Below are 72,089 nucleotides of genomic sequence, written 5' to 3'. Positions count from 1 at the left end.
GGTAGTTTGGGATAATGACTTGAATGTCAGTGTTAGACATCTATGAGGGAGTTCAAAGCTTGCTCAGAGCCATGCTTCTTTAAGATTGGATGTGAACAAGAAGTCATGTGCAGTACTAGAGCAGTAAAACACCCCATTCTAGGAAAAGGATAGCATCTTCACTAAGTTCTTGGATCTCAGAGGTCCAGCACTGCCCCTTCTGGCTTCCAGGTGCTCATTGGGCATACACATATAACACACACCATGCTGCATTAGCTGATCTGTCTCCATACATCACCTTCCCCCAGAAGAGTTTGGGGACCAAGGCAGCACATGGAAACCTGACTGAATCATCTCTGAATCCTCAAGGTCTAACACGGAGTCTAGTAGAAGTTGGCTTCACTGGTGGCTCAGACAGTAAAGAATCTGCCTATCAGTGAAGAAGACGAAGACATGAGGATTCGATCCCTGGGTTGGGAAAATCCCATGGAGAAGGAAATGGCAATCCACTCCAGTATTCTGACCTGTAAAACCCCATGGACAGTGGTGCCTGGTGGGCTACTGCCCATGGGATCACAAAGAGTCAGATATGACCGAGATCCTGACACACATACAGTAGTAGAAGAGAGTCAAAGTGGGTCCTTGAGAGGATGAGTGGTTGGTTGGAGGAATGAAGGATGGATGGATAGATGCATGTGTGGACAGATGGGTGAGTAGATGAATGGGAGGATGTCTTGACTTATTCATCTCTTCTTTAGGATAAAAAAAAAGGTGAGTTGTCAAGAGGACTGATAAAATGTTGTGGGTAGTGCCTCTAGATTAAGGACTGTCATATATTTAGAAGAAATAAATGAGAGAGGGAGAATCTGCTTCTTTCTGTTTCTTGCTGTTTTGTACCTCGCTGTGAGAGGATATGAACTTGGAGATGCTGTAGCCACCTTGAGAGCCTGAGGGGACATCTGTTTATACGGTGTGTATAGTGTAGGCACAGTCAGGGTCCTTGAAGACCTTGATGAGTCACTGATCATCCCTGGAGTGACCTCTATCCGGATTTCTTATTAGATGAAAAAATTCTTTTACAAGAGAAAAATGAATCCCTGATGTAGAAGCTTCTATTAGCTCAGGCTTTCTCCTTCTATCACACTCATTTCTTCTTGACCCCCGTTTCCCCTGCTTTGGGGTGGCTGTAAAGCAACCAGCCACCTGGACAGTGGAGCCCTGACTTCACAGGCTGAAGAGCAAGGCAGAGAGGACAGTTGTACGGCTGGGGTAGTGGAGTCCTGCATGACCCGTCAGGGAAGTACAGCATCCTGGCCACAGTCTTGCCCAACTGGGCTGATCTGGAGCGACTCCAGAGATGGGCACTGTTAGTTTCTCATTTGACACTTGAATGTGTCTTCTGAAAGTCTCCCACTACCAAGAAAACTGATGCAGCTGATGTTCCAGTTCAGCACTTAGAATTTCTTGGTTGTCTCATTGAAGATGATAAGCCCTCTCTGCTTTGTTTTGTTTTAACCTCAAAGACAAAAATGGGCAAATCAAAATACACCATAACTAGGGACACTAAGGGGGAGAGGACGTGGAGTGAAGAACAGGGTGAGCCTGGACCAAGGGAGGCTGCAGACTCACAGACATGGAGAGCAAACATGGTTAGCAGTGGGGAGGGGGAAGAGGGAGGGGTGCTACAGGAGTAGGGGAACCAGAGGTACAAGCTATTAGAATAAGAGAAGCTACAAGAAAAACAAAATAAATTACAAGGATAAGTTGTACAATATAGGGAAGATACTATCTTGTAATAACTATGAATGGGGTAAAGCTTTTAAAATTTATGAATCACCATATTATACACTTATATGAAATCAACTATACCTCAATTTAAAAAGAAGTGCATTTAACACATGTTCCTCTTCTCTCCTTGTGGTTTTAATTATTTTTTGCTATTTTTATTAAAAGGGATTTTTTTTTCTCCCTACCTGAAGCCAAAACAGGAACAAACTGGCTTTACCTTGGTTTCCAGTATGAAAATATTAGAAGGAGATGATGACTATTTTTAGTATGAGAGAGTAGTTGTGAGTCTAGGCTTTGAAAATAGCAAAACTCATTGAAAAAAGCATGTCAAGACCTTGCAGAGAGTAACCACTCAGTTCACTCATTATCAATAAAATTATTATTTTAAATAAACTGTTGACTGTTTTGTTATTATGTTACAAACTCAAAGGTGACACAGTTGTAAATTGTGACAGAGCAGATCACCCAGAAAAAATGACCAACTTTAAAAGTAGAAGAGTAAAAATGCAGTCAATTCCTGTTTTATTTTCTTTTGGTTCTTGTGTTAGTCAACTTTTCATTTTGGGGGAAAATGTGAATTGAGCAGAAATTAGAGTTTCTTCTAGCAGAGTTTCCCCGGGCATCTTTTCATGGTAAAACAAGTCTACAAATGTGGGGGAAAGGGCGGCATTTTCATCCTCTCAACTTGATGATCTTTCCTTAAAGAGAAAAGGAGAGAGAAGTTCAAAGACCATCCTTAGAAGAGGAGGAAAGGAGAAAATCCCTTGCTAAATGTTAGTTATTAGAGCTGGACAAATTTTCACCATTTAGATAATGTGATTATTCCCCACACTATGTTTAATTATCAGGAGTGCAGATAAGCTGACACTTTTATTCCTCTTTTAAATATTGAAACTTAGTTGAAGAAAAAAGCATCCTAAAAGGTGGATAATTAAACAAATATGCTGTGAAACAAGGCCATGTGCAATTTTATTTTATGTGTAAATTATATGTAGACCCAAACGGGATGCCATATTATTATACAGTTTGCTCCCCCATTAGCATTTCAATAGACAGACTTTTCCTTCTGGTTTTGAGGAACTCAGAGGAACAGGGAGCACCCGCCAAAGGTGTGTGCGAAGGAAGATTTTCAAAAGTTTGTTTCCTTCTTGGAAACAAAAAACAAAAACCTTCCTTTCTGTGTTGATTGTATTTGCATAGCTTTCTGCTAGCTGGGAAAAATTAACCTCCATTTGCACAGAGGAATCATTTCTGCATAGCATCACAGGATGGTAGAAGTGAGTCATTCCCCAGCGTGGAGAGAATGCTGAGAATGTTTGGTCCTGAGATAGGCCGGGACTGGGGCCCTGAGACCCTTCGCTTCAGTGCTTGCACCTAAAAAAAAAGTCTCCTGGAGCAACAAAATACAAAGAACTGATAAGAGACGAAAAACCACTGCGTGCATTTGCAGTTGGAGCATGGACTCTAGCCCGCCAGGCTCCTCTGTCCATGGGATTCTCTAGGCAAGAACACTGGAGTGGATTGCCATTTCCTTCTCCAGGGGATCTTCCCAACAACCCAGGGATCAAACCTGGGTCTCTGGCATTGCAGGCAGATTCTTTATGATCTGAGCCACAGGGGAAGCCCAAACTATGGACAGCAAGATACAAAAGAACAAAAAACCCAACTGCCACTTCTAAGGAGGAGGGAGCAAAGAAAGGGAAAGAGAAAGTGAAAGCCGCTCAGTCGTGTCTGACTCTTTGTGACCCCATGGACTATACAGCCCATGGAATTCTCCAGGCCAGAACACTAGAGTGGGTAGGCTTTCCCTTCTCAGGGGATCTTCCCAACCCAGGGCTCAAATCCAGGTCTCCCACATTGCAGGCAGATTTTTAACCAGCTGAGCCACCAGGGAAGCCCAAGAGTACTGAAGTGGGTAGCCTATCCCTTCTCCAGCAGATCTTTCAGACCCAGGAATCGAACCGGGGTCTCCTGCATTTCAGGAGGATTCTTTACCAACTGAGCTATGAGGGAAGCAAAAGAAGGGAGTTGGGAGCGAAAGCAGGGTACTGCCACACCACCAAGGGTGTGGGCAAACCATCTAAGTCACCCCACTGACTGCCCCTGGACCTGTCCTCAGCTTCATCCTTATTTGAGAAGCTAGCTCACTCCCCCTTGGGGATCTAGCAAGGGAAACTGTTACTTGTTTTCCCTCTCACCCCCTGCTGTAACAGGGACCCCAATAAAGTCTTGTCTGAATTTCTCATCTGGCCTCTTATCAATTTCCGCTGATCAAGGAGGCCAAGAACTCTGGTCTGTAACATACTGAAAAGACCACATAAAGAAACTGTATTCCAAGGAACCAAGATTGAGCTCTGGTCACAAAACTGGACACTCTGTGTGTCTCTTCATCTTTTACCCCTTATTTGACTGAATTCAGTTTAAAAATGTAGAGACTCTAAATTGATTATTAATAATTCACTAACCTGTATGATTCTAGGAAACACACGCATGTGCTCAGTTGTGTCTGACTCTTCACAACCCCATGGACTGCAGCCCATCAGGCTCCCCTGTCCATACGATTATCCAGGCAAGAATACTGGAGAGGGTTGCCATTTCCTTTTCCTGGGAATCTTCCCTACCCAGGGATCAAACCTGCATCTCTTGTGCCTCCTGCATCGCAGGCAGATTCTTCATCACTGAGCCATCGGGGAATGAGCAAGATTCCAAAGGAAAATGGTGGAGGGATTCTTAAAGGCTGAAGTACTGCAGCCCATGACAACGCTGATCCCAGGCAGCCACTGTATTTCTTCTGGGGGTTCATTCTCACTCCCAGTCTTCCCAGAGCTGCTCCAAGACTGTGGGGCTGTTTCCACCATCAGAACTTCTTGAGTCTTTGAGGTCCTCTCTGTATCTGTCTTTGGCTTTGACATGCAAATATTGTTAAGCAGGGCTACACTAAAAATGCTTATGTCTTAATGGAAATTTATTTGAGAAGACATATTAGAATGTCTTAACCATCTGCTATAGAGAAGAGCACCTCAATATTATGTATTTCCCAAAGTTAGAATCGCTTAATAAAAAGTCTGGCGTTAGACTTGAAGACCTTGGTTATTATAAGTAATGCTGCAGTGAACACTGGGGTGCATGCATCTTTTCAAATTATGGTTTTCTCCTGATATATGTCCAGGAGTGGGATTGCTGGATTATATGGTAATTCTACGTAGACTTTTCTGATGAACCTCCATACTGTTTTCCACAGAGGCTGCACTGACTTACATTCCCAACAACAGCATAGGAGGGTTCCCTTTTCTCCACCCCCCTCTCCAGAATTTATTTTTGTAAATTTTTTAATGGTGGCCATTCTGACCAGTGTGAGATGATACCACATTGTAATTTTTATTTGCTTTTCTCTAATAATTAGTGATGTTGAGCATATTTTCATGTGCTGTTTAGTTATCCATATGTCTTCTTTGGAGAAATGTCTATTTAGATCTTCTGCCCATTAAACAATTATGTATAAATAATTCTACTCTTTCGTACTCTATCTCAAACATTGTCTTAATAAATATTTTAATTTTTGCATGTTTAATGAGGACAAAGACAATTACAGTGTTTCTTTTCTTTGCTGTCATTAAAATAAAGCTTTTATTTTTTAAACAAAAAATATATATATAAAATAATGGGTTGGGAAGATCTCCTGAAGAAGAAGTAGCAACCCACTTCAGTATTCTTGCTTGGAGAATTCCATGGATGGAGGAGTCTGGCGGGTTACAGTCCACGGGGTCGCAAAGAGTTGGTCAGGACTGAGTGGCTAACACTATAGTTTAAAGAAGAGAATTAAAGACCTGTGTCCTTCATTTAAACAGTGGTATCTGTTTGTATGTGTCTGCTTTTCTCCATGAAGCCACCTTATACTGCACCACTGTCTATGCTTAATTGAGTACTAGAACCATTATATGGGCTTCCCTGGTGACTTAGATGTAAGAATTCGCCTACAGTTCAAGAGACATAGGTTTGATCCCTGGGTCAGGAAGATCCCCTGGAGAAGGCAATAGCAACCCACTCCAATATTCTTGCCTAGAAAATTCCATGAGCAGAGGAGCCTAGTGGGCTATAGTCCATGAGGTCACAAAAGTGTTAGAGGCCACTTGAGACTAAAGCACCAACAATGTAGCCATTATATAGAAGATTATATAGAAGATTTCCCAGATTTTTAACACCATCTAATGTTACCATAAAATATTCCAAATCAACCCTGCATCATTCAAATTGTGTTATTTTATATTTACCATTAGCAATATTATTTAAAGGAAGCTTTTAATTTCTCTCTGATTCATAGGGTCAGGACTCAGGATGAGTCAAGAGGACAAGGTCAACAGCCTCTGAGTGACATGGGAAGTCTGCCCAGGGAGGAGGGGGTGAGGCTTTCCAGGTCAGACTGAGACAGTTATATATGGATAGTGGATGTGCGCTGAAGGCAAGTGGGGCAGCTGAGGTGGTGTTGAGGCTTGTAATCAGGAGGGGCACAGAGATTAAAACCAAATGGGCATATATCACAAAAGAGGATGTGTGGACTGCATTGGGATGAGGGACTCAGGGTCATAAGTCACGAGGGTTCATCCACTCCTGTCTCCCAGGGTGATGGGATATGAGATGAGGTCAAATATGGTGGCTTCATAGATGATCAGACAATTTCAGCCACTGCAGTAGGTGGTCCACAGCTAGAAAGAAAGCATCTAAGCTTGCAATTAGGAGACCTGAATTGTCTACATTGGGTCCCTTGGCTCAGCTGGACCATAGTGTCCCATAAAGAGATGTAAATAGCAAAAAAATATAGTTTGGTAGGAAATAAAAGGACACGGCAGTTGTAAAGGAATTAGGTTTTAAACATTTCAAGACAGTTATAAGCGCTCTTATAAAAGAGCAGATTTCTACTGTGTTTCCTACTGAGTCATTCAGAGGAGAGACCTGCTTTGAAATTTCTCAGCAAATTCTTGGAACCCTAATGCACAGCTTGAACCCCAAAGCAGCAGATGTTTTGAAATAGTGTAAATGCAGAGAGAATGGCTTTCAAGAATCCAGTAAAATGTTGGGAAAGGGATTAAAGATAACACAACTAGAAAGGCAAACAACACACATTATTCAGATTTAGCCTTCATTTCTAGGCTCATGTACAAAAGGATCCATTTTCATTTCTGAGTTATATCAAGTCCTTTTCCTAATTTTCCCATAATTTAACATTCAATTTATTTTACTACCCATATCACAGATAATTCATGGATAGAGTCTTGAAAATTTGATATGATTCATTTCATTCCCAAATAACATAAGGCCTTCTGCCTAATTTTCCCATATTTTTACATTCAATTTATTTTACTATCCACATCATAGATAGTGGAGGATAGAATCTTGAAAACTCAATTTGATTCTAAAGGTAGTGGATGTGAAGTTACAAATGAATAGCAAAATAGTTATATACTCATTTAACACATGTTTATGGAAAATGGCTCTTGTATATGTCTCAGCATTGTAGGGAGTAGAAATAAATATGGCGCGTGTGTGTTAATCATTCAGTTGTGTCCAGCTCTTTGTGACCCCATGGACTGTGGCTCTCCAGGCTTCTCTGTCCATGGAATTCTCCAGTCAAAAATACTGAAGTGGGTTCCATTCCCTTCTACAGGAGATCTTCCCAACCCAAGAATTGAACCCAGATCTCCCATATGGCAGGCAGATTCTTTGCCATCTGTACCACCAGGGAAGCCCATGAATATGGCACAGACTACATCAAAAAGCCTATATCTGATAGAGATGATGAAACACATATAAAAGGTAAATATGTATGTAAAGTAACTATTTGAGGTTCATAGTGCTTTAGGCATTTTTCAACATCTAACCTTTATAAGATCTCTGAAAGACAGATATTATTAGCATGCCCATTTTTCTGATAAGAATCCCAAGTTTACTTAGGTTGACCTTACGTGACAAAACCATGATTTAAACCTGGTCAGTGTGATGCAGTATCCACAATCTTTTAATTACACTTTACAACTTTCTAATGAGTAAAGACAAAATTGAGAAATTGAACCATGTTAAAGACAAAAGCAAAGAATTGGGAAAGTTTTTGGGGTGGGAGGCGCTAAGGCATGGGAAGGAGAGACAGCATCTAGATGGATGGTGTGTTGGGACAGGCAAACCCGTGTGACTCCATCAATGCAAGTGCATGCAACTCTGCCAATGCAAGGGTGTGCTGGTGTATATGTGTATGAATGAGCCCTTTGTTCCAAAAAAAAAAAAGAAAGAAAGAAAGAAAACTTGACCTATGTGTGTCTCTTTCTATAGAAAACATCATCTTCAGTTGTTAGGCTTTTAATCATCCTATACAGGGCCTTCCTGCAGTTTTCCTGACATTCTAGGCACCCTTCATCTTCTTTGAGAGATAGGATATCATTTAGGAAAAAAAAAATGGCTGCAAAGATGAGAAAAGTTGGAAGGAAAAGGTGATCTCACAAGATGAAGATATTTCTGTGCAGCTCATCTGGGCAAGGGGCCATGAGAAGTCTTGGATGGACAGTTCACTCTGACAAGCCATTTGGGTTACCATGGTCAAAGAGATCACAGCTTACGTTACTACAAAAATACAAGTGGTGATGGTGCAAGCTAAGTTTTCCTGGAGCTGAGGGAGGTTTTGATCCCATCCTTTCGTTTCTGGATGAGGAACTCAGGGAGATGAACAGACTTTCTTATGGTCACATGACAAATAGGGCAGGCTGCTATGGTAAGAATCTGGCAAACTCAATAATTCCATTGAGTGTTGAGTTGCTTCCGTCATGTCTGACTCTTTGCAACCCCATGGACTGTAGCCCACCAGGCTCCTCTGTCTATGGGACTGTCCAGGCAAGAATATTGGAGTGGGTCATCATTTCCACCTCCAGGAGATCTTCCCGACCTAGGGATAGAACTCATGATTCCTGCATTACAGGCAGATTCTTTACCACCTTGACCACAAAGAAACATTATTCTGGGTTGCCCCTGAGAAGAATGAATGAGACAAGCTGTTATAAAGTGTTTAGCTCTAAGTGTTCCTTGATAATAGTGGTTATTATTATCTGAACAGAGATCTCCAAAAAGTTGGTCACAGTTATCTCTAGGTCCATGCAACGATTTTGATTGAGCTTCTTAATGCTGGTTTTGGACTTTACAGGAACCTATATTTAAAAATTCTTGAAAACTTAGAGCTGTGCAGCCTGCAATTCCAGGGGTTCCCGTATCATCATTGATGGGCTGGGTATCTACAGAGAGGCTGCCTCCTTTGATCTGGAATGGATTCATTGCTTTGCCCCAAGTCCTAGCAGACCCAAGTTTCATCTAAGTTACCCTTCTAGCCTAGAGGACATTATACTTCTACCCACTATCGTAGAGAGTTCTAGATGTCTTTTCTTAAACTGCTAATATGTCCTGGCTTAAACAAACAGATACAACTAGATAAATAGCCATCTCTATTACCTCCTCAACTATATTCCTGGAAATGAGCCATGTTTCTCTGATTTTCCCGGGAAATAAGACTTTAATATCCTGAATATTGTACACTCTGTTGTTATTGAAATGTCACCTAGATTAAAAAAAAATTCTGTTCTTGCCATTTTCTTACTTTACTATTTCAGTTTTGTTCTTTTCTCCTCCTAGGAAAGGCACGTGGTGAACGTGAATGACAACAGCCATGGTTCTTGGGTGACAATTAGACTCAACAGTGATTCATACCTGAAGCCTACTGTCCCCTTTTCCTCATATATGCTTTCTCCTTCAAAATGGGAGTTTGTATATTTCAGTGTGGAGAGCAAGGGATGAAACTTAATGTAAGTCCACAGATTTCAGCAGAAATCAAATATAGGTACTAATCTGCGATTTCCCTAGTCTAGCTTTCCTCTATGATGGATAAAGAATTCATTAATGCATTACTCACTTTTCCAACTAAATGAAGCTGAAAAAAACTGAAACTGAAGTCGTTCAGTCGTGTCCGACTCTTTGCAACCCCGTGGATTGCAGCCCACCAGGCTCCTCTGTCCATGGCATTTTCCAGGCAAGAGTACTGGAGTGGGTTACCATTTCCTTCAATCTTCCTGACCCAGGGATTGAACCCAGGTCTCACGCATTGCAGACAGACTCTTTACCATCTGAGCCACAAGGGAAGCCTAAATAAAGCTGCTCTAAGAAAATTACATGTTGAGATACTGAAAGAAGCCAGGCCCTATTTCTGAATGTTCACCCCAAAAAGTGATACAAAGAGGAAAAAACGAGGGTCACACCAAACAGTATCCCGACACTTCTTGATGGCTCCATAATGGAATAAGCTATCAGGAACAGAAACAAATAACCCATCTCCAACATGCACACACACATAGCAACACCGGGTAGAGTTTCTGGAAAATCAGTCCTGAATCTGGATGCATAGCACAGGTGAGGCTGGAGAACGCCTGCTTCTGTTTCTTCTTTCCTTCTTTTGTTCCTTCCCTCTTTCCCTTCCTCCAGCCCTCCCTCTATCCTTTCTAGAATATGACTGAACACTCTTTGGTCTTTAATTATGGCCATTTTCCATCCAGTCCAGGAAAATCTGAGGACTGCCCAGAGCTCTCTGGGACAAGAAGATGTAATGTTGACTTGAATGAACAGATGGCATCTAAAGGGGAAAAAAGTCTATCAGTATTTTAAGTGTCAGAGTCTGACAGAGAACTTGCCTATGGGGTGTCTGGGAACCTGGACAGGGAAACGTGCCCTGACCTTATAGGATCTAGGGCTGGTTTCTCAATCTTCTGAAATGATCTGGCTTGGCGAGTGGGTGCAAATGTGAGGTGACATGCATATTTTTTGTCATTGGCAGAATATTTAAACAATCACATTTTCAAGAAGGCGATATTGTAGAATACTCAACAGCAAAGAGAAGAATATCCTGACTGAATATAAATGCTCATAATGTTCTTGGCTTTTCTTTCAGAGAGATGAGGAATCACAATCTTTTTGCAAATGATATTGATTATAGATACATATAGACACAAAGAAATAATGATGATGTATCCTTCCCTCCATCATTATATAATGTTATATATTACATCATATTGAATATGTGTATGTGTGCTCACTCATGTGAAACTCTCTGTGGCTCCCAGGCTCCTCTGCCCATAGAATTTTCTAAGCAAGAATACTGGAGTGGGGTTGCCATTTCCTGCTCCTTGGATCTTCCTGACTCAGAGATAGAACCCACATCTCTTGCACCTCCTGCATTGGCAGGTGGATTCTTTACCACTAGCACAACCTGGGAAGTCCATTATATATATATATATATATATACATATATATATATATAGTATATATAATACATATACTATACTATATTATGATGGAAGAAATATAAAATCCACCATCATTATTTCCATCATTGTCAGCCACTTCCTATCTCTTTGAACACAACAAAAAGCTGTGTAACCTCTCCTAGCCTCAGTTTCCCTCTCTAGAAAACGGGCACAATGACCTACACTTGCAGAGGTGCTATGAGCATTAAAATGACACCTGACTCTTGGAACCACCTGGTCCATGAGCAGCTTACTTGGCGTACCTTGATGGCAATGACCTTGTCTCTGTTTCCCAGCACAGACACTGTGCCAAGCACATAAGTGCTCAGGGTGTGCCTGTTTGAACACCACTTGAATGGAATTCTGCCTTTGATTTCTTCACAGTCTTCCCAAAAGTTGCCTTCTACTGATGTTTGATCTTAGGAGAGTTTCTGCTTGGGCTGGGGTCTTCATTCCCCATTGATACAACACAGAGTAGTCTTTCTGGAGAGATCTCTAAAAGGTAGCTAACATGTTTCCAAACATGGTTTTATCTCCAGAGAATATTCTGTGATATTCAGTGGATAAGAGAATTGTTTCTTGGCGATGCTTTGTCTTCTATCCCATCACACATAGCAAGCTTGCTCTTGGATCTTGTGGCTTCAAGAAAAGCAACTATGTGGATCTCAGAACAAATTTAGGAACTAGCCAGCTAGTTACCCACATGGCAGTGATAAATAAAGAGCCTTGGGGTCAATGGTTACCCAGAACTTGTCTCTTTGGTATTCTTGGGTTTCTGGAATTTCTTCATGGTTTCAATCAACACTCTTCTTTTCTGTGCCTGCTGTATGCCACACATGGTACCGCAGAGGTTTCTCCCTTGAAGTCCTAAATACTTTATGTCGTCACTTTTGATAAAATCAACGAAAACAATAACTTTGTAAAATGAGATATATCCAGGCAACCTTCTGTGTTTTGAAAGTAAGGTCCCTGAACACCATCCCACATTTATCATGATTTGGCCATCCTTATGCACAGAGTAAATGTCTCTCATAAAAGAAAATGTAGTGAGAATTTCTGCTTGCCCTGTTTTCTGAATGGCACCACACTGCGTACTTTTAAAATCTGTTTTCCATAGTTTGCTGCCTTCTCCACATCCTGACTATGCCTTATCACCACCAGTGTCCCCGCCTTCTAGTCTACCTGCTTAAAATACACTTTCTATTTTAAATTCAGTTTACTTAGCTGGGATTGGAAGTAAGAAAACCAAGAAGTAAAAAGAGTTATGTGTGTCGTCAAAAACATCAACGGATAGAGTTGGAATTCTTATTCTGACACTTATCAGTTATGGCGCTGGGCATATAACTTTAAATCTCTGATCTTTATTCTCCTTTCTTTAAATTAGGAAATTATCCAACTCCATCTTTTAGCATTGTTGTAGATAAAAGCTGCGCTGCTTACAAAGCTCTAGCTTAGTGGGCAAAATGCTGCCATTGTTGGAGTGTACAGAATCTTTCCTCCCCTGGATATTTTGTAGCCACTGTCTTACTTGTCCGGGTGTGTCTTCAGCTTTCTATGGCTTCGTTGCTGTTGTTCAGTCACTGAGTCGTGTCTGACTCTTTGCGACCCCATGGACTGCAGCACACCAGGCCTCCCTGTCCTTCACTGTCTCCTGTAGCTTGCTCAAACTCATGTCCCTTACGTCTGTGATGTCATCGAGCCATCTCATCCTCTGTCGTCCCCTTCTCCCGCCTTCAATCTCTCCCAGCATCAGGGTCTTTTCCAATGAGTTGGCTCTTCACATCAGGTGGCCAGAGTACTGGAGCTTCAGCTTCAGCATCAGTCCTTCCAATGAATATTCAGCACTGATTTCCTTTGGGATTGACTGGTTTGATCTCTTTGCTATCCAAGGGATTCTCAAAAGTCTTCTCCAACACTATAGTTCAAAAGCATCAATTCTTTGCTGCTCAGCCTTTTTTATGGTCCAACTCTCATATCCATACATAACTACTGAAAAAAAAAACATAGCTTTAACTATATGGACCTTTTTTTGGCAAAGTAATGTCTGCTTTTTAATATGCTGTCTAGGTTTGTCATAGCTTTTCCTCCAAGGAGCAAGCGTCTTTTAATTTCATGGCTGTAATCACCATCCATCCACAGTAATTTTGGAGTCCAAGAAAATAAAGTGTCACTGTTTTCATTGTTTTCCCATCTATTTGCCATGAAGTCATGGAACCACATGCTATGATCTTAATTTTTTGAATGTTGAATTTTAAGCCAGCATTTTCAGTCTCTTCTTTCACCTTTATCAACAGGCTCTTTATTTCCTCTTCACTTTCTTGCCATAAGGGTGATATCATCTGCGAATCTGAGATTATTCATATTTTCCCAGCAATATTGATTCCAGCTTGTGCTTCATTCAACCCAGCATTTCGCATGATGCACTCTGCGTATAAGTTAAATAAGCAGAGTGACAATATACAACCTTGTTGTATCCCTTTCCCAATTTTGAATCAGGCCGTTGCTCTAAGTCCAATTCTAACTGTTTTTTCTTGACCTGCATACACATTTCTTAGGAGGCATGTAAGGTGGTCTGTCAGGTAAGGTGGTCTGGTAGGTAAAGTGAAAGTCACTCAGTCATGTCCCACTCTTTGTGACCCCTTGGACTGTAGCCTGCCAAGTCCTCTGTCCATGGAATTCTCCAGGCAATAATACAGAAGTGGGTAGCCGTTTACTTCTCCAGGGGATCTTTCCAACCCAGGGATCCAACCCAGGTCTCTTGCATTGCAGGCAGATTATTTACCTTCTGAGCCACTAGAGAAGCCCAAGAATACTGGAATGGGTAGCCTATCCCTTCTCCAGGGGATCTTTCTGACCCAGGGATTGAACTGGGGTCTCCTGCACTGCAGGCAGATTCTTAACCAGCTGAGCTACCAAGGAAGCCCCTGGATAGGTAAGGTGGTCTGGTATTCCCATCTCTTTAAGCATTTTCCAGTTTGTCATGATCCACACATTATTATTTTCCAAGCTATTTTTTTTTCCTGTTTGGAAAATAATAGTCAAAGGGATCAGTCACTGAAATCATGCATTTTAGGCCATTACCTTCTCTTACCCTCATAGCAGTGCAGTGATGCTGGCTCTGCAGTGCTTATTTTGCAGATAAGAGCATTGGGACTCAGGAGGTTAAATGGCTTGTTGAGATCACATAGCTAGTAAGTGACTTAATACCATGTTTCTGACACCCAAACCATGAATCACCGCACTGGACTTCCTTTCTGGGAATAAGACAGGTTTGCAGAGAGCAGAGTAATGGATCATAGCAGTGTAACTCTACCAACCCCCGCAGGTGACCAGCTGCTCTGAACATTGATTATCTTTGGCAGATCCTCACATTTGAGGCCATGAAAGATTCAGGTATTGAGACAGGATAGACTGGTTCTCTCCTCTGCCTCTGAGCTGAATGTTTGGGGACACCAGGATCTGCTTGACGATTTGGAGATCTAGCTCTCTGTCTTCCTGCGGAGTGCCAGGGATAATGTATTTAAGAGATGCTGGACCGATCAGGTGAGAATTTATGTAAGCTGAAACCATTAGGTGGCTTAATTAAATCAGGGCATTTAACTCATTAGCCTTCTGCTCCTGGGACTAATAAATTTGAACCTGGTCCTGCTAATCGCAAAAGAAGTCAAGTTGAGCATTTTGCCCCTCCCCCGTTTGGTGGAGAGATGAGAAAGAACAGGAGAAACTGAATAACTAACCCAGAGAAAAGATGACTGGCAACATCAACAGGCGATGCGGAGAAATCTGAGCCTAAGTCAGGATGACCTGGGAGAGAGTGATAATGACAATGGTGTCTAAAGAGAACTTAGGATGTCACTTGGTCATCCCACAAAGATGCCTGTGTGGGAAGGCCATGTCCAAGCCATCACAGAAACCCTATCTGTTGAGTGACATCCTGCCATAGGATTGGTAATTGACGTGTGTATGCTCAGTCACTCAGTCGTGCCTGACTCTTTGCAACCCGATGGACTATAGTCCGCCAGACTCCATTGCCCATGGAATTCTCCAGACAAGAATATTGGAATGGGTTGCCATTTCCTCCACCAGGACATCTTCCCGAGCCAGAGATCGAACCTGCATCTCCTGCATTGGCAGGAAGATTCTTTACCACTGAGCCACTTAGGAAGCCCATAATATGGAATGGAAGCTCCTGAAGCCAAACCTCACATCTCTGCTCACAAGTGTGTGCATTGCCTTCTATTTGCTCAGGCTCACTTATCTCCTTCGCTAGGATTTTGAGATGAATGGCATTCTATGGTTCTCCTCTCTGTGTCACCAAAGTACCTTACAAACTCATGTCTCTTCCTCTAAACTTATCATTTCTTCTCGAACATAGCAGCCAGATTCATCTTTTAAAATAGAAGTCATGATGCCATCTCTCAGCCTGAAATCCTTCTGTAGACTCTCACTACCTTCAACATCAAGTTCAAATTCATTAACATGCCCAACCAAGTCTTCCTTTAAGTTTCATCTGCCACCCCCACTACCGCTAGTTCTCCCTGCCAAGGAAGGCAGATGTTCATAAACAGTATGTAATGGTTTAATTGTCCCGAATACTCCACTCTCTTCTAACAATATGTGCCCTTGTACACTCCCATTTTGTTTGGAAAGTCCTTCCTCTTCAGTGGGAAATATTCCTTCACTTCCATCATTTGATGGCTCAGACATCACTTTCTCAATCAAGTTCTTCTTGATATCTTCAAGCTTCAAAAGCCTTACTTGGGCTCCTGCTGTATGCTTCATAAAGACCTTACATTTCTCCTGGGCACTCACCTCTTTGTATGTCTGTCTTCCTTTTTTCGGGCTTTCCCAGTGGCTCAACTGGTAAAGAACACACTTGCCAATGCAGGAGAGGCAAGAGAGGAGGGTTTGATCCTTGGGTTGGGAAGATCCCCTGGAGTAGCAAATGGCAATCCACTCCAGTATTCTTGCCTGGAAAATTCCATGGATAGAGGAGCCTGGTGGGCTACAGTCCATGGAGTTGCAAAGAGTCGAACATGACTAAGTGCATGCGTGCACACACACACACGCACACACCTCCTTTCCAGACCCCTAGCTCCTTGGAGTCAGAAACCATGTATTACTAGTCATGATAGGCAGTCTGGTGTGTCATGTTTGAATAACCCTGAATGGTGCCCAGCAGCTTTCTAAGATGGAGTAACACTTGGACAGCATTCTGCTATCCCAGGTGGGGAGCAAGCTGAGATCCAGAAGTGGAGCTCAGAGAGGCCATTGAAAAGAAGAGGATGGTAAAGAGAAGCCGATATTAGGCAGGAAAATCTGGAGTGAGGACAAAAGATTCCAAGGAGGGTTGTGGAGTTTTCCCACATGTCATTGAATGAAAAACATTTCTATATCTTCTCATGACATTTTCAGTAAAATAGCTATGTGTTAATCTGTGGGCTTCCCTGATAGCTCAGTTGGTAGAGAATCCGCCTGCAGTGCAAGAGACCCCAGTTCGATTCCTGGGTCAGGAAGATCCACTGGAGAAGGGACAGGCTACCCACTCCAGCATTGTTGGGCTGCCCTTTTGGCTCAGCTGGTAAAGAATCTGCCTGCAATGTGGGAGATCTGGGTTTGATCCCTAGGTTGGGAAGATTCCCTGGAGAAGGGAAAGGCTACCCACTCCAGTATTCTGGCCTGGAGAATTCCATGGACGGTATAGTCCATGGGGTGGCAAAGAGTTGGGCACGACTGAGCAACTTGCACTTCCACAATCGGTGGTAAGTTGGCACTTCTGGGGGCTATGTGTCATATATTTCCATTATTTTAAGGTCTATGGGACAGCCACTTCATCTATATTGCTTTTTCCCAATGGCCATAAATAATAGCTTGGCTTTCTTGATCATATGCCAGTACCTGTTGGGACTATCCTTGCACAATTTTATTCAATACTCACACCAACCCTGGAAAGAATTGCTATTATGATTAATACAACTCTTACAGTGCGAAAATTGAGAGGAAGGTAAAAGATGTTCCGAAAGTCACATGCTAAGTAGGATACTGGGACTTGAACCCAGGTCAATATAAAAGAAAAATCTATGCTGGTAGACTGTTCTCCTGGGACCCATCTTGAGACAGGGCCCTGGTTCCTAGGCTTTCTCAACATCAGTAGTCCAAGGATGTCAAGAGAAGTGATTGTGAACCGTCTGGGGCCAAGCAGGGAGGAAGACCTGCTGGGAGGCGTGTAACTTCAGGACGCATTGCAGATGCTCTTGTTTCCCACAGAGGCAGAGGCTTAACCAAGCCTCTGTCAAGATTTCTGATGCTGCAATAACCTTCCTAGTGTTTTGACATTTTTTTTTTCCAGTTTCCTCTCTTCAAAAAATGTAGAGAAAATGACGGGGAGCCTTCTCTGTCAATGCCTGAGAACCCAAATCAGCCTGAATGAGAGAGAGAGGTGGAGAGAAGAAGCCCTGTTTGAAACGTGTTTTTGTTCTAACCTAAATAGGATGAAAGGCAGCCTGCAAAGTTTATCATCCAGAAGGCAGGAAGTACCCAGAACAGAAGTTATCTACTGGGTAATGTAGGCATTTGCAGCGATTCGGCAGATACAATCTTCTGTGTGCAGACATCCTTCAGAGCTCCAGTAACTTTTCATAAAATAACCATCACTCACAAGCCTGTGGGATTGGTCAGAGCACTGACCTCAACCCGCGCTTGACTTTGAGAAGTGAATGAGAGTGTTGGTTGCTCAGTCGTGTCCAACTCTTTGCGACCTCATGGGCTGTAGCCCTCCACGCTCCTCTGTCCATGACTTCGAGGGCTGCCCTTAATCCCTTATCTGACATACCTAAGTCTCAGGGTCTCCATCTATCCGTGAGCGCTCGATTTCCAACTCTGAGTGGTTGTCAGTGTTATGAGATTGATGCAAGTGCTTGCAAGACACCATCATATTGGTCCAACTCTTTTATGTAGCAGGTGCTGATTCTGTCTACTCATTGAGAGGGGAAGGGGCTCATCATAGATCTCATGGCACTCTCATGCCAGCCCCAGGAAGTCCCACCCCACTCACTGGTGGCTCAAATCAAGGTCTGTGTCTTTTTTTAAACTTTTTATGTTATATTGGAATGTAATTGATTAACAGTGTTGTGTTAGCTTCAGATGTACAGCAAATTGATTCAGTTACACACATACATGTATTTACTCTTTTTCAGATTCCTTTCCACTAAATGTTATTGCAAAATATTAGATCAAGTTCCCTGTGCTATACGGCAGGTTCTTATTGTTTATTTTATATATAGTAGTGTGTATATGTTAATCCTAGCCACCGAATGTATCCCTCCCCTCTTTCCCCTTAGGGAATTACAAGTTTGTTTTTGAAATCTGTGAGCCTGTTTCTGTTTTGTAAATAAGTTTGTGTGATCTTTTAGATTCCACATATAAGTGATATCATATGATGTTTGTCTTTGTCTGACTGACTTTACTTAGTGTGATCATCTTTAGGTCTATTCATTTTCTTGCTCTGAAGGGCACTTCTCCACATGTACCCCAGGTCAGTGACCCACTAGATATGGGACAACTCCCCCCCCCACCCACCCACCCACCCACACACACACACACACACACACCAGTGCCTCTGAATTTTGTCCTCTCTAGCACTGTGGTCATGAACCATGTGCGACTGGAACACTTGAAAGGTGACTGATCTGAACTGAGATGCATGGGAAGCATGACATAGGTCCACTGGGGTTCAGATAGTTAGTACACAGATGAGGAAGGAAAATCTCTCATTCATGATCTTACGTGGTTTGCAGATTGAAATAATATTTTGGGTGAAAAGTGAAAGTGAAGTCGCTCAGTCCTGTCCGACTCTTTGCGACCCCGTGGACTGACTTGTCTTGTCAGGCTGTCTCCGCATCCCTGAACAGTCACGGAGAATTTCCAGGACATACCCTTCTGTGAGTAGCCATCCCAAGGTCAAATTCAGAGGAGGGAAAGGTCACACTCTCAAGCCAGCTTCATCCTCTTCCCTCCAACTCTTGCGAGGACATGCCCTGAATCCCTCCCTCACTTTTTTTTTTCTTGAGCGTATAAAAAGTTGTACGTAAGAAATACATACACCGTGATACGTTTGGAGGTAAGTAAACACCTGTGGAACCATCACCACAATCTATACCATAAACCTACTCGTCACCTCCAAAAGTGTTTTCTCTCCATTTTGCTTTGCTTTTCTAAATTTATTTTTAATTGGAGGATAATGGCCTTACAATATCGTGGTGGTGTCTGCCCTACATCAACATGAATCAGCCATCGGTATGCATGTGTCCCCTCCCTCTAGAACCTCGCTCCCACCTCCCGCCCCATGACACCCCTACAGGTTGTCACAGAGCACTGGGTTTGAGCTCCCTGCTTCATACACCAAATTCCCACTGGCTATCTATTGTTTACATACGGTAATGTATGTGCTTCAGTGCTACGCTTTTAATTCATCCCACCCCCTCCTTCCCCCTCTGTGTCCACAGGTCTGTTTTCTACGTCTGTGTCTCCATGGCCACCCTGCAGATAGGTTCTTCAGTACCCTCTTTCTAGATTCCTTACATATGTGTTAAATGCAATATTTGTTTTCCCATGTTGTTTATAACAACTCCTACTGTCATTTGCGATAAGAACATTTAACATAAGATCTGCCCTCTTAGCAAATTTTGGACACCAGGCTTTACAGGGTGTACAGATCTCTAGCGTTCTTCTTATATAACTGAAATTGTGTTCGTTGAGTAATACCTCCCTGTTCCCTTCCCAGAACCCCAGCCCCAGGAAACCATCATGTCACTCTCTGATTCTATGAATTTGACTGTTTTAGATTCATTCTATAAGCAATATCATGTAGTATTTGTCCTTATGGAAAACCTTTCTGAGTATGGAATTTCCTCAAAAAACTAAAAATATCACATGATCTAGCAATCCCATTTCTATATAGATGGCATCACTGACTCAATGGATGTGAGTTTGAGCAAACTCCAGGAGATAGTGAAGGACAGGGAAGCCTGGGGCGCTGTAGTCCATGAGGTCACAAAGAGTCGGACATGACTGAGCAACCAAAAAGCAACAACAAAATACAAAGGAATTAAAATCAGCATCTTAAAGAAATACCTACATTTCCACACTCACTGCAGCATTATTTGCAATTCTAAGACAGGGTAGCAACCTAAAAGTCCATTCACAGATGAATGGATAAAGACAAGGCAGGGTATACATGCAATGGGATCCTACTCAGCTTTGAAAAGAAGGGCATCCTGACACTTACAACAGCATGGATGAACCTGGAGGACATTTTGCTCTGTGAAGTAAGTCTCCCCTGCCTTGGGCCTGAGGTGGTGTAAACACTGTGAGTTCAAAGAGTGGTTTCCTCTTCCTGTTTCCTCTGACCGTCTCCACACTGTTTTGTTCTTTGTGACTCACTTAACCATTGTAACTGGCTGGGGCCTAGTTAACTCATCCACTCGTTTATTTGGCAAACACTCATTCTATATCTCACAAATACCAGCGACTGGTGTAGTAGCAGAGATGAAGAGATGAGCTTGTTTTGACTTTTGACCTGAAGGAATCATAGAAGAGTTGAAAAAAAGACCTGCAAACATAAGATTATAGCAGGTGGAGGCATTGCTTGAGTTCACAAAGCAGGAAAACATAACCCATCCTGAAGGGTAAATGAAAAATGTCCCTAATGTTATGTTGGATGGAGTAGGAAGGCTGATGGAGACTTAGCTAGGGCTTATTGCTATGGTTATTACTACGACATCATCATCATTAGAATCATGTTAGAGGTGGAGGAAAGGCATCCCTGACCAAGGAAGCAGTAACTGAAAAGGCATGAGCTTGAGCAAGAGGATGAAAAATGTTAGGAACCAAAAACACTTTGATGATGTTGGTTGACAATGGGCTCTTGGGGAGAATAAAAGGGAACGGAGCAGAGGAGGAGGCATGAGCTAGCTTCTGGAGGCTCGTAAAACAAGTTTAGCACAGTAATTCAGCCTTAACCCTAAACCTAGTAAGAAGCCACACACAGAGCTCAAAAAGGTACATGCAATGAATGCTTTGTGAGCAAAGGATGAGGGATAAAATTGCTCTTACCCTCTGTACAAAGAGCAGGTCAGCCGCATGCCCACAGAGTCAGACTGGCTTGTCTAAGAGACACACTGACCAGGTATTTGCAATTCATCTTCTTCCCTGTTATCTGAAGGTGATGCCTCCTAGGGGTCTAGGGCTTGTCTGTAATATTATTTCCCACAGTCCCTCTACGCTTAAAGGCTTGTATGTATGTTTTCTCTCCTTGATGATGAGGGCAAAGGTGATGGGTCAGGCAGGCGCCTTGGGGAACCAGACCAGACTAGGGGGAATCTGTCCTTCCCAGCCCCAGAGAGACTGGCTTGGTTCAGGGACCCCTGGGGCCCTGTCTGTAAAGTGGCTTTTCTCATTTCCCTTTGATCAGGCAGTTCATGGCATATTTGGAAGGACAAGGAGTGATTTGTCTTGCACATGTGTTTTCATTTATTCCTCAAAAGCAGAGCTAAAACATTAAGCGAGAATACAATGAAGTCCAGTGGGCAGACAAGCTTCAAACAGTTTCAAAGGGTATATCTAAGATAAGCTGGTTTGTTTATAATTCACTTTAAAAAAAAAAAGTAGCTTGTGGAAAATATAGCATGATAAAATTATGGTTGGGTAAATAAGGATGAAAGTGAAATAAAATGATGCCAGGCAGGAGGTCAATTCTGGAAAAGGTTGGCATACATTTCTGAGTATATTGACGAAGATGGGGAAGGCATCATTTAGGCTTGAGCTTCCTAGCAGCCAATGAAATAAGGGGCAGAGTTTCATAGGGAAAGTGTGGGATATAAGAACAGTTAGTTTTTAAGTAATTTTTATTTATTCATTCATTTTTGGCTGTGCCCGGTCTCTGTTGCGGCTCGGCCTTTTCTCTAGGCGTGCTGAGCAGGGCCCACTCTCTAATTGCGGTGTGTGGCCTTCTCATTGCAGTGACTTCTCTAGTTGCAGAGCACATCTAGCGCACGCGGGCTTCAGTAGCTGCGTACATGGGTTCAGTAGTTGGCTCCTTGGATCTAGAGCCCAGGTCAGGAGTTGGGACCCACAGGAGCTCTGAAGCATGTGGGATCGTCCCAGACCAGGGGTCGAAGTCCTGTCTCCTGCCTTAGTAGGCGGATTCTTTACCACTGAGCCACCGGGAAAGCCCAAAGTCACTTACTTCCTTACTTAGAGCGAAATAAATTACATTGGCAATTCTTCATAAAGCATACATTTTGCAATTACTTGGGCACTGTCTTTAGTAATACCCTGATTACCATCAGATCCCAGGCTTTAGAGTTTACCTGATATAACTTTCCTTCATTTAAATATCATTCCCCGAGCATCTCAGATGTGTAAGCGCGGTAAACTGTAGTCACGTGCTCCAACATTTACTGTCCTTCCCCGGCCCCGCCTGTTGCCCTGGAGTGTGCGGTATGCCATCGTGTAAGAGCGCATGCTCACCAGGCCCACCAATAAAGAAAATCAAGCTTAGCCACATGATGGGCTTTGGCCAATAGGAGGAAAGTGGTCCTGAGAACCAATGCAGAGTGTTGCAATCACTCATTTCCCTCTGTCTTGAGAAGTTCAAGTGCCAGAGAGACGTTGCATATTCAGCCTAGATCTCAGTGCAAAGGTAGAATGAGGGGTGCTCCTACTGACCCACCATTAACATCCGTGTGAGCAAAATATAAACCGCTGCAATAAATTGCTGAGATTCGGGGGTTGTTTGTTACTTCAGCATGACCTAGTACAAGCTGATGAATACCGCTTTATCAGTGCCTCTGGAGAACACAGTTACAAAAAAGCATCTCTGTCCTCTGGGAACCTACAATTTGGTGAGCAAGAAAGAGAAATGCCATATGATGTCCCTTTTATGTGGAACCTAAAAAGAAATGATACAATTTTATTTATAAAACAGAAATAGACTCACAGACTTAGAAAACAAGCTTATGGTTACCAGGAGGGAAGGGGTAGTTAGGGAGTTAGGGATAGACATGTACTCACAGTTATATTTGGACTTCCCCGATAGCTCAGTTGGTATACAGTCTACCTGCAATGCAGGAGACCCTGGTTCGATTCCTGGGCAGGGATGATCTGCTGGGGAAGGGATTGGCTACCCACTCCAGTATTCTTGGGCTATATTTAAAATGGATAACCAATAAGGACCTACTGTATAGAACAGGGAACTTTACTCAAAGTTATGTGGTGGCTTTGATGGGAGGGGAGTTTGAGGGAAGCTGGATACATGTATATGTAGAGCTGAGTCCCTTTTTGTGCTCCTGAAGCTCTCACAGAGTTGTTAAACAGATGACCTCCAATATGAAATAATTTTTTTTTTAAATTGGCTGAAGGATGTAAAAGCCACATTGGATTCTCAAGAAGAAATATCATGGGAAATAAGATTCGATATAGATAAATACATAAATCACTTCCTCCAGGAGTGGCTCCTGATAAGATGGGTGAGGTCAGGGTAGAGGATCCACAGTAGGAACTCACATGGAAGGCTGAATTTAGCCGAGAGTGTTCTGGAAAGAGGGAGAATGTCACAAATGGAGCTCTGACTGAGAGGAAGAATGTGACAGGAAATATATTTGTAAATCAGAGAGGAGTTCAGAGAGTCTTAGCATAGTTTCAACTGTAGGTACAGTGTTTTGGGGACCTGCTGTTACTAGGCAGCCTTCTCAGGGCTGTACATATCTTGTTTCGTTCAGTCTTCATGACAGCACTGGGAGATGGAGGTTCCAATGCCCATTTTACCCAGAGATGAGGAAACTGAGGCTTAGTCGCAAAGACGAAAGGGCAGTAAACAGCAGAACTAAGATCTGATTCTTATGAGCTCCAGAGTCTCTCTCTCCAGAGTCTCTCTCTCTTTTCACCACTTTCTCCAGAATCTTAGGGATTCCCTGGTGGCTCAGATGATAAAGAGTCTGCCTGAAATGTGGGAGACCCGAGTTCGATCCCTGGGGTGGGAAGATCCCCTGGAGAAGGAAATGGCAATCCACTCCAGTATTCTTGCCTAGAAAATCCCATGAATGGAGAAGCCTGGTGGGCTCAAGTCCATAAGGTCGCAAAGAGTCGGACACGACAGCAACTTCACTTTCACTTTCTTTCCAGACGTACAGAGAGATGGTGAAAGGTCTTACATGCTATGCTAATGACTGTAAACTTCATTGGGCACACAGTGGAAAGCTACTGAGGGCTTCTAAATCTAGGAGGAGGGCAACATTGATCTGGCCCATGGCTTCAGGAAGATATGCCATCAGCCTTGTAAAGGACAGCTTGGATCTGCTTACTAGGAGAAAGAACACACAGAGTCCAATGGTGAGAGTTTCGTAGATTGGTAGCCAAAGAGTCCATTTAGTTATCACATGGGTGACTTTGATCCAACAGACCTGGCAAATGTCTATCCAGAGGGTCCACAGGTACTATGTCCCAATAGATTAATTTCTTAACATTATTTTATTGCCACTCTGATTGGTATGACGTGACCTCTCATTGCAGTTTTGATTTTCATTTTTCTAATAATTAGTGAAATTAATTATTAATCTCTAATAATAACTAGTGTTAGCTCCATGGATCAAGGCAAATTAGAAGTGGTCAAACAGGAGATGGCAAGAGTGAACACTGACATTTTAGGAAACAGCAAACTAAAATGGACTGGAATGGGTGAATTTAACTCAGATGACCATTGTATCTACTACTGTGGGCAAAAATCCCTTAGAAGAAATGGAGTAGCCATCACAGTCAACAAAAGAGTCTGAAATGCAGTATTTGGATGCAATCTCAAAAAAGACAGAATGATCTCTGTTGGTTTCCAAGGCAAACCATTCAATATCACAGTAATTCAAGTCTGTGCCCTGACCAGTAATGCTGAAGAAGCTGAAGTTGAATGATTCTATGAAGACCTACAAGACCTTCTAGAACAAATACCTAAAAGAGATATCCTTTTCATTATAGGAGACTGGAATGCAAAAGTAGAAAGTCAAGAGATACCTGGAGTAACAGGCAAATTTGGCCTTGGAGTGCAGACTGAAGGAGGGAAAAGGCTACTAGAGTTCTGCCAAGAGAACGCACTGGTCATAGCAAACACCCTCTTCTAACAACACAAGAGAAGGCTCTACACATGGACAACACCACGTGGTCAATAGCAAAATCAGATTGATTATATTCTTTGCAGCCAAAGATGGAGAAGCACTATACAGTCAGCAAAAACAAGACCAGGAGCTGACTGTGTTGACTGTGCCTCAGATTATGAACTTCTTATTGCCAAATTCAGGCTTAAATTGAAGAAAGTAGGGAAAACCACTAGACCATTCAGGTATGACCTAAATCAAATCCTTTACAATTACACAGTGGAAGTGAGAAATAGATTCAAGGGATTAGATCTAATAGACAGAGTGCCTGAAGAACCATGGACAGAGGTTCGTGACATTGTACAGGAGGCAGGGGTCAAGACTATCCCCATGAAAAAGAAACGCAAAAAGGCAAAATGGTTGTCTGAGGATGCATTACAAATAGTTGAGAAAAGAAGAGAAGTGAAAGGCAAAGGAGAAAAGGAAAAATATACCCATCTGAAGGCAGATTTCCAAAGAATAGCAAGAAGAGATAAGAAAGCCCTCCTCAGTGATCAATGCAAAGAAATAGAGGAAAACAATAGAATGGGGAAGACTAGAGATCTCTTCAAGACAATTAGAGATACCAAGGGAATATTTCATGCAAAGATGTGCACAGTAAAAGATAGAAATGGTATGAACCTAACAGAAGCAGAAGATATTAAGAAGAGGTGGCAAGAATACACAGAAGAACTATACAAAAAAGATCTTCATAACCCAGATAATCACAATGGTATGATCACTCACTCATCTAGAACCACACATCCTGGAATGCAAAGTCAAGTGGGCCTTAGGAAGCATCGCTATGAACAAAGCTCGTGGAGGTGATGGAATTCCAGCTGAGCTCTTTCAAATCCTAAAAGATGAAGCTGTGCAGTGCTGCACTTGATATGCCAGCCAGCAAATCTGGAAAACTCAGCAGTGGCCACAGGACTGGAAAAGGTCAGTTTTCATTCCAATCCCAAAGAAAGGCAATGCCAAAGAATGCTCAAACTACCACACAATAGCACTCATCTCACATGCTAGTAAAGTAATGCTCAAATTCTCCAAGCCAGGCTTCAACAGTACGTGAACTGTGGACTTCCAGATGTTCAAGCTGGATTTAGAAGAGGCAGAGGAATCAGAGATCAAATTGTCAATATCCACTGGATCATCGAAAAAGCAAGAAAGTTCCAGAAAAAAAAAAAAAAAAACATCTATTTCTGCTTTATTGACTATGCCAAAGCCTTTGACTGTGTGGATCACAGCAAATTGTGGAAAATTCTTAAAGACATGGGAATACCAGACCATCTGATCTGCCTCTTGAGAAATCTGTATGCAGGTCAAGAAGCAACAGTTAGAACCAGACATGGAACAACATACTGGTTCCAAATAGAGAAAGGAGTACGTCAAGGCTGTATATTGTCACCCTGCTTATTTAACTTATATGCAGAGCACATCATGAGAAACACTGAGCTGGAGGAAGCACAAACTGGAATCAAGATTGTTGGGAGAAATACAATAACCTCAAATATGCAGATGATACCACCCTTACAGCAGAAAGCAAAGAACTAAAGAGCCTCTTGATGAAAGTGAAAGAAGAGAGTGAAACAGTTGTTTTAAAACTCAACACTCAGAAAACTAAGATCATGGCATCTGGTCTCATCAATTCATGGCAAATAGATGGGGAAACAGTAGAAACAGTGACAGACTTTATTTTGGGGGGCTCCAAAATCACTGCAGATGGTGACTGCATCCATGAATTTAAAAGACGCTTGCTCCTTGGAAGAAAAGCTTAGACAGCATATTAAAAAACAGACACATTACTTTGCCAACAAAGGTGCATCTAGTCAAGTCTATCATTTTTGCAGTAGTCATGTATGGATGTGAGAGTTGGACTGTAATTAAAGTTGAATGCTGAAGAATTGATGCTTTTGAACTGTGGAGTTGAACACTCTTGAAGAGTCCCTTGGACTGCAAGGAGATCCAACCAGTCCATCCTAAAGGAAATTAGCCCTGAATATTCATTAGAAGGACTGATGCTGAAGTTGAAACTCCAATACTTTGGCCACCTGATGAAAAGAACTGACGCATTTGACAAGACCCTGATGCTGGGAAAGATTGAAGACAGGAGGAGAAGGGAACAACAGAGGATGAGATGGTTGGATGGCATCACCGACTCAATGGACATGAGTTTGAGTAAACTCCAGGAGTTGGTGATGGACAGGGAGGCCTGGTGTGCTGCAGTCCATAGCGTGGCAAAGAGTCAGACATGACTGAGTAACTGAACTGAATTGAATAATTAGTGATGTTGAGCATCTTTCCATGTGTCTCTTGGCCAACTGTATGTCTTTGGAGAAAGACACACAGGGTTGGTTTAGGTCTGTTTAGGTTTCTGCCTGTTTTTCGTTTGGGTTGTTTGTTTTTTGATATTGAGCTCCATGAGATACTTGTATATTTTGGAGGTTAATCCTTTTTCCATTGTTTTGTTTGCAAACATTTGCTCCCATTCTGGTGGTTTTCTTTTCCTCTTGTTTGTAGTTTGAGAAGGCAAGGGTAGGATGAATTGAGAAAGTAGCACTGACATAAACACTACCACATGTGAAATAATCAGCTAGTTGAAACCTGCTGTATAGCATAGGGAGCTCAGCCCAGTGCTCTGTGATGACCTAGAGGGATGGGATGAGGGGGAAGTGATGGGCGGGGTAGGTCCAAAAAGGAGAGGATATATTTATACATGTAGCTGTTTCACTTTGTTGTGCAGCAGAAACTGAAACAACACTGTAAAATAATTATGCTACAATTTTTTTTAAGTTATTTGAAAGGAGAACAACAGTAATAAGTGGTGTTGTGAGCCATCTTCCTTCCTATTTAGGGTACTTTGCATACATGTCTACCTGAGGCAGGGGGGTGGATCCCACAGACTCTCAAGGGACTTTCCATCTTGCAATTATGATAACCTCTTCATCTTTATTATTCAATAAGAGAAACCTAGTCAAATTTGCTTTGTCCAGATCTCTGATCATCCATCTACATGATGGGAGAAAAGTGTTGAACTTCAAAGTAAAGTCATGAGTATTAGCACTTGGTGGGTTTCTTTAGTCTGCTTTTAGGACTTTTCCAAGGTGCGAAGAGATGTATGTTTCATACCCTGTCCTGGGCATCTGTTCTATGGAGTTATGGGCAGAGAGCTCCTTAGAAGGGAGCAAACATGACAGAGTGTCCAAGGCATAAAAATAAGCAAGGGAAGAGGAGAAAGGAAAAGAGGGACATTTTAGCACTTGTGGAATTGGGAATACTTAGTAAAAATCAACTGGATGGTCCTGTTGGTTGGTGGGGCCCCTAATAATGATTTATACAGAATGACCTGCCATTGTTTCTACGAAGAACTTCTTTGATAGGCATGAACCCAGTAGGAAGATTGCATGTTTTCGTCTGGTATTAGGCAGCATTGGTCCCCAAGATAAAGACTTTGAACACAACTTCCATGGAAGAACAGTGCCTGGCACACAGTAAGTAGGTGCCAAATAAATATTTGTTGCTGAATGAGTAGATGAGGTGGGCTTAAGGAGGACCCCAAAAGCCATCTTGTACCAAAAGACTGGGATCCTTTTGTGGCATTTTAAAGACCATCTCTCAAGGGCCACCCTGGACACCCCAAAGCAGCAGACTGATGATGCAAGGGCAGCAGTTCTCAAGGAAGGTAGACCAAGAGCAGTCAATTAGATTTCCCTTTGAACTTGGCTCAATTTCACCTTCAGGCACTTTCCCAGCAAAAGGTTAGACTTCTGAACTCTGAAACATATAATCTCTCTTCCTGCCACAGGGTTCTTTGACTCAACAAACCTTAGCTCAAAAAAGAATTAGAGAAAGTGAAAAACACCACACACATTAAAACACCAACTAATTGTGACTTTCAACTGGAAACATCAGAGAGGTTCGTGGTTGTCAATAAATGATCTGGGAAGAAGCCAGGCTTGCTTTTCCAGACGTCTTCTTTGATTCAGGCAAAGAGGTAACCAATGGTAGAGAGAGTTGGTCCAGAGCAAACAATAGTGAGGACCCAGAAGGGAAGAGGACTTACGTAGGCAGTCTCAAGGATTCATGTGTGATGACTTTTCAGAAGCAAGATCAGAATTAAAATTCTTTAGAAATTCCTCAACTTACTTCCAGCCCCTTGTGTGGGACATTCTGATGAGTAAATGAGCTTTCTATTGGCAGGGACAGGAGGAGGTGTCAGTGCCATTTTTGAATGTATTTTTGGAGAGTCTAAGGGTAAAAAAAAATGGATTTATGTTATTTTTAAAAGCTCTGTTTTTGTTCAATAAGTCCTAAGCATTGCTCCTGCTGAGATGCGTCAATACCTGTGTTCTAGTCTCAGTTGGTATATTGAGGAGCACACAGCCTCTTAGCTGGGGGATGGGGTTGGAGCTTATGACAAGGTCTGTAGTCACTACACTTAATAAATCACTGGCTTACCCTCAACATGAGTTATTTCAAGGCAGTGGAGAGATGTAAATGCCAACTCATCATGAAAGAGATATTACAATCAAACATTTTATAATTTACAGACACACCTAGCCTGGCCTTAAATCCCAATAGACCCATTGAGTGTATTTTCCCTACAAGACGCTGAAAAATTGTAATGGAATGACATCAAAACAAATCCCAGTACCCATGGATCATAATCAGATTCTCTTCTGTTGTGTCAAGCAAGTGTACTTTTCGCATCTTCTTAAAAGGTGATAATGGTGGAAGTTTCCCTTGGTCAGTTTTAAACTCAATTCTGTACTGTATTTTCTGGACAATCTGACATTTTCAGAATTAGAAAATAATGTAAAAATATCCATAATGGACAAAATATTAGAAGATTTCAATAGAGGAGTGATTCACAGAGTAAATTAGGGTGAGGTGAGACAGGTGAATCTTGCATGTACAGGGTCAGATCCTGCTTCATCTAAATTTTTAATATTTTATTCACTGTGGATTTGTAGCATTAACTTTGATGTTTTAGGTATCACATTAAAATATCCCTTATTTTGGGACTTTCCTGGCCATCCTGTGATTAAGTCTCTGTGCTTCCACTGCAGGGGCCACGAGTTTGATTCCTCATCTAGGAGCTAAGATCCCATAAACCATGCAGCATGGACAAAAAATTTAAAAATAAATAAATAAATAAAAATTAGATATCCTTTATTTTGTCCACAAAGTTTTTTGACACCCCCTCATATTGTGAAACTTTGAGAAATACCAGTCCCCATCTTGCTGGGCATGCCTTTCAAGGCTACCCTATTCAAGGAAGTTAAAACTGTTGCTGCAAATGGCATTATTTCATTCTTTTTTTATGGCTGAGTAATACTCCATTATATATATATATATGTACCACATCTTCTTTATTCACTCATCTGTGAATGGATATTTAGGTTGCTTCTGGGTCTTGGCTATTGTCAATAGTGCTACTGTGAATATAGGCATGCATGTATCTTTTTGAACTATGACTTTGTCCAGATATATGGCCAGGAGTGAGATTGCTGAATTATCAGGCCATCTCATTTTAAATTTTTATTTGGGTTGCTGGCACAGGCTCATTCAGAAAGTTCTCCTAACCACCTGTCCAGCCGTCCCTTCTCTGGGGTCTGCAGTCCCCTGTGCTTAGCTCTGCCATAGCATTTTCTCCTTGGGGCTATAATTACCCTTCTGTACCATCATTTCCCTTCGGAGACATTCAGTCACCGAGGGCTGGTGTCTGGGGTCCTGGTATAGAGCGCAGCACCAGACATTGTCGTGATTAAGATGATGGTTCATAAACAGCTATTGGGTTAATCCATGGATTGATTGCCAAATCAGTTGATTTGTAATAAATTTTTATGTTATCGCCTACTTCTCTGCTTTTCCAAATTGTGTACATTTTCCATCAATTAGCAACACAGCTTACCCCATCTCTAGGTCCTCCTATTTTTCACCAAAACCCATACTTGGAGAAATGATAAAGAAAATGATGTGGAGCACATGTTATTTATCTACTCATGGAAGTTGCTATGTTGAGTTAAAGTCTTTCATCAGGCTGGATCCCTGGAAAGCTACCGACTTGGACCACTTTCTCTAGCTCCTTGCCAAATCACCTCCGTTGAGTTGTGTTTTGTTACATCTTTGCTTTTTATTGAGAGTCATTATGGAAAACAGTCATATGAAATTTGGTATGCATTTATTCTAGAAGCTAGTGTTTTGGACTTTGTCCACGATGCTAACTAGCTCTCCCCAGAGGATTTCGTGTGTGCCCTCTCTTCTTAAAAATAAAACAAAAATAAAAACACACGTTTGCCATTGCCTATATTTTCCCTTTGCCTTGACTGCCAGGAAACTCAGGGGCAAATTGGCATGCAGGTGAAGTAATTATAAAAACCCTGGTGTGGAGCTGATACTATGTCCCCTCCTCCTTTTGAGTGGACCATACTGAATTTCCATTTTTGGTCATTCACTGATAACTTTGTGGCATGAGAATTCTTCAGACTTTGTCCCCAGTGAATTTCCAAAGAGATAGGCTATGTTTAGAATGAAAACAAATAAAGATAATATTGTATCATCTTTTTGTGTGTTTTCCATATGTGTATAGTACTACATGGGCATGAACTTGGGTACACTCTGGGAGATGTTAGGAACAGAGAAGCCTGGCTTGCTGCAGTCCATGGTGTCATGAAGAATCGGACATGACTTGGTGAATGGACAACATAATAATAAATTCTTTTAAGCTAGATTGTAAACTGGAGAAGGCAATGGCACCCCACTCCAGTACTCTTGCCTGGAAAATCCCATGGACGGAGGAGCCTGGTAGGCTGCAGTCCATGGGGTCGCGAAGAGTCAGACACAAGTGAGCGACTTCACTTTCACTTTTCACTTTCATGCATTGGAGAAGGAAATGGCAACCCACTCCAGTGTTCTTGCCTGGAGGATCCCAGGGACGGGGGAGCCTGGTGGGCTGCCGTCTATGGGGTTGCACAGAGTCAGACACAACTGAAGCAACTTAGCAGAAGCAGCAGCAGCAGATTCTAAACTACGGTGAGGAAGGGAAAGATTATTGCCTGCAATTACTAGAACAATGATGAGGTCACAGAAAATGCTTTATTAATGCTATTAATTGCTGAACATTTGTGTGGAACACTCCAATATTCTTGCCTGGAGGACTCTATGGACAGAAGAGCCTGGTGGACTACAGTCCATGGGGTCACAAAGAGTCAGACATGACTGAGTGACTAACACTCACTTAGTGGACTTCCGATGGGCATCATACTTTGGCCACATTTTCACTGGGCATCGGCATTCCTGTTTTATCATGGGATGTCTTATCTGCTCTCATTCCACAAATGGAGACAGAAGCCTCATACAACCATCCTTCCTTCCTTTCTCTCTGTCCAGACACAGGTGATGAAGGATGCTCTTGAGAGGCAGAGACCTTGTTGGCCCTAGTGCCCTGGTTTAGTGCTTGGCACAGAGTAGGTGCTCAACAATATATGTTGAATGCTTTGTTTTGTCTAAAATCAAAAATAATGCTAATCCTGCCACCTTCCACCTATGTTAGAGAGGATCTAATTTTGATGTTTGTCCGGGGCTTTTCATCCTTTGATTAAAAGGAATAATGCAAATTAATTTTCAGGTATGATAATAGTTATCACTGTATATCTGACTCGTCCCCTGGATCTTCCCAGACACCACCCGTGCTTACATCTTGCTTGTGTTATTTGTGCAATGCCCAGGGGGCAGGAATGCAGAGAACTTTCTGGCTGCTATAGCAGCAGCATGGGGAATTAAAATGCCTTGCTCTGGGAATGCCAGTTAGTTTCCTGGCAAATCCCTCTGGTGCGGTTTGAAAGTCTCTTCCTGGATGGTGTAGACGCCCTGGAATTCTGTTGCTCTGCATCCATTCAGTATTCCCTCCTCTGTGTCTCACCCTCAGGATTGGCTTGGAGCCAAATAGGATAGTGATGAGTGATGGGCCCCTGAGATGACTGAGTCCCCCCTGGGAATTGGGTTTTGTCTTAGGTGGTATTGTCTAGACCATCTTGATAATGCCTGTGGTACTCCTGGGACAGCTATCCCATTTTTACCTGCAGGAAGCTCTGAGAAGTTAGAGACTATTTTGCTCCAAGCCAATCCTGAGGGTGAGACACAGAGGAGGGAATACTGAATGGATGCAGAGCAACAGAATTCCAGGGCGTTCTGGAATTCCAGAATTCCAGTCTCTTCCATCCAGGAAGAGACTTTCAAACCGCACAATATCCCATAAGCATTCTGCTGAAAACCTGAGATCCAGACAGGTCACATTGCTGGCTCAAGGTCACTCTTTTTGGAAGCATCAGAGCTCTGATCCCCATTTCCTGGATTCTGAAACTTGTGTCCACTTGACACTTGCTGCAGGGCTAGACTCTGCCTTTAGGATGAGCAGGGTTCTGAGCAGAGGGTCACTGGGGCAGGTGGTCACAGGTTCTAGAAGTTAGAGTTTTCTGGTATCGCTGGATACTCATAATCAAGGGTGAAAGACAAAATATCTTGAAGTCAGTAAGACTTGGGCACTGATCAGTCAGAGCTGAGTCTCACCAATCAGAACGGATGCTGCCTGTGAAACTGCTGGTCACTCAGTCGTGTCCAACTCTTTGTGACCCCATGGGCTCCTCTGTCCATGTAATTCTCCAGGCAAGAATACTAGGATGAGTAATCATTCTCTTCTCCAGGGGATCTTCCTGATCCTCTGGAAGTCCGACAGTACCGTAGTGGGTAACCTGTCCCTTCTCCAGCATATCTTTCTGATGCAGGAATTGAACTGGGATTTCCTGCATTGCAGGCAGATTCTTCACCATCTGAACCACGAGGGAAACCTAGATGCTGCCTGTAAACCACTAGAAAGGCCATAAATGGGGGATGTACAATCCTGCTGATAATGGAGGGTGGCTGTTGTCACTATTCTAGTTTTCTGTTTCTCAGTGTATGCAGGCTCCTCTTAGTTTGGACTACTGTGCAGCTAAACTTGACTCTCTCCCGACCCTACTCACAAGACTGGGCCCATATTTTGCTTTCTCACTCCCTGATCTGGACCTTGCTCATGGCTGGGCTTAGCCGCTGGTTGCCCGTGGACTTGATGCAATCAGTTGCCTTAAATATGCTTGCTTTTCTCTGGATTTATGTGGAACATGCCTGCAGTGGCTAGCGTCCTCCCACTCTGGGAGCCAGAGCAAATGGACACTGAGTGGACTTGAATCCAGTCTACAGCCAAAACCACATCCAGCCAACACACGGCCTGGAGCAGAGCCTTGCAGCTGAACCAAGTCTCACAACAGAACGACTGTGAACTTGAGACCAGTGAGCATGAGAATAAACACTCAGTGTTGCAAACACTGGGCTGGGGTGGTCCTGCACCATTGTTGCTGCAACTGCTGACTACGTCAGGATTGTGCAGCTTAGAGTGTGGCCTTGGGAATTGCAGGGCTTCCCTGATAGCTCAGTTGATAAAGAATCTGCCTGCAATACAGGAGACCCGGGTTCAATTCCTGGGTCAGAAAGATCTGCTGGAGAAGAGACAGGCTACTCACTCCAGTACTGTTGGGCTTGCCTGGTGGCTCAGCTGGTAAAGAATCTGCCTGCAATGCGGGAGACCTGGGTTCGATCCCTGGGTTGGGAAGATCCCCTGGAGAAGGGAAAGGCTACCCACTCCAATATTCTGGCCTGGAGAATTCCACAGACTGTATAGTCCATGGGGTCGCAAAGAGTTGGACACAACTGACTTTCACTTCACTTTGGAATTGCATAGTCCTTTGTGTGTGTGTGTGTGTGTTTTGAGGTTTCTTACTTTAATTTTTTTCCAAATTTTTGATTAATTAATGTTTATTGGCATATGGTTCCTTTACAATCTTGTGTTAGTTTCAGGTGTACGGCAAAGTGAATCAGCTGCGTAGATACATATATACCCTCTTTTGGATTCCCTTCCCAGTTAGGTCACCACAGTGCGTGGAGTAGGGTTCCCTGAGCTATACATTAGGTTCCCATTAGTTATCTCTTTTATACATAATATCAATAGTGCGTATATGTCAATCCCAATCTCCCAATTCCTCCTACCCCTGGAATTGCATAGTCCTTTGAAAGGGATTCTGCCTCCTTTTGGTATTGCGAGTTTGGGTCACTTAGCTTTAGATTCCCAGTAAGAAACAGACTGCTTCTTTCTTCCTGCAGGACTTTGCTTTAAGCCACAGAGACCCACTGTTATATGTAAAATAAACAAAGACCTACTGTACTGCACAGAGAACTGTGTTCAATATTTTGTAAAAACCTATAATGGAAAGGCATCTGAAAAATTATATGCATATATATCTATATAAACTGAATCATTTTACTATACACCTGACACTAATACTACACACCAGTAAAATGTTTGTTTCAAAAAAAAAATCTTTTTTTAAAGAGTTTCAGACTAGGGGGTCATGACTGTATTAATGCATAATGTTGGCAACAATGAACGGACAATTCACTAATAGTTAAGTGATTATAGATTAAAAAGTCCCCCCACCCCAACCCCAACCCTGCCTGGAACTGAGCATTCTCATTTCCTCTGGATCCCATAATAAACACCGCTACCCACTATTCCACTTCCTATTTGCCTGCCTGACACCCATGAGCCTTGGTGATGAAGGGTAACATATATAGGCAGCAGTAGAGAGGATGCAAGACTCTAAGGCATCATTTTGGACAAGAATATCTGGGTGCTGTTAATAAATGCTAATATCACATGGTAACTAACAACATCACCACCACCATAGCTGCCTCCTCTTGTGAGTGCCTCCCCGGGCCAGTCACTGTGAGTGCTATACCTCACCCTTTGTTTTCACAATCACACTCCGAGGGAAACACTGTCTACCTTCATTTTCAAGCATGGAAATCAGGCTCAGAGAGGCTGGTGTATGTGCACAAGGTCACACAGCTAATATGGTGGAGTGAGAGTAGAATCCCAGCCTGACTCTGTCTCCTTTCGATAGCACATGAAATGCCTTTGCGATGGACTGAATGTTTGTGTGTTTCCAAAATTCACATGTTGGAGCTCTGACCTCAGTGTGGCTGTGATTTGAGATGGTGCCTCTAAGGAAGTGACTGAGGTTAAATAAAGCCATAAGAGTTGAACTCGGATCCTACAGAATTAGTACCCTTTAAGATGAGACTCCAGAGAGCTTGCTAGCTAGCTAGCTTTCTCTCTCTCCCCTCACTCTCTCTACAAGGCCCCAAGGCAAGGCCCTAGGGACATGCTGGCCATCTACAAGCCAGGAAGAGAGGTCTCACCAGAAACCAAGGTGACCAGAACTTTGATCCTGAACTTCTAAACTAGAAAAATGTTAGAAAATAAATTTCTGTTGCTTAAATCACCCAGGCCGCGATGCTCTGTTTCTGCAACCCAAGCCACCTAATACAGCCTTAAAAACATTCAAAGCCCACATTCATTCAGGCACCCCACCACCCCCACCCGACTCAGGACACAGGGAGGGTCCGGGTGTCTCTTTGCCCGTCTCCTCTGAGCAGAGGTGGGAATGGCACACCGGTGGCCGCCAATAGCATCTCAGGACTCAGGACTGACTCCAGGCTGACAGCTCTGGCTCCAGGAAGGACATTATCTAGATTATGTATTGTTTCACTCTGGTGGAAATTAGCCGCTGCTTCTTGTATAAATAACTAATAATGAACAGCCGTATTCTCCCTAGTGGAGCCTGATTATGACCTTGGAAGACACCTGGGAGCTCAACCTGGGCTGATGCTGCTGTCTGTGGCCCTGCCAGATCACTGCTCTCTCCATGTCTTGGTGAAATATTCCTCACGCCGGGGTTCTGTTTTCATTATCTGTGTGTGTGTGTGTATGTGTGTGTGTGTGTGTGTGTGTGTGTGTGTCTGTGTGTGTAGCTTGCATCCTTTCTCTCCTAATTAAAGGGGATTCCCTGTAACTAGTGGGCGGCGGGGACAGGGAGGTGTGAGGGACTGGGGACAAGCCCAGAGCTGCAGGGGAAAATGAGACATCCAGGCCTCCGGGCACAGTCTGTCCTCAGCCTTTGCCTCTGTGGGATGGCACAAGTTGGGCCTGGAAATAGCTCCAGCCCATTTCACAGACACGGTCACTCCAGTTTGTCAGGCTGTTGTCGCCGTAAAAGATGATCTTATTTTCAAGTCCTGTGGGGGAGGGAGGGAATAACAGCAAAACTAAATCAAAAATCAAAGAAAGAGAAGAAGAAAGCCCAAATGCTGCCGGATGTCCACAACATTCAGCGGAGAGCGGGTGACAAACAGCCCAGGGTGGCAGGCCTGTGTGTTGGACGTCTCCCAGAAGCCACGTGGCGAGGCCTCCGTGGGCCTGTCTGTGCACTTCGTGCTCTCAGATGGGACAGCCAGAGATACTCCTTTCCTGGCACATCAAGTGTTTCATTTCCTTCTTAACATGTTTTAAAATGAAGCACACGCCTCCCCACACGGAGGCCTGAGTCAAACCCTATTTGCCTTCAACTCGCAGCAGCTAATCCAGCCAGAGGTGGTTGTCTGAGACACACAGGCGGTCCTTGTCACACAGGGGAGGGGAGACAGGGCAGGGACGGACAGGGAGAACTCTATGAAGACTCCACCTGGGAGTCCTTGTGGTTGGTCCGCAAGCCTCTGAAAGGCACGTGTACTGCCGTGCGTTTTTTTTCCTAACAATAATAAAGATCAGGTGCAGTTGTGGGGAGCCCTCAGCATTAGGAGCCTAACACGCATGTTATTTAACCCCCACAATCTCTGAGGTCAGACCTGCTTGAGATAGCTCAGATGAGGGAACCAAAGCAACGGGCTTAGAAGTCATGTGTCTGAAGCCATATGACAGAGCTGGAGTCAGAGTCCAGGACGATGAGACTCAAGATTCGACAAGACTCAAGATTTGACCGGCTCAGCCCTCCCAGACCTGCAGGATGGCCCACGAGCTGAGTGGAAGAAGCTGGGTTCTGAGTGAAAGAAGCAGGGTGTATGTGTTGTGGCAAGAGATTTAGAAAAAAATAAGAGGCAGCAGTTATATGTTATTTTACAGTGAAGGATACCCAGAGACAAAACAGCAGAGGAGGTAAAGTGACAAAAACATATTACAGCCACATTGAAGCAAAAGTGACGGCTTTTTAAGGCAGAGGTGCTGACCCCAGAGCTCTGCGGAGTGGTGAGGCTATCACCTAGAAAGGGGGGTGGGGGTGGCTTTAACAACTCCTGGAACACCCCCCACCCCTCGAGTTCCTGGGCACTGGAGGCTGAGTGACTGCCAAGAATGCCCTCTTCTGGTGATGCTCTCAAAGCCCAGGATGACAGCAAGGCAGAACGAGACCTGTGTTTTCAGATTCCTGGGGAGGTTCTCGGCATCAAGACATAGTGTCACTCAAGCAAATAGCTCTCCCCTCTCTCTTCCTCTTCATCCCCCCCAGCTAGCGATAGGTCAATTATTCTAATAAAGTAAGATAGACCATGATCGAGATTTGGCTTCCTTTTTTTTTTTCTCTCTCTCTCTCTAATCAGGAATAATACTCTCTATGTCATCTGTATATTTATGATAGCTCAAAGACATGGGTGTGTGGATCTAATTAAAAATGTGAAAGGGTTTAGCAGCCTGCTGCTTCCCTGCAACTCTCTGGTTGCCAAATCTTGGCAGCCGTGTTGAAACGGGGCCAAGTGTTTAGTGTGGAGCTGAACGCCTGCCAGCCGGGGTGCTGCATTGTGGGGCCAGGAAGCCTGGCGGGGTTGCGTTAAAACCAGCTCACACAGGGCTGGGCAGGGAGCAGGACCCGGGACCCAGAGGAAACCAGATGCAGAGGAAGGGTCTTGCTCTCTGCTTGCTTCCCCACTCAACGCAGGACCACTTAGACCATCTCGGAGACTAGACAGGCCTGCTAGCCACTAGGTGGGAGATCCTCCCCACAGTCTTTGCTACAGTCGGGCCTCTTCAGAGGAGAAGCAACCCTCCACTCTCTCCCAGCAGTGAGGGGCTCTGCACTGACAGCCGTCTCGTGGTGCATGTGCCTATTGAGTTCCAGGAGTCTTCCCTGGAAGCCTGAGTCTCTCTCGATGGCTCGTTTCATTGTTCTGTGTCTTCCCTCTCAAGCAGCGGAGCCCTGCGCTGGGTTTCTCTCCAACCGGACGATGCACACACATCCCCTTGGGGAATCTGAGGCAGGATTCTGATCCAGCGGGGAAAGGGGAGAACTCATATTGCCGAGATCAGAGCTGACCGGAACCGCTGAAGTGCTCAGTTATCAATTCTGACTCCTCGTGTCATGGATTCAAGGTTGGTGGGTTCTGAAAAGTCCAGCCTAGGTGATTCAGAGTCCCACTGGGGTCGGGGGTGGGGGAGGTGATTCAAAGAGCTCGGCCCCCTCTCCCTGGTGTGTTGACAAGATAAGTGAGACTAAAACACATCAAAGATAAGGGTTACTTCTCATTTCCTCGAAATGTGCCTGTTATAAACAAATAACAGAAGAAAAGGAATCGCATTCTTTCTGTTCAGAAACACTCCCCTGCAAACAATGAAAATTTAGTTCAACAAAGATCTGCTGTGATATTAGGGGGAGTGACATGTCTGGGGGGCTAGGACAGGGGATGAGAGGAGATTTAACCTTTTAACTTTTTGTCTTGTGTACTATTGATTTTGATGATAATGCATGATGGTACGTTCTTTTTAATTAAAAAAGGGTGTGGGGGGGAAGGCCAGAAAAAGCAAGAGTGTACCCAGTAGGGAGCCTGGTAATGACCTGTCCCCAGGGCAACCATCAGGCCAGTGGTGGAGAGAGCCTGGAGGGGTTTGAGGTCACTCGGTCCTGGAGTGGAATCTGGGCGCTGGCACGATGCTTGGGGAAGCCAGCTGACATCGCCAGGCTCTGAGGCCCTGCCAACAGCAGGAAGGAGCTGTGCCTTCTTTGCGGGAGCTGCCCTGCGTGCTAGGGATGTGGATGCGAAGGGGGCCAGACCCAGGGGGCCGGGCCGGGTGTCTGACAGATCCAGGGCCCCTCTCCACTGGGGCCAGAGCACTATGCCGGGTAGAATTTCATCCCAGCAGACGACTGCTAAGAACAAATACATTCTAAAACCTCAGGACGGGAGCTAATCACTTCGGATGTCACCAAGCCACCTTTCGTGGTATCAGAGGGAGCCTGGAAAAAAAAAAAAATGGGGTCCCTGGGGAACCGCAGAGTATTTTCTCTTTCTTTGACAGAGATAAATTTACACGTATGAAAAGTTTAAAATGACACGCCAAATACACCCCAAGTCATCATACTTTAGTCGGCCATGTTTATCCTGAAAAATTAAACTGCGCGAAGTCGGCCCTATGGAGGGAGATGCAGGTCACGTGGTCCCTGTACAATTAGGGGCTGATGTGTTCTTAAAATCCTGAGTCAGCGTCTGTGTCCATCTCTTCGTGGATGGATAACATAGAACTCACTGCTTCCATCACAAAGAGAAAGGCCGTTTGCTACTAAATATCCTAAGATTTTTTTTTTTCTTTAGGAAAATCACACTCCAAGAGACTTTATCACATTTCACTCCTAACATGTGGGCAGGTGATTGTCTAAACCACTGAGGGAAGATGTTCCAGGTAAACATCTAATTAATTAAAGAAAACCTCTCTCTCTCCACCCCAACCCAGAAAAGACTGCAATTTAGAAAGACACACACACATACACACTTTTAAAAAGGCTTCCAAGCAAATGAATCGTCTAGCCCGACCACCTCTGATAATTAAAGTCTACAGACCTCAAACCTCCCAGCCTCCCTCCAACGTCTGTGTGACCACCACCCCTCCACTCTTCCAAGCAACATTTGCTCCAACTTAATATTCTGGTGCTTTTGGGAACAACATTTAAAAATAAACCATTTTGGCACATTGTCAAAGTCTTGTCTAAATTTCTTCATGACAACCACCCTAAGTGAGATTTTAAAAATCAAAAGAGTTGGAGGTGGGGGGGGGCAGGGAAAGGAGTCCCCATTTATAGAGTTCTAATTTCAGACAACGCCCAATGAGAATGCATTTATTTCTCCTTCGTCCTCGTTTCTGATTCCCTCACTTGCATGTAGGGCATCCTTGTCCCAGCCCTTGACTCCTAAGCCTGTATTTCTTTCATCCTCTCCATGGGACCTGGCACTTGGGTTGGTGATAAAGAAACTCTGAAATTCTAGGACAACTTTTTTTGCTCATGGCCCAGGCTGGTCGCTAAAGAAAGAAGTCCTAGGCAGAGAAGGGGCCTCAGGCGGGTGTTAAAATGTTGTTTCTGGTCCTGCGTAGCAAGCACAGCAAAACAGTCCTGTCTGCTCTGTTCCTATCAACAGCCTGATCTCCTTGGTCTGTTGCTAAGAGACCAGCCTGTTGTTTACAAGATCATCGGTGGCGTAGACTTCCATAATTTATAATTTATTATCTTAGTGTCAAAACTTGGGTTGGTTTTTATTTTAGTTCACCGTAGATCCAATAATTGTTAGATACAACAAAGTTCACGTATCTGCCAGTGGTTCTGTTGTTGCTCTGATAGCGTCCCTGGCTGCCCCTAAGTTTAGATGCTACGGGAAAAAAATGCTATTATAAACTGAAAATGAATATCATTTTTTGTCCATTAACTTCATGCATTATATGACTGCTCAGGTCAATGGATTCCCTCCAGATTTTCTCACTACTGAAAGCATGTTTCTGCCCAACCTAGAGAGAAATGAATTGAAATGATTTCAATTATTACAAGAAAGGAATTGAGTCTTCTGACTATATATTTCAGCACCCAACTCTCCAATCCTCTCTCCACAAAGTTCAGGGCCAGAGACACTTAACCAGCACTAGAAATTACCCCCGAGCATTGTCGGGTATGGTGAGCTCACCAAACTACCTTTAGAGAGTCCTCCACTCACAGCAAGTCAATCAGCCCAGTAAGGAAGTGATGACAGAGAAGAAAGAGAGTTATTTAAATAAAACCAGCTCAGTCACAATACCCCAGCCTAAAGAAGAAGAAGAGAAACAGTTCAAGTGTTACAGTCAGGATCAATGCTAACATTTATAGAGCCGGGCACAAGGCTGAGTGCTCAACCTGGACTAGCGTGCAAAGCTCCCGACAAACTTAAGAGAAAATTCTAGTATTAGCCCCATTGTAGAGACAACAAAGTCAGAACTTAATAACCTTCAATGAAAGGCAGGACTGAACTCAGACTGAGTGTCCCTGGATACATCATTCTCATAGAAATTAAAAAAAAAAAAATCAGCTTGGGCTTTGTAATTTACTGTCTATGAACAGTCCACAGACATTTGATGGAGCAGGGAAATTAACATAGGTTCCAAAATCATATCATCACATTATCTTTCCCTGCAGTCATTGGAATCTCTCTAGAAACCACAGAGCATGAGAAATTTCTAGGAAGGGTATTTTATTTTCCCCATCAAAGGACCTGGCAAATTCTAATGACATTTTACTGGGAATTAGATTTGTCGCTTTCCAGAAAGCAATTATGGTGATCATCCACACTGGCATTTTTCACTGCTGTATCGCTAGTCTCTCCCCAGTGGTGCTATGGCCAGGGTATCACACAGATCTAAGATCTCCTGGACCATCTCTGCTTGGGGTTGGTTGGCAGCCTCTTTTTAACTCCTGTGGTAAAAAGAGATAAATAAACAAGTTGGAAACCATTGACCACCAAAGAAGCAGTCAACCTCTTGATGACTTAACCATTTCTCAAGATAGGTCTGAGACCTAGTTACTTTTTTCTCTCCAAGTAGAGATTTAATCCCTTTCAAACATGTGGATTTTTTGACTGGAACCCACAGATCCACCCCAAGCAGCATAGAAAGGGGGCCCAGATCCCTCAGTTTATCTTCCAAGAGCACCTTTCTGAAATGAGCATCACCCTGAAGTTGTGAATAGGGCCCAATTCATCTTGGCAGCTACATGATAGATGGGTACATTGTTTAGGATGTTGTGGATCAGAAGTTGTGGCTTCTGTTTCCTGTCTACCACTTAGCAAGCCCTGTGAACAGAGGTGGGTCTATTCAACCACTAGGTTCTTAGTTTCTACATTCACAAAAACAAGGATGATATGACCTTCCTTACAAGGGAGAGACGATTAAAACTGAACAATGGATGCAACACAAAATCAGGGGGAGCAAACTCTCCAAGAGTGATTAACATCATTACTGGAGCCCTAGGGCCCAATGAAATGCCTGACAAATAGTAGCCTTTCATGGCTGTCTATGCAGCTGCCCGCGCTACGTGCCCCCAAACCGCTAAGCACTGGGGCCTCTGAGATGGAAGACGAAGCTTTCTCCTGTCAATTGTTCACTCTGTCATGGAGGAGACAGATGTGTAAATGATTATTTAGAGCGATGCACTTACTTCTATGGAGACCCAGATTGAGACGCGACCTTGGGAAAATGTAGTCTTCAAACCTCTTTTTTGTTTTCTGTACCATAGGGATATAACCGCCTGATCACCTTGAGAAGAAAAAGAAGGATGCCCCATGCCATCTGTCACCCAGGAAGCGCTCAGTAAATATGGAGGGGTGGGAGGGGAGAAGGACCTGTGATCCCATTCCAATTGCTACCTCTGTCCTGGCTTTTTTATGGGAGTTTCTAGAACAAGTGCAGGCATATTCCTTGATAAAAATCAAAGGTCCTTAGAGCAAAGCCTCACCAGTCACCTAGGTGAGGCCTTCATCACTGTCAGCAGGAATCATCATACTAGTGATGCAGGTACTGATTCCTCCTACCTCACACCACTAACGTGTAGCCTTTCCTTTGGTCCTTAGCAAACCAGCAGCTAAAAAGTCAGTTAGCAGTAGGGCCAGCCAACTGTTTTGCCAGGAAAATGCTCAATTCTATGTATGATCCCTGGTGGTTCAGATGGTAAAGTATCTGCCGTAACACGGGAGACCCGAGTTCAATCCCTGGGTTGGGAAGATCCGCTGGAAAAGGTAACGGCTATCCACTCCAGTATTCTTGCCTGGAGAATTCCATGGACAGAGGAGCCTGGTGGGCTATAGTCCATGGGGTCACTAAGAGTTGGACATGACTGTGGACATAACTGAGCAATGAACACTTTCACTTTCACTAAATATGATCAGTGAGTGAAGATAGCGCAGATATAAAGAAAGAAACAGCCCCTTGGGAGCCTGAATGAGTTGGGCTATTCAACCCAGCCTATGTTAAACTCTGACCAAGGTCAGGTTAATTAACCCCTGTGAGTACGACCTCATTGTCAGCATAAACATGGATTGATCACATGGGTGATGCTCCTAGAACTCAGGGATGTTCAGTATAAGGCAGCTGCCTCCCTACCGAAGACCTTGAAACACTCATGATGCTAAGGGAGGTTGGGCCATGGTCTGGCATCTCTGGTACAACTTTAAGGGAATCAAATAAAAATTCATCACCAAGATTTAAGGTTCTGCTCATCTCCTACTAATTCCTAGCATTCAGTCAACACTATTGTCTAGTGGCTTATTTATTAATTTATTTTTTCATTTTTATTTTTTTGAAAGTGAAAGCTGCTCAGTCGTGGCTGACTTTTTGTGACCCCGTGGACTGCAGATTGCCAGGCTACTCTGTCCACAGAATTCTCCAGACAAGAATACTGGAGTAGGTTGCCATTCCTCTCTCCAGGGGATCTTCCTGACCCAGGGATTGAACCTGGATCTCCTGCATTGCAGGTGATCTCCTGCATGCTCTTTTATGGAAATACCTGTATGGGTGACAATTGTTAGAGTCAGTTTCACTCTAACTAAATTATTCTCCACCAGCCTCTAATCCTGGCCTTCTCTTATCTTCTCAGAACTGCAGAGTCCTCCACCCAGCTGCACAAGACAATGTCCACAACATCACTGGTGTTTCCCAGCTCCAGGGAGCCCTCACTGCTGCGTCTCCCACATTCATATTGAAGCTATTGATTCTCTTTCTTAAATAAAGCTCCTCTTTGTACAGTTCTGTAGCATCCAGGGCATTTACTAAACACGTGATTCTAGACCAGGAGGATATACTCCTTACATTCTTATAACGCTCTCAGGGCCCCCACCTTTAGCACAGACTCCTGCTCCAGACCCTGGTACATCCCCTGTCCCCTCAAACAGCCCTTCAACAAACATCCTTTCACCCTTTGGATGTGCAACAGGCAAATGCTTCTCATGCCTCAAGCATGTCACACTGAGCCAACACTCTGACTTGGCACACTCAGTCCCTCGGGAAGGATGTGACCTCTTTTATAGCAATTTCTGTTCACCCTTCAAGACACAGCAATTGTCACTTTCTCTCAAAAGTCTTCCTGACTTCTCTGGGCAGTGAAATAAACTATATTTGTCTGATTCATCTTTGTATCAGCCAAGCCTGACATGTCATAGTGAGTATGTGTGAGCTCAGTCAGGTCCGATTTTTTGCTGCCGCAGAGACTGTAGCCCACTCATCTGTCCATGGAGTTTTCAGTCTTCACATCTATTCCCCTGGATCTTGGCTTCCTTCTTGTATTTCCAGTGCTTCTCATTCTCCATCCTTCCCAGAACAGTCTTCCTCTACTAGCCATTACATGTTGGTGTTCCTCAAGCTTGGTCATAGGTCATTTAAAAATATCATGATCATAATTGTGTCTTGGCCATTCGTTTGCTTCCCAGGCAGCATTAGCCACTTACGAGCTGACGCCTCTCAAAGCTCCCTCTCTAGTCCTGCTTCTCCTTACACCCTAGACCTTTCCATTCACAGATGTAGTGACAGTCCTGCCCAAGGATGGCCTATTTCCCAGAACCCAAAATCTCTAATAGTGTCAAATTGATTTTACTTTTCTCTGTGCATGGGTGCTAAGTCAAATCAGTCGTGTCTGACTCTTTGCGACCTGATGGATTGTAAGTCCACCAGGCTCCTCTGTCCATGGGATTTCCCAGGCAAGAATACAGGAGTGGGTTACCATGCCCTCCTCCAGGGGATCTTCCCAATCCGGGGATCAAACCTGTGTCTCTTGCATCTCCTGCATTGGCAGGTGCCTTCCTTACCACTAGAGCCACCTACCCATCCCTAAATCCTTATTCTATTTCAATGTTCTCTCATTGACATCCATGCTCAATGTCCAAGTGAGAAACCTAGACATCTTTATTGATCTGCCCATCTGATTGAGCATCAAGGCCCCTGCGTGCTTCCTTTACAATAGTTTTCAAAGTTGTTCAGTCCCTCCAATCCACCACCATCGTCCATCTCTCTCACTCTCTTCACCTAGACCATCATCATTTCTTTTCTGGACTTCTGCAACAAACTCCTATTTTATTTTATCTCTCTGTCTCTAGTCTTTATCCGTGTCATCCATTCTCCATCTATTAGCCAGGACCATTGCTCTAAAATACCAAGTTTATCTCACCATTTTTCTATTTGACAGCTTTCAGTGTTTCCCCTGCTTGTCTGGGGCAGATGTTCAAAAGCCTCTGTATGGCTCACAAAGAGCTTGACCTGGGTTGTCAGCTCTGGGTTTCTGCGTCTCGCACCTGAGAGCCCTCCAGCCGTATCAGACTCCTCTTGATTCTGCCCTGGGCGCTGCTCTGCGTCTCAGCCTTCTCATCTGCCGTCTCTCCCCTTCTTTAGCACCTAGCCACCTTTCAGACATCAGTGTGCAGTGTACTTCTTAGAATACCCCTTCTCCCTGGTCCACTACAAAATGACCGGCCCCATGAAGGGATGTATAAAATGAATGGGATATGTATTTTTGAACAAATTATTGTCTCCTTTTTTTTTCTTGAGATCAGCTATAGAATTAATTTAGCAGGACTTGGCCTCAGAAAGTGGTCTTCTTCCCCATCAATCTGTCCTCTTGTAATGTGCCTTTCAATATCCCTGAGTTTACACATTTAGAAATATACCTGCATTCTCTTTTAAGCTTATGCCAGAATTTCTTCCAAAGAGATACTCTATATTCTATCATGACTGTAAGAATCTTAGGGGTCCTGTTTCTATTCCCAAAGCTTTGGTTGTAGAATGCACACGTGACTGATCAGAACAGAGATTTTCTTTTTGCTTTTTTAAAAAAATTTTTATGTCACATTGTCATGGTAAGTGATTATGATCTAGCTAGCAGATCTTCTAAGTTATTCTTTTACTGGTCATACATGGTTTCTCCCTTCCAAATAACATTTTTTGAGCTCTTACGAACAGATTTTGAATGGTCCCTCAACTCTGAGTTGTTCCTAAGCTAACATCCCAGTTTTTTTTTTTTTTTTTTAAAGAATGTTTCTTTCAAACAACCTGCATTTTACCATCCTACATTTGTTCTGGTTTTTGCAATTCTAGACCTTTGTGCCAAAGAGAGAGCAAATCCTCTAGCCCTTTGATCTTCAGGATCCTTCAATTATCTTCCTGGTCTCCTTCTGTTGTCATTTAGAGTAAGTATAGTCGGTCTTTGTCCATGAAAGGTAACCTCACTCTTCTTTTAATTATTCCTGGCCCCCTTGGCTGAATGCCTTCTAGTCTTTGCCCTTCCTTCTCACACCACGCAGCCCAAAGCTGCATGACAGTCCAGGTGCTGTCTCCATGGAACTATTGGATCAAAGCCAGGACCGATCCCCTCTGGTTCAGGGGTTCCCAGCCCTTGTCTCTCCCCCAGAACACAGCGTGACTCAGGACAGTGCTATCACCACCAGCTCAGCCTGTTCACCTCAAATCCCATAGTCCTTCCCAGCTGGTCAATTTCTTTGAAACCTAAGTGCCAACTGTTGGTCACTTCCTCTTGAGTTTTCTCTCCATATTCCCTCTTTACTTGAAAGCACTGTGTACTCAATGGTGCGTTTGATCTTCAGGTTTGAACCTTTTGATTTAAAAGCTGCAGGTGGTTCTACCATTCTTGCTCCTTCGTAAATAGCTCCTTGCAACACCTTGAAATTGGCTTAAGGAAAGCACAATACCTTGCTCCACCATTTTAATTCTTGAAAGAGGAGAAAGAAGACTCTAGCATATATATGCATGCTACGTCACTTCAGTCGTGTTTGACTCTTTGCAACGTCATGGATTGTAGGCAGCCGGCCTCCTCTGCCAATGGGATTTCCCAGGCAAGAATACTGGAGTGGGTTGCCATTTCCTTCTCCAGGGGATCTTCCCGACCTGGGAATTGAACCCGCATCTCTGATGTCTCCTGCATTAGCAGGTGAGTTCTTTACCACTAGCGCCACCTGGGAGGTCCATAGTGTATAGCACAGGAAACTATACTCAATATCTTGATATCGCGTATACTGGGAAATCATGTTGGAGACCCCAGTTTGAGTCCTGGGCTGGGAAGATACCCTGGAGAAGGGATAAGCTACCCACTCCAGTATTCTTGGGCTTCCCGAGTGACTCAGATGGTAAAGAATCTGCCTGCAATGTGGGAGACCTGGGTTTGATCCCTGAGTTGGAAAGATCCCTTGGAGAAGGGAATAGCTACCCACTCCAGTATTCTGGCCTGGCCTGCAGAATTCCATGGACTGTATAGGCCATTGGGTTGCAAAGAGCTGGACACGACTGAGCAACTTTCACTCACTCATATATGTGTGTGTTTGTGTGTGTGTGTATATATATGTGTGTGTGCGTGTGTGTGTGTGTGTGTGTGTATGAATAACTTTGCTGTACACTCAAAGTAACACAACCTTGTAAGCCAATTATATTCCAGGAAAAAGAAAAAGAAAATGAAACAAAATCTGCACCCCCACACAAAAATAACAATAATAAAATATTTTTTAAAAAGAGAGAGAAGAAAGGATAAGAAATGCATCTGTGCTCGGTCCCCCACGACAACACAGCATTTTCATGTCTCACTCGGCCACAAAGCCTGCCTGTCTTTCCAAATTGCATTGGGTTTTCCAGCTAATGTTTTAAAATAAATGTTGCTGTATCTGCTTTTAAAGTAAAACTTGAACAAAAAAACAAGAGCCCGTGTACTATAGTAAAATGAGCGTGAGTCTGATGTTAGGTAGTCTGGGCATGTCTCCTCTCCTGTGGTTTGTTGATCTCACCTTTGTTCGCTCCCTATGTCAGCATCTTCACCAGTGAAATGGGGAGAAAATACAAGCCCAGTCTGTTGTGAAGGAAAATGTGAAAATGACTCCAGAAGTTTTCTATATACTTGGAAGTTCTATGGAAATCAATCAGATTTCCTTCAGAAATCTTGGAAAAGTAAAGTGTCTGAGGTTTACAACTTTTTATACATTGATATGTGTATCAGGAAAGAAATGGCCACCCACTCCAGTATTCTTGCCTAGAGAATCTCATCAACAGATGAGCCTGGAAGGCTATAGTCCGTGGGGTTGCAAAAGAGTGAGATACAACTTAGCAAACAACAACACAACAGCAACATACATTGACATAGAGGCAATTTCTAAAGAGTTTATTTCTTTTAACTAAAAATGAAGAGGAGATTTGGTTAAGAGAAAATGAGATTTCATATATGTTATAATAAGAGGTGATGTTTTTATTTTCTTTTAGCAGGCAATCTAGCATTTTTTAATTCAGTCATCAGGAACTATACATTTAGCTGCTGAGTGTTATGAGCAGAATTTATTAGGAGAATTGGAGGAATTCTACAGCAAGAATACTGTCCTCCAACAGCTCAGAGTGGAGCTGGAGCTATCATCCCCGCATCAAACAAGAGGGTCTAGGCTGAAATCAAGATACAACTTGTGCGTATCCAGAGAATGCTGAGGAATGGAGAGTGGGATGTGGAGCATCAAGAAAGACTTCCGGGAGGAGGTGTGATTCTATCTAGGTCATGGAGAGCTTAGAAAGGTCACCCTGAAAATGCATACAGGCATTCTTTTTTTAATTTAAATTTAATTTTAAAATAATTTGAAATATAACATTGATTTAAAGTTAAATTCAAATTAAAATTTAAGGAGAACACTGCATGAAAATGTTTGCTCTCCTTCTTACTCTCCCTTGCATCTTGGCCCTGTAAACTCTTTGGCACTTGGCAGCCTTCTAGTCTCAGGTAGGGGTCATCTTCTCCACCACCCTTTCCCCAGCTCATCTCCTCCGCATCCAGGTGGTCAGTCAGAGTCGTGGTGGTGGTCACCATCTCATCAAACCAGCCTCCACACTGTCCTGTGGTTGATGGCTATATCCCACCCTGTGGGCCTCCTCTGTGCTCCCTCACCCTCATTATAACCTTTTTGTTTTACGTTCAATGACCATTACCTGCCCTGTGCCCCCTCTGCCTTCCTCCCATAAGTGTGGGCCCACCACGGGACCCTCGGGGAATCTATCTCTCCATCTTCTGTGGTCACAAAGGCCACACAGATGCCTGTGTTTCCTCTTCAGCTTCTTTATTCAGCGAGCCTAAGAAAGCTGGGGTAGGCTGAACCAGGAATTCCCTTGGTTTTAACACAAAATATGGTCAGTATAAATGGCCTATTTGTCCTGGCTAAATGGCTGTCCCCTGGGATAGCTGAAAATGCTCTTTTCGGCTGGCTAACAGCTCCAAGCCCCTGGGCCCCGTGGGTTCCCGGTAGGCGGATGGTGGGAGTCCATTAGCCGCCTCACCTCCTGCCCTTTCTGGTCTCGCCTGGACCCTTGTCACCTGTGCCGGGGCCTGCTAGTCTCAAGAGGTCCATGCCTGCTTCTGCCTGGGCCCCAGCAGAAGATGGGGAGGTTCAAGCAATTGCCTGTCTTAATCCAATGAGCCTTGCCTAATAGAACATGAGGAAGGTTTGGCGTGAGTCCTCCAAAGGGGAAAAAGGAATAAAAAGTAATGTAGTATAGTAGAGTGGGAGGGACAGAGAAAGAATAAACTTTGGACACCTTTGGTTTAGCATCTTGACAAAATATGTAACTGCGATAGGTGATACAGGATTTCCCTGGTGGCTCAATTGGTAAAGAATCAGCCTGCTAATGCGGGAGGCCCTGGTTTGATCCCTGAGTCGAGAAGATGCCCTGAGGAAGGGAAAGGCTACCCGTTCCAGTAGTCTTGCCTGGAGAATCCCATGGACAAAGGAGCCTGGTGGGCTACGGTCCATGGGGTGAGAGAGTCAGGCATGACTGAGTGACAAAGTGCACACGCATGCAGCAGGTGATATGATCTGTCAGAACCTGAGGCTCCTCAGGGCTTCCCTGGCAGTCCGCAGGTTAGGACTCTGCACGTCCACTGCAGGGAACACGGGTTCGATCCCTGGTTGGGAGCTAAGATCCTACACGCTTCACAGCTAGGTTGGTATGGAGCGGGCATGCTAGCCTACATGTTGCAGCGATGCTGGAGGGATCCCAGCCGATGGGAGTGAGGCCTGATGAAGCATCTAAAAGTGGTACCAAATGCAACGGTTACTGGGATCATCCTAAACAGCTCAGGTACCTTTAGAAGTTGAAATGCCTGATTCTATTACCCACATTCCTATGAGGGGACAATCTCATTTCTCACTTTTGTTCGAAGTGGTGTCTCTGGTGTTTATCTTCTGTGAACTTTCCAGAATTAAATGGCTTGAGTGTATGGTTAGACCTCTTTTCTCATGTTAAATATAATGATGTGCAGAAAAGAGGAAATTCATTTTAACAGGACAAGTGAGCCTGTTTATAATGACCTCCCTTAACAATATTTTGCTGTGTGATAAAGAAACAAGAGGAGAACTGAGCCAAATCATGGGGTAGATTTTTATCCTTGGAGAGTAGCAATAAAACCTGGTCCTCCTTTTATCAAAGCCTGTTCAATTTAAAGAACTAACTGCAGTTCACAAGAACTGAATTTGCTTATTGATTAATCCATACTTACATAGTATTTGGTACTATCTGTTACTGTCATGTTAAGATACAATTTTCTCCAAACTGTATGAGTCTAGTCATTTAAAATATAAAAATTAGGTAATTACAGTCAGAAGAATTCATTAAAATTGGAGTATAGGTAAACAAAATGACTACTACTTAGTCATTAAAACTCTACAAATAAAATATGAAAAGAAAAAGTAAAAGACCAGACACAATCCACACCCTTCCTGTTATCCCTCCCATAATTTTTTTTTCTTTGTGAGTCAGACACTCCGTGTCTGGGGAATAGTTATTTCTTACCTCGTTGATCAAGGTGGAACAGGTTGTGGGGGAGCTACGTGTCCACCTGGGAGAGGGTCACAGTCCCCAGAGCAGACGGTGTGGTTCCATCACCTGTAATTGTCATCAGAAAACTAACTTGAAGCTGTGAGATTGGACACCGTTTATTGGGTAAAGATGAAGGAAGGGAGAAACATTAAAATGAAAGAAGGTGAAAATCTTTAGAAAGGACCACATAACAGATACATCTCCACAACTGCTCTGTAACTATCTGCAAATCAGTACTGCTTGGAGTCTGAGACACAGAGAGAGGATGGGGGCAAAGCCACTGTTGACAAATTCTTCGGTGAAACAGGAAAAGACAGGGTGAAGGTTCTCTGTCTGTGTGGGGGTGGTGCAGGCGGAGGGCACAGCAGAGAGAAGGTAGAGTTTCAACATCGTTGAAAAACATAGGTCACGTGAGCTCTCTGCAGACCAGCTGATTCCCTGCAGTGAATTCACCAGGGAGAAGGGATCTGGAGGTGAGATCTCATTACTAATTTTGTTAAAAACCCACCTGTGAACACAGCAAAAGAAATAGTCCCTGGGACCTGGGGTTGGGGCGGGGGGGTGTCTCTGTGCTCAGGTGTGGATAGCCCTTAACCTAATCAGCTGCTTGACTTCAGGGCTCCTGATAAACTGTAAGGAGTTCTCCCACGGAAAATGAATGCAGATGAAGCTAAAAACCCAACCACGAAGCTGCTGATGGCCACCTCATTTCAACTGGCAAAACTGATGTGGGTGATTAGCAAGCAAATGATAACAAATGATAAAACAGAGTTGTATTGGGTTGACCAAAACAGTCATTCGAGTTTTTCTGTAGCATCTTATGGCCTGGTGGCTCAGATGGTAAAGAATGTACTCACAATGTGGGAAACCTGGGTTTGATCCCTGGTTTGGGAAGATCCCCTTAAGGAGGAAATGGCTACTCACTCCAGTATTCTTGCCTGGAGAATGCCATGGACAGAGGAGCCTGGTGGGCTACTGTCCATGGGGTCACAAAGAGTAGGACATAACTAAGGGACTAACACTTTCACTCTCATGGAAAAACTCAAAAGGAATTTTTGGCCAACCCAATATCTAACCCTATCTAAAGAGGCAGAGAAGTTTGCTATGGCTGACTGTATGTATATACAGGGTCATGCATTTGTTATAACTTTCTGTAAATTAAATTTATTGACTCAGAGTTTTCTGAACAGGTCAAGGTCTTCTGACTTCAGGTGAGGCTTGATCAAGAAGCTCAGTCATGTCACCAAGAATCTGGCTCTTCTGGGTCTCTTATTTCTGTGTCCTTGGATGATGGGGCATCTTCAGGCTGTATGCCACAGTTTCTGGGAAGCCCCTAGCTCTCCCTTTACCATAGCAAATTCTACTTAGTCCTACTCTACATTTTCCCACATCTCCATCCAAAGAAAAGTGAAGGTCTTCTTCAGTGGGGCCTTCTGGAAAGCAGCTTCCAAGATGGGTCACATGGGTTATCCCTCCCTTATATTTTAGTTCCTACAACATAGCACTTCCTGTTCTGATGTAAGTGGGCTCTGTATTTGTACAGAATTATGTCTTGGTTCACACTTTTGCCAACAACTGGAACGTTCTTTCTCCGTGACTTCCTTTTTATTCCTGTCTATGTTTTATTTTGTTCTGATCTCTCGCTCCATGCCACCAAACCTTGGCAACTGCTGATCTTTCTATCATCTCCATAGTTCTGCCTTTTCTAGAATGTCATATATTTGGAACCATCCAGTATTTAGCCTTTTCAGGTTGGCTTCCTTCACCGAGAAATATGCATTTACAGTTTCTCTATGTCTTTTCAAGGCTTGATGGCTCATTTCTTTTCATTGACAAATAATATTCCAGTGTAGGGATGTACCACGGTTTCATTTATCCATTAACCTATTGAAGGACAGCTTTGTTGCTTCTATCTTTTATCAGTGATCAATAAAGTGAGAATAGGAAAGTGTGCGTGCTTAGTTTTATCTGACTCTTTTGTGACCCCAGGGACTGTAGCCCTCAAGTCTCCTCTCTCCAAGGGATTTTCCAGGCAAGAATACTGGAGCAGGTTGCCATTTCCTTCTCCAGGGGATAGTGATCAATAAACCTGCTATAAACATTGGTGTGCAGATTTTTATGTAGACATGAGTTTTTAACTTCCTCTCTTTTAAAATTCAGCTCAAATGCCTGGGCGTTGGGAGGGGAGCTCCAGGAAGCGTGGCCTGCTTCTCTCTGGCTGGGAGGCGGCACTGCCACTGTGCCCCAGAGCACCTGGCACCTCTCCTGCTGGGCTGCTTATGAGACTGCATTGGACAGCTTGCCTGCCAGCTGCCCAGCTAGACTCTAGGCTCCAGAACTACAGGGTCTGTTCAGCCCCGCTTCAAAAACACCCACGTTAAGTGGTCAAGATACATTTGTTGATCTGAACTTTACACCAGACTTGAGTTCCTGGAGTTCATTCCAGCATTTTCTTTTAAGTACCACTGGTGTAGTGGCATCATGCAAGATTCCCATTCTTATGATTTTAGGAGCGCTTGGGCTTCCCCTGTGGCTCAGCTGGCAAAGAGGAAGACCTGGAATGTGGGAGACCTGGGTTTGATCGCTGGGTTGAGAAGAAAATGGCTACCCACTCCAGTATTCCAGCCTGGAGAATTCCATGGACTGTATAGTACCTGGGATCACAAAGAGTCGGACGTGACTGAGTGACTTTCACTTCATTCCAAAGTGGCACTAGTGGTAAAGAACCCACCTGCCAATGCAGGAGCCATAAGAGATGAGGGTTCAATCTCTGGGTCAGTAAGATCCCCGGGAGGAGGGCATGGCAATCCACTCCAGTGCTCTTGCCTGGAGAATCCCAAGGACAGAAGAGCCTGGCAGGTTACAGTCCACAGGGTCACACAGAGTCAGACACACCTGAAGAGACTTAGCACACATCCTTGGGTAGTTCACCCTCAAAGGCATGTGTCAAATACAAAAGCAAGATCTAAGCGGCACCTTCTAAGCCATGTCTTCTGGGTCACAGTCTACGTGTGACATTGATTCTGGTGAAGAAAGGCTTCAACCTTTGATGGAGTCAGCAATGAGGTTGAATGGCAAGAACAATGCTAGTCCTAACCCTAACCAGGAGGGAAAGCTGGTGTTAGCTGTTCAGAGAGAGAATCAGTGCATCACGGTTCTAGGAAGGATAAAGGAGCAGCAGAAGAGATAAATAAAAATACATAAGGTGTAAAAATAAAAGAAGGAAAATCCTGCACAGACGTTAGGGATGTAACACAAATTTGGTTTTGAGTTCCCTGACAGCCTGAGCAAAGGGGGCAACAGGATGAATTACAATCCATAGTGGTCATCAGATTAAAGAAGAAAAATGTGCCCTTCAGATTCCTTTCTGTCCCCCCGACATTGGTTCCAGACATGCATTTTACTTCAGTGGGTATCCACAAAGGGAACTCTATGTCAGGACACTATGTCATTATTTTAACAGCAACAAGACACAAGATATCACTTCTTAGTGTAGGCAGGGATGATTCCACACAAAGTCTGTCTTCGGAAGCAAAAGTGGTGTTGATGTGGACAAAACAGTAATAATGTGAAGCTATCAGGCAAAACAGACCCTCTGTACTTAACCCTCAGCTGAAATTGGATGAGTTCATAATTGATGCTTTTGAACTGTGGTGTTGGAGAAGATTCTTGAGAGTCCCTTGGACTGTAAGGAGATCCAACCAGTCCATCCTAAAGGAAATCAGTCCTGAATATTCACTGGAAGGACTGATGCTGAAGCTGAAACTCCAATACTTTGGCCACCTGATGCGAAGAGCTGACTCATTGGAAAAGACCCTGATGCTGGGAAAGATTGAAGACAGGAGGTGAAGAGGACAACAGAGGATGAGATGGTTGGATGGCATCACCGACTCAATGGACATGAGTTTGAGTACGTTCTGGGAGTTGCTGATGGACAGGGAAGCCTGGCACGCTGCAGCCCATGGGGTCGCAAAGAGTCAGACACAACGGAGGGACTGAACGGAACCGATAAGCAGACCCCCTGGTAGTGTGGCAGTACTGGTGCTGACCAGCAGGGGGCGGTTGGGCAAGGCACCCTGTGGTGGTTTAATCACTAAATTCTGTCCAACCCGTGCGACCCCACGGACTGTTGCCTGCCAGGCCCCTCTGTCCATGGGATTCTCCAGGACAGAATACTGGTGTCGGTTGCCATTTCCTTCTCCAGGGGATGTTCCCAACCCAGGGACTGAACCCACGTCTCCTGCATTGCAGACAGATTCTTTGCCAACTGAGCTACAAGGGAAGCCCAAGGCACCCCATGGGCCTTCTTTTCATCACTGGCCATGGAGGTCAACCTATGCCTGTGCTGTCTGCTTCCTGGGTTCTGGAATATTCTAGCATACTTGTTTTGGGCTTAGTTATTCAGGAGCTGAAATGAAGCTGGTGTTTTCTATATGTTTTCATTTCATTAGCAAAAGTCTGTGGCAGTGGGAGCGGGTGAGGGACAGCAAGGAAAAGGTCCCAAGAGGATAGCTTTCTAAGGAGAAAAAAACGCTGGAAGGAAAAGAAGAGGTCATGGCTGTGGGCTGTGCTCTGTGTGTGCTTCCTGGGTCACGCTAGTGGTGAAGAACCCGCCTGCCAGTGCCGGAGGCTTAAGAGACTCAGGTTTGATCCCTGGGTTGAGAAGATCCCCTGGAGGAGGGCATGTACAATATTCTTGGCTGGAGAATCCCATGGACAGAGGAGCCTGGTGGGCTAGAGTCCATGAGATTGCAAAGAGTCTGTAGCCAATAGTCTAGCTTCTTCATATCAGTTACCCTGGTCGCTCAGCAATACAGAATTCACCAGCAGTGAGGGAGCCACGGGCTCCATCCCTGGGTTGACAAGATCCCCTGGAGAAGGAAATGGCAACCCATTCCAGTTTTCTTGCCTGGGAAATCCCACGGAGAGAGGAGCCTGGTGGGCTACAGTCCATGGGGTCGCATGAATCAGACCCAACTGAGCAACTAAACCACTACCACCATCCCGAACAATAGCAATCCTAGGTGGATTCTTTCTCTCCCAGATAAAGAGACCAAGCTCAGAGTGGTGGGAACCACATAGCCATGTGGAAAAATCAAAGTAAACTAAATTAAATTAAATCAGCTTAACTCCTCATAAAGTTCCTCAGTTTGTCTGCTCCATCATCTTTCCCAGTGCCGTTTGAAATACTTAATTGTCTAAAATTTTATATCAAGCTTATTTGATTAATAATGTCGTGTGTTTCATATGTACACAAAGTGATTCATTTATATATATATATATATATATATATTTCTTTATCATGTGATTTTTTAAAAATTTTGATTTTATGTTGGAGTATAATTGATTAACCATGTTGTGTTAGAGTCAGGTGTACAACAGAATGATTCAGTAATACACACACATGTATCTATTCTTTTTCAAATTCTTGTTCCACTTAGGTTATTACAGTATAGGAGCAGCATTCCCTGTGCTATACAGTTGGACCTTGTTGTTTATCTATTTTAAATATAACAGTGTGTGCTTGTCAATGGATATCAATATGTGGTGTACATTCACTAGATAGGTGGTTCTCAATATTGTTTATTTTCATTAAAATACTAAGAGACTTTTTTCCTAATTGCCCCCTGTGAAATATCGATACCACCGATATATTAAATACTTGTTTATGTACCATCTATATGCTTGTGCTTCAAATGTAGAGTGAAATTTGTCTACTCCCCCAAGAAAAACCTTTAGCCCATTTTGGGGGTAATGTTGCCTTTCCCTGAAAATATATGCTTTGCCACAAATATATGACAAATGCATGGTCACTTAATAATATGTAAAAGCTTTATAAATTTGAAGTGATAGATCTATATCATTTAATTTGTCTTGTGAAAGTCGCTCAGTCATATCCAGTTCTTTGTAATCCCATGAACTATACATCCCATGGAATTCTCCAGACCAGAATACTGAGTGGGTAGTCATTCCCTTCTCTAGTGGATCTTCCCCACCCAGGGATCAAACCCAGGTCTTCTGCATTACAGGAGGATTCTTTACCATCAAAGCCACCAGGGAAGGTGGCTTAGATAAATAAGAACCAGAGGGTCCAGGGAAGTGAGCCAAGCTCACAGAGACAGGAAAGGCAGAACAAGGCAGATACTAAGTCATCCTGAATCCCACTCCAGTGTTCCCACCATGCCAGGGTGACCAATGAATGGATGGCTTTTCGAGGTGCTCTGGGTCTTCCCTACAATACCTCCTGTACTTAACAAAATAATGCTACTTGGGGAGAAACCAGGGTCTTCCCAGCAGTAGTAGAAAATCATTAAGGCACCATCTGCACCCATCTTTTAAACATATCATTTTGGCAATAGAGTGTATCAGTTTTCCATTGCTACCATGACAAATTACCATAAACTCAGTGGTTTAAAGCAGCGCACGCTTATTCTCTTATAGCTTTGGAGGCCAGGAGTGCCAAAGAGATCTAACAAGGCCAAAATCTAGGTGTCAGAATGGCTATGAGCCTCTGGAGGCCCTGGAGGGGAAGGTGTTCCTTGTTTTTTCTCAGCCACTAGAGATGGTCCACAATCCTTGGCTTGTGGCCCCTTCCAGCAATCACATCATTTGATCTCTGCTTCCATCGTCCCATCTCCTCTGACTTGAACCCCCCTTCCTCTTTCCCTTCTCAGGATGTAGGTGATTACCCTGAGCCCCCAGGGCAGTTCAGGTTAATCTCATCTCAAAATTCTAATGTATAATAATTGCATCTGCAAAGTTTTTCTTTTCTTTGGCCATGAAGATAACATATTTACAGGTTTGAAAAATTAGGATTTGACCATCTTTGGGGACATTAGTCTTCCTCCTACATACATCATTTGGGTTTGTCTGAGACTGCATTGGTTTTGAAAGTGAAAATCCTGTATCTTCAGAATCTCTTTAGTCCTGGGGGGACCAAGACAATTGGTCACCCTAAGTGTGTGATGGGATGAGGCCTAAAATACACACTTGTTGGAAAGATTAGTAGTTTATATTTTTTGCTCTGACTTGGACCCTTTTTAGCTCTGTAGTTTTGGCACTATCAGCCTCTACCTCACATTTCCTCCTCTAGAAATATCCAGCTATTTGTTGTTTTCCCTGTTTCTGTGCCTCTGCCTTACCAACTTAGTGTTTCCTGCCCACCCTCTCCCTTCAAATGGCCAACTTCTGCTCACTGAAAGGCTGAACAGTATACATCCTAAACACTTCTCTTATCAAGCACCGATCAAGCCCTTATAGCACTTAATAAGACATAATTACAAGTCGACCTCCTAGATTATGAGTGATATCTTTAATTCAAGGTTTGTTGTTGTTTTTTAGTCAGTAAGTCATGTCCGTCTGTTTTGTGACCCCCATGGACTATAGCTCACCAGGCCCCTCTGCTATGGGATTTCCCAGGCAAGAATAATGGAGTGGGTTGCTGTTTCCCTCCCCAAGAGATCTTTCCAACCCATGGATCGAACATGTGTCTCCTGCATCTGGTACTTAGGCATGCAGATTCTTTACCACTGAGCCACCAGCGAAGCCCAATTCAAGGTCTAGGTCATACTTATCTTTGTTCAAAAAGGGGATTTCATGGGTCTTTGACAATTATCTTTGATTCAGGAAATACCTGCTGATTTGAACTGAAGGAAAGAATAAATACATACCTGGCTGGGTGGATGGTAAGAGAAATGGATGGGTAGATGAATGGATGAGTGGACCCATGGAGGGCTGGCTAAGAATAATCAACATATCTAGAGGGTAACTTAGAGCCTAACAGTATCTAGGCAAAGAAAGATGTATACTTAAAGTCACTAGTATATATCAGCCCAGAGAGGGAGTAATGAAAACAAAAGCGTGTGAAGCAAAGGAAATCAGAAAAGAGAAAAGAAGGGGAAAGGAAAAAAAAAAAAAAAAAGTCTGGTGGTTTCCAGCCTGGACCACATGCCCACAAATAGATCTGCATCCCTCAGGTGGAATTGTTCTGGAAGTCCAGAGGAAGCCACATGTAGCCCAAGTACAGATCACACCATTTATCCTTTTTAATTACCATTCCTCCAGTTCAGACCTACACTAGGAGGAGAATGTCCACCACGCATTTTAATCTCAGAGTTCTGTGTGGATATTTGTCAGCCCCAGATACAAAGCCACTTCTCTGTCTACACTTCTCACATGCTAGGCAGCATCTTGCGTTTTTGGAGGTCTGTAAAAGTGCTTAGTCACTCAGTCTTGTCCAACTCTGTGCAGTCCCATGGACTATAGGCCCCCAGGCTCCTCTGTCCATGAGGATTCTCCAGGCAAGATGCTGGAGTGGGTTGCCATGCCCTCCTCCAGGGGATCTTCCCAACCCAGGGACCAAACCCAAGTCTCCCACATTGTAGACAGATTCTTTACCGACTGAGCTATGAGGGAAGCCCAAGAATACTGAAGTGGGTAGTCTACCCTTTCAGTGTTACTTGAAAATGTGCAGTTCTAGAGCTCAGCCTCTTCCTGAGTCAAAAAGTTTAGAGATCAGAGGATTCAGTTATCAAGTGGGTTCCCATACCTCCCTGAGGCCATCTTGGAAAGAGACCTATGGACTTTTGACCTTCTGCTTGCCCCGCAGAGACTGAACTCCTGACTCCTGAATGCTCATAACTAAATACCCCCACTTTTTTGTGATGAGCCTCCTTTCTGTTACTGCCTCATCACCAATGGAGAATTGTCAGCAAAATATGAGAGGACTAGGTACCCTGGACTCTTTGACATTGCTAACTTTTGTCACGACCACTTCTGCATCTTAAATGGCCTGGTATTGACATTCAGCTTGGGAGCCTCATCTATATCCTTGTGAGATCTGAGTTCAAGGTCATCAAATATGGTAGTCTGGTTGTTTGACAAGATGGTAGCCTACTAAATGTCAACTTTGTGGGGCCAAGACCGGTGTTTTGGGGTTTCTCATAATTCATGGGATCTTCTGGCATATCCCCAAATTTGACCCTAAAGAAGTGCAATACCTCAGTGGGCTTTGGACAACATGGAGTGCCAACTCTGTCCCTTGGCAGATACATGCTTTTGAGGAATGAGTCTCAGTTTTTCCAGCCATTGCAAAGGGCTGAAGTTTAAGCCAGGTGGTTGCTAAAGGTATTTCCAGCCTTGTCATTCTAACATTCTGGTATGCCTGGCTTTGTTTAGGATGCTATGAATTTGTTAGCAAACTAGCCTTTGCCTATTCTGATAGATAAGGTCGGGAAATATAGTTCTTACACATCTGCAGTTAAGTATTAACATAAATCGTCTGCCTGAATCCTGGCTTTGGTTATTCTGTGGATCAAACCATGGCCCCGTAAGCACGATAATGATTGGTTATGGTGGCCATATGTCCTGGGTTTCTTTGGACAGCCTTGATTTCAAATATTCTGTCCCATCGACAGAGCTAGTGTCAGATCATCTATCCCAATTTTGATTCAAAAATATGGTCTCCATATGGCAGATGTATCTTCACCACTATGGGATAGAAGGCTTTCTTTACCCATGTACAAAAGCTCTTCCCTGCCTTCCTTTCCCAGGCAGATGAAGCTGCTTCTCTGAGCTCCCACTGTAGTTGCTATATCATCTTCATTCAAGCACTTGCATTCCGGTGTCTTGTGTTGGACTCTGGCCCTCAAAGGGCCAGGGACTACCAATTTTTCATCTCTGTGCTCCTAGCACCACATCTGAAAAAGAAAATAGAAGCAATTTTCAGGGATCTGTTACATGACACAGTAGAAATCTTCCTGAAAAGTTGAGGTCGTGTATGTTTAAATTAAAATCTCTTTCCGGTAGAACCAGAGGATCTATTGCTAGAAGAAGAAATTCTATGCTATATATTTATTTTCCTTTTCTTTCCTCTCAAATAATTCATTCAGCCTTTCTAAAAGATCTGGACTGACAGATACCATTAGCTAGAAGTGAGCTGATCTTGGAAGCAGGTTCTCTTAGCTCTGTGGAATTCAGCTCACTCATGGCCATCAAACTGAGAGATCAGAAGAAAGAATCCATAGTTTAAATCTGACAGGAATGTTGTCAGATCTGCAGTCATAGTTTCCTTTGCAAATAAAAGTCCAAATTGCAGCTTTTTAATTGCTTCAAGAACTAAAGAAGTTAACAGCCTTTTCAGAGTGCAAGGGGGCAAGAGGACCATCTCATGACCTTTAGAGATAAACCTCAGCCACCTGTCTTGCATTTCTGATGGCTGGCTGCTTCTAGTACTAAGCGCCTTCCTTAAGTACCATTTCTTCCTGATCTCTCTAGATGAGCTTATCTCACAGTTTCCTCCAACCCAGTGTCCACTCTGACCATCATGCTAAGCTTTGGTCCAATGTCATCAATAACTTCTACTTACTTTCTTGCCATCCCATTTGAGATGTCTCATGGTTTGATCATCATCTATTAGGCTACAACTCAGCTCTTTAAAGATATATATATACTAACCCCTTTGGCCCCAGTTCATCCAGAAATCCATCTTTTCCTTCAGCATTTCAGTGGTTGCTGATCTCTGAAAGTAGCCCAGCCCTCCCACCCACCCCACCACACTTTTGAGTCTTTGCACAAACTCTTCTCTCTGGGTTGTGCTTCTGCCTTCAGGCACCTTGAAAATCCTTGCCTGTTTTTCAAAATGTTACTCGATTTTTCCTCTACCATGAAGCCTTTTCTCATCCACTAAATAGAGATGATGATGATGATGAAGTTGATGGTGATGAAAGTATCAATAATAAAAGCATGATGGTAACAATAATTAGCAGGTATTAGGCATTAAGTTGGGTGCTAAGTGGTTGGCACACTCTACATACTATCACGTGTTACAAAAGAAAACAATCTCAAACTAATAACTATTTGGGTTGAAAAAGAAGAAAGGAATAAAAAAGAAAGATTTGGGGAGCAAAACTAAATCCAAGGGCAAATAGCTAAATTAGGGTAGGTCTGGGTTTGGGATCTGGTATCTGTCTGACTTCGAAGCCTGAGCTGTTGCATACCTCATGGATCTCTGTTAAACCCTCCTTTATTGTATGGAGTATGGTCATCCCAATCTTACTGGGCAGCCCGAGTATCTTAAAGACAGTGGCACTGCCCTATAAATTTATTCCTCATTAACCCTCCACATGGGTCCTGACACATCTGCCATGCAAGCAGATTGTGCTAAGTGAATGGAAATGAGGAAGAAACTCCTTCCTGGAGTTTTATTGTTGCCCAGAGGAGCCTTTCAAATGGAAAATATTCAATATACACCCTCCACCCAGATCTGTGAACATATTCACTGCTCTCACACCAAAGGGACCACCATGATCTCTGGGCATCAACATTAGTCTAGATCTTTCTTACATCAAGACAAGCACCATATGATATCACTTACATGTGGAATTTAAAATGTGACAAAAATGAACTTATGTATGAAACAGAAACAGATTCACAGCCATAGAAAACAAACTTAAGTTTACCAAAGGGGGAAGTGGGGGGACGAGGGATAAATTAAGAGTTTGGGATTAGTGGATGCAAGCTACTATCTATAAAATAGATAAACAACAAGGTCCTACTGTATAGCACAGGGAACGAGATTCAATGCCCTGTAATAAACCATAAAGGAAAACAATACAAAAAAGAATATGTATACATATGCATAACTGAATCCCTTTGCCATACACCAGAATCTAACACAACATTGTAAATCTGCTATAGTTCAATTAAACAGAAGCATCTAGATCTTTCCTTTGGTTGCAGTATAAGCAGAACCATCAAGACCTCTGTGCTTTCCAGGGACCAGGCTGATGGTGAAGTCAGCAGATCTCCCCCTTTCAGATGAATCAGTGCCCAGATGGTGAATATATTGAGTCTGGTATAAAGGACAGGGTCATAGCTGATGGAAGCAAATGTTTCATGCGAGTTTCACTCACATGAGAGTGTTCTTTGCTGCCTTGATGGAGATTAATACTCAAAGCTTCACCAGGACAACTTGATGGTATAAGAAGCCTCACGCAGTGAGTGAATTGGCAAAACACATCCATAATCAATAAGGGCAAAGAGGGGATCTGCTATCAAATCTGACCCAAACCAGCAAACACAACTCTCTTTTTGGCCACTTAGATAGAGGAGACTGTTTCCACAACATTCTATTCCAGCATAGAACTAGTCTGCTCATCAGGAGAGGCTGTGCTGATGAATTCTGTTTCAAGCACACCTCAAGCTTGCCCTTGCCTTTCACCTTACAACCAACTGAACTTCTCACCCAGAGTCCTGAAGGCTCTCTTGGATCTGACTCATTGATCGCACCTCAGGGAACTGGTTAGGCACACAAACTGTTGGAGATAGTGCTCTCTGACCGTCTGGGCTCTGTAGTCCCGGCTCCTGGCTCGCCAGAGTTGCATTTCACCCTTTGATTCACTTTCGGGAAGCTTCAGAGCTGGTAAATCAAAACACACCTGCTAACTGCCTACTGTGTGCTGACGACTCTGCTGAGGTAAATTGAACTGTTGAGTTTTATAACCTTACAATGTCAATACAACCATGAAAATAAGCCAAGACTGAGATATAAAGCAACTGTAGGACCAAAAGGTCACGTGTATGTTCAAAAGTGGGTTGTGTATCTTCTCACTGGAATTTCAGGAAGGAGGAAGACTTTCTGGCAAAAGGGCTTCAGTAGGTATAGGAATGTAAGTAAGCAGAGAATGCTGTGGGTAAAGTCAAGTGTGTGAAAGTCGCTCAGTTGTGTCCGACTCTGTGACTCATGGACTGTAGCCCACCAGGCTCCTCTGTCCACGGACTGCTCTAGGAAAGAATACTGGAGTGGGTTGCCATTCCCTTCTCCAGGGGATCTCCCTGAATCAGGGATTGAACCCAGGTCTCCCACATTGCAGGCAGATTCTTTACTATCTGAATCAAACGGGACATGGAAGTTGAAGGTTCTGTCTAAGCCAAGATCTCACAAGAAGTTTGAGATGCAGGAGAATGATCTAGACAGGAGAAAAGATGATATAGACTCTTTTAAAATATGATGGGGATTTATTCAATTCTAATCCCCAGTGCCCACTAGAGATCCTGGCCCATACTGTGTGCCCACTAACTGTGCCTGGAAGAATGCCTGGTAGGTATAGGCAGCAGCTGGTCCTCTGTTGGCTGATTTGCAAAGCATCATCTCAGGGAATCCACTCACCAGTTCCCTGAGGGACAGGATGAGGAGCAGTGTGGTGTGGTACCCAGAACACAGGACTAGGCTTTAGTTGGCTTTGGCTTCGACTATGGCTCATTTCCTACTCAGCGTATAAGCGTGGACAGGTCGGTCCTCCTCTCAAACCTCCAGCACCTCTAACTGTTGGTGAGAAAAGATGTTCAGACCATGATGCCTAGATATTCAGTATGACGGTGTTGTGATGAGTTTCTTATTTTCATACTTTCACAGCCCAAGTATGATCCCTGGGCTGTGGAAGTTCACATATGGGAAAAGTCACCAGGATGGCTGTGAATTAGAATCAGATGTGCTATCATCACGTGGAGTCCTTCACTGGGTTAATGCTAACTAGGCTTGCATTTTTCTTTTCTATGATTTCTCTTTGGTGGGTACCTGATATGTGCAGGTAGGATGCTCATGGTCACACCAACCTCTCACAACAGCCTCACAGGCAGAAACTACCACTGGCTTCACTTTAAAGATGGGGACACTGAAGCAGAGTGAAGACGGGCTTTGCCAAGGCCACCCAGCTAAGTGACAATAAAATCCATTTCTGTTTCATTAACATCTCTCAGTATAACGATTATCCTTTAGGATACATAAGAAATTTTCTGGGTGGCTTAGTGGTAAAGAATTCACCTGACAATGCAAGAGTTGCTAGAGACACAATTTCCATCCCTGGGTCAGGAAGATCCCCTGGAGAAGGAAATGGCAACCCACTCCAGTATTCTTGCCTGGAGAATCTCATGGACAGAGGAGCCTGGTGGGCTACAGTCCATGGGGCTGCAAAGAATTGGACCCTGACTAAGCAACTGAGCACACACACACACACACCCAAAATAGAAATCATTCCCCCCATATGTCTGTCTTGACTGCTCATCATTTATCCCCTTTTTACACTGACATATGGATACAAAGAGCCTGGCTACAGGCCTAGGACATAACTGGTCTTTGGATGTAACTTGTCTGAGATGGTATGTGACACTGAGCAGCTCAAGAAAGAATATCACTTGAAATTTTCCCAAGAGTCCCTGGATAAAGAGAGCCATTATGTATGTGCACACCTACATACAGATCTACAAATTGGCAAGTTGGGTGCTTAGCCAAGCAAAGGTTTGTTTTGTTTTTCAAACCAATTCTAGCACAATGAAGTGAAGGCTTGATGTCAAAATAGGATTAAGTTTGCCTTTTATTCCATTACTCCACACCCTAGTATATCCTTCTCTCAAACTTCACACGCATACAAGAAAGAAATAAAACAGTGTCTCTGTCTCATTTTTGGCATGAACAATTGAAAATACCCCACCACACTTCTATCTGGCCCTGGTCTGAATGTTTTCAATTTGGTTAAGAAACACCATGATTACGTATGCTTGACATGCAAGGTTATCGCTTACGCATGGATTTCTGTACGGGAATAAAAGAATAAACATGTCAGTTAAATAGCTAATGGGAAGTTAAACATGCTCACAGCCCCTCACCAGAGCTGTCAGGAGAAGGGCTCTCCGTGGCTGCTTCTGTCCCCTGACTCTTTGTGGCATTAGAGTCCTCCTCGGCCTCCATGGGCCTCACATGACTCTGCTATAAGAAGATCAGACCACCATTCAGCTCAGTGTGGTTAATTTCTTTTCACACACCTGACCTATAGTTTGGGCATGGATAGCAGGTGACTTTATTCTTTCTTTGTTCAAACTACCAAGAGGCTGCAGAAATCCAGAGAGTGGACAAATATCAACAGCTGAAACATTTCAAAGAAATTCAAAGTTTCTGTTCTCTTTTTGCTGTTGTTGCTCAATCACCAAGTCGTGTCCAGCTCTCTGCGACCCCATGGACTGCAGCACACCAAGCTCCCCTGTCCTTCACCATCTCCCAGAGTTTGCTCGAATCCATGTCTATTGAGTCAGTGATCCTGCTCCTGTTACTCTCTCAGATAAAGTGAAAAAATGTATCCTTATTAAACAAAATGAAAATTAACCTAAAATAGAATTATTTCCTGGGCAGGGGGCATAAAACCTACTTATAACACATTAGATGAAGAAAAAAAAAAGCCAGATGTGATTGAGTATTCAGTGTGACTTCAAACATGTAAAATAATATTTGCTAGAAGAGCAAAGTATGTTAAGATGTGAATCTCTGGATGGTGCAATCATGAATGATTTTCATTTTCTTATCAATTTAACAGTCCAATTAGTCAAAGCTATGTTTTTTTCTGTAATCATGTATAGATGTGAGAGTTGGACCATTAAGAAAGCTGAACACCGAAGAAGTGATGCTTTTGAACTGTGATGTTGGAGAAGACTTTTGAGAGTCCCTTGCACTGCAAGGAGATCAAACCAGTCATTCCTAAAAGAAATCAGTCCTGAATATTCATTGGAAGGACTGATGCTGAAGCTCCAATTCTTTGGCCACCCGATGCAAAGAACTGACTCCTTGGAAAAGACTCTGATGCTGGGAAACATTGAAGGCAGGAGGAGAAGGGGACGACAGAGGAAGAAATGGTTGGATGGCATCACTGACTTGATGGACATGAGTTTGAGCAAGCTCCAGGAGTTGGTAATGGACAGGGAAGCTTAGCATGCTGCAGTCCATTGGGTCACAAAGAGTTGGATATGAGTGAGCCACTGAACTGAATTGACCTATTTAATATTTCCCATGTTTCCTATAATAATAACAAATTCTTTTATAATTATAAAAATGTGTATCTATATCTAAACCCACCTCTCAAATATACAAGTATTCTACACACACACACATGCACGCAGGTAGTAAGACATCACCTCCTATGTGTGCTGCCAATTCACTTGCCAACTCTGTTGTTATGAATCACGCCAGCTTTTCCATGGAAAAACAAACCCAAAATAGCAGGTACAAAATAAAAATCATAGAACCTAGCTGCTGGTAGGCCATTCACTTAACTTAGTACCATGTACATCCCAGGTCCTGAAGACACCCTCTCCCCGCTCTCAGCCTCCACGCCCCTCAGCTCCTGAGGGTTAGTCATGATCTGAACAGTATTGTTGTGTTGTGTTAGTCGCTCAGTCGTATCTGACTCTTTGTGACCCCATGGACTATAGCCCGTCAGGCTCCTCTGTCCCTGAAATTCTCCAGGCTAGAATATTGGAGTGGGTTGCCATTCCCTTCTGCAGGGGATCTTCTTGACCCGGGGATCGAACCCAGGTCTCCTGCATTTCAGGTAGATTCTTCACTGCCTGTGCTACCAACACTCTGCAACGGTATTAAGATTTCCCAAAGTTCGTGCCCCAGCCCTCCACCCCAACCCTACCTTTTGGCACCCCCTGGGCCAGAGCAGTTGTGTTGTCCTTGGCAGCACAGAGCTTCCAGGATGGGCAGTCCAGCCTGCAGCGAGAGCTGCCCGATCTGCAGGGAGGCTGAAGGTTAGACAGTGACAGACAATGAAAGTCACTCAGTTGTGCTCGACTCTTTGGGACCTCATAGACTATACAGCCCATGGAATTCTCCAAGCCAGAATACTGGAGTGGGTAGCCTTTCCCTTCTCCAGGGGATCTTCCCAACCCAGGGATCAAACCCAGGTCTCCAGCAATGCTGGCAGATTCTTTGCCTGAAGTGATGGTTAGAAGGTGATGCTTCTAAAGGGCATTGACTCTGAGCTCCTCAGTGATGTCAGAGTTCTCAGGCAGCATGCCTGTAGGTGACTCTTTCAAGGACAGTTGTGTGGGGGCTTTTGAAGTTGGATTGATGTGTCACTAAGTCATGTCTGACTCTTTGAGATCCCATGAACTGCAGCAGCCAAGCTCCCCTGTTCTTCACAATCTCCCCAGAATTTGCTCGAATTCATGTGCATTGAGTCAGTGATGCCATCCAACCATTTCATCCTCTGCTGCTTCCTTTTCCTCCAGCTTTCAATCTTTCCCAGAATCAGGGTATTTTCCAATGAATTGGCTCTTCACATCAAGTGGCTAAAGCATTGGAACTTCAGCTCCAGCATCAGTCCTTCCAATGAATACGCAGGGTTTATTTCCTTTACGATTGACTAGTTTGATCTCCTTGCTGTCCTAGAAACTCTCAAGGGTCTTCTCTAGCACCGTAATTCTAAAGCATCAATCCTTGGTAGCCTGCAATTAATTTTCTGTCCATGATTCCATGAGGTGACCACCTTGATGGTCAGCGTCCACGCCTGCTTCCTTCTGGTCCATGAGTCACACCTTGAGGTCTGCAGATCTGGCGGAGGGAGACCTTGGCCAAAATAACTCTACTGTATCCAGGCCTCTTCTACCCACTTCATTCCAAATGCCTGCAAGGACCAGACTGAAGAATAGACTGCGAGTCTCCACCCCATCGCTTACATTCTGGTTGAGTCCCACGGGGCCCGGGGTTTGAACACCAGACTGCCTCCCAGAGACCAGGAAGGGGTGTCTGGCAACCAAGAGCTTGGACAGAAGCACCTAGAAAGCACTGGGGGCCGAGTCCAGGCACCCCGGTTGCCAACGCCCCGGTCTGGAGCGTCCCAGCTGCAGCAATGCGTGACTGAACTGGGCCCCACACAGCTGAGCAGAGCTGGAAGCCTTGGCCGCACATTCCTGGTTTCAGCTTCACTTTCCCTGCCTGGTTCCTATTAGCGCTGCGGCTTTCCAAGCCTTAATGGCAGAGCTCTGGCTGGAGACGAGGATGGCCCGGGGCAGCCAGCTGCCAACCAGGTTATAATCCAACAAGATCTTTCCGGAGTCAGCCTTTACAGCCTGGACACTGGGGTACTTACAGACTTCTCAGAAAGCAAATAAACAAAAAACAGAACTGCAAACCTTGGAAGGCGGGAGGCTGGGCAGATGCTCCTTTACTCAGGGACAGAAGTCAGGCAGATTGAAAGTCCTGTTTGTTGGTAAACTCCGGCCTCTTTCATTGTGCACCGCAGAGGCTGCTTTCCATGGAGCCTCTCTTCAGTGGCCAGGCCTTCAGCATCTTTGCCAAACTGGGAGAGGTGACTTTAAAGTGACGAGAGGCCCAGCTGGGGTGGGAGGCAGGGAGTAGGTAAGGTCTCCATCCCCTCTCACGGCACAGGGGCAGGGGGGATTCTGAAACTCCAGCCAAGGAGAAGCTGACTCCGTACAGATGAGAGATCCTTGTCCAGTAAGCCCTAGGCCAACTCAGCTGCAGGAGGGGGCACCCCGCCATCCTCTTTCCAGCTCTCTGGCGCCCCCGTGGGCTCCCTTCCAGGTGCTAGCCCTCTCCTCATGCCTTCAGCTTCTCTGAGGCCCCCTCCAGCATCAGCAGAAACTCAAGGCGTCCAATGCAGTGGTAGATGTGTAAGAAGGGTAATGTTTAACGATTGGGGCCAATGCAGTGATGCAATGGTGTTGCCTTTATTTCAGGCCCCTGAGGGAGTGGTTTTCCTACCCACTGTCTACGGAGTTCACAGCATTCAGTGGCCTGATTTTATGTAATAAATCTGGGTTTCTTTATGAGGGACCTTTCCTAGGCAGAAGGGCCTGAGCCATCGCATTTTGAGCTACTGCATACCAGTCCATTTTCACGATCTATCTCCTTCATGTAGCCATTCATTTGCGTGAAACTTTTCTGCAGCATCTACTGCATTCCAGGAACTGTGTTTGTTGTTGCATGTACAGAAGTCATCAAAGCGTGGTGCTAAAAGACATACAGTTTGCAAATCTCATAACAGACACAACCTCAGTCTCATGAAAATTAAATTTTAGTGAGATATGCATCAGTGAAAAGGCAAGTGATTGTAGAAAGTAACACATGCTAGTGTAGAGAAATGTATGATGCTAGGGACAAGGGAAAGAAAGTCTTAACCCTGTTCTGGGGGGCACTCAGGAATGATCCAGACATGGAATCTGAGCTGATTTTGAAGGATGAGTAGGTGTCTTCTGGCTGAAAATGGTAAGAAGTTTTTCACGGTCAATGGAACAGCATATGCAAAGACCCTGTGGAATGCACAGGAAGACACATACACAGAATATGGTTGGAGCTTGAGACATACTCATGGAAATCAGATTCAAAGAAAGCAGGGGCTTGATCATAAAAGGCCTCCAAAGTTATGCTGTGGAGTTGACCCTTTATCCTGAAGGAGGGAGAGTCCTTGTAAGTTTAATAAGGATGTCCCTTGGTTCGGATGGACAAATGTATTTTTCTCTCTGGTAGCAATGAGGAGCAAGGGACAGAAAGAGTCTGGGTCCGCACAATTTGGGGGGAAGTTATTGCCAGAGTCCAAGTTCTAAAGCATCAGGGATGGAGAAGCAAATTCAAGATACAGGAGACAGGATTCCATTCAGTGGGACTCAGCCTCAGGGACTGATTACTCAATGGGAGGGACCAGAGGCAATGCAGTTGAACGCCTGAGAGTGGTGATGCCCTTCACTGAATGATGGAAGGCCGGACACCCAGGTTACGTGCTAAACAAATGGTCTTCCCTCGTGTGGGGACGCTCCTGTCTCCCTCCGCCACCCTGCCCTGAGATGCGCTCACTCACACTGCCAGCGGGGACCAAGAAGTCATTCGCACACTCCTTGGCAATCTGGATCTCATCCATTGCTGCTTTCCCTTCACTTTGAGAATAAATGAAAAAATCGACTCCTCCGGATGCCAGATTTGTG

General features: G+C 43.9%; 2 long non-coding RNA genes across 2 annotated transcripts; one reads left to right on the top strand and one right to left on the bottom strand.

Moving 5' to 3' along the window:
• Window positions 1–18,471: 18,471 nt before the first annotated feature.
• LOC122706238 lies at window positions 18,472–30,592 on the bottom strand. The gene is made up of 3 exons (XR_006344346.1): window positions 30,562–30,592; window positions 20,568–20,574; window positions 18,472–18,580 (listed from the first exon to the last, which is right to left on the bottom strand). It is a non-coding gene; the product is annotated as an uncharacterized LOC122706238 (long non-coding RNA).
• Window positions 30,593–39,066: 8,474 nt separating this feature from the next.
• Window positions 39,067–43,783, top strand: LOC122706193. The gene is made up of 3 exons (XR_006344336.1): window positions 39,067–39,182; window positions 39,384–39,566; window positions 43,720–43,783. It is a non-coding gene; the product is annotated as an uncharacterized LOC122706193 (long non-coding RNA).
• Window positions 43,784–72,089: the final 28,306 nt, after the last annotated feature.

This window comes from Cervus elaphus, chromosome 13 (assembly GCF_910594005.1).
Source record: "Cervus elaphus chromosome 13, mCerEla1.1, whole genome shotgun sequence".
In the NCBI taxonomy this organism is placed as follows: domain Eukaryota; kingdom Metazoa; phylum Chordata; class Mammalia; order Artiodactyla; family Cervidae; genus Cervus; species Cervus elaphus.
The sequence above is the reverse complement of the archived record's forward strand: the minus strand, read 5'-3'. Positions and strand labels throughout refer to the sequence as shown.